Genomic DNA, 72,089 nt, shown 5'->3' on the forward strand with positions numbered 1-72,089 from the left:
GAATCCGAATCCTAAAAATCACTTGAGTTTTTGTCACGTAAACACAAAAGTTGAAATTTTTTTAAACATTAAACCCTTCCAAAAACCTAATTAGTATATGCTAATTACAATTCAGTACGGTATTCGTCCGAATCCTTTACACAGGATTAGGGGGTTCAGCCGAATCCAAAAAAGTGGATTTGGTGCATCCCTAGTTTCCAGATAATGGATCCCTACTTGAATATGATGCATAATCTTTCTTCTACTGGCAGAAGTGGCTGCTAAACGGTTTCTGGGTTTGCAAAAGCTAAATTAGTTAATGCAAAGCAAAGTTTGTGCAAAGGCTTTTTCGAATTGCAATTTTTAAACAACTTTTATTCCATTCCCTTGCATGCCTTTTAAAGCACTGCATACATTTGGGCACTATATTAATAAAAAATAATTTTTTTTAAGAATAAAAAGTATAATTTAGTTTCTAACATAAGATTCCCATACTTTGTATTACTTGCATGTTTATTGACTACTGAAGGTAAGTACATACAAGTTATTTAGAAAACCTGCAGATTAAAGTGGATTATTTCATGCTCAGAGTGGGCAGCATATGAGGTGCATACATAACATTCCCTTTAGGCAAGAATAAAGGGCTAAAATAGATTGTTTACTAGTGTCTCTTGACTATGATGAACTTGTGTGCTTTTTATAGCTTTAGAATTATAATAATGATAATTATATTTTTTAAGAATGTTCAGTTAAATCCATCTGATTTATGTGAATTCTTGTGGCCTTGGTCAAGCAAATTTTTATTTCTGTGTCTCAGGCCATATTTTTATTGTATATTGTTAACTTGACTGGACAGGCATTTAGCTGAACAGTTCTATATATATCACTATATATATGAACAGGTTTGGGACCTGTTATCCAGAATGTCCTGGACCTGGGGTTGTAATACAGATCTCCATATCTTAAGTCTACAAAAACATGATTTAAACAGTAATTAAACCCAGTAGGGTTGTTTTAGCTCCAATTATATCTTTGCTGGGATCAAGTACAAGGTACTGTGTTAATATAACCAAGAAAAAGGGAAAACATGTGACATATTTAATTAAAATGGAGTCTATGGAAGATGTCTTTTTACTAATTCAGAACCTTTATGGATGAGGAAGATTGTGGTATTATTTTATCTATGATGCAGGCACTCTTTCCTGTCAGACCTTAACATAGTAACAATAGCAGATGAATTCGAAAAAGTTGTGTCCAAATAAAACCTGCGTAATCTCTATCAGATGCAGAGGAATGTGAAGACAAAGACACCTAAATCTAATTTGCCTCAGAGGGGAAATATAGTGTAATTCCTCACAGATTCCAAAAGGGGCACTCCCTGGATCAACTCTATACTCAAAAATCTTTTATTAGCAACTGTTGCATAAACAATCTTTACTTATTCTGTGTTTTGTCAGCCACAAGAATGTGTGATAAGGCAAGAATGTCTTAACATTTGCCTACTCAATCAGTCTAAAGGTGGCCATACAGTCGCAGATATTTAAGCTGCCAATTGGGAGTCCTTTAGACTAAGTCAGCAGCTTATCTGCCTGTGTTTGGGCCCCCTGTCAGGCTTCCCCGATCCATATGTGGCAAAATATATCATTAATACACAAATTTAAATTGTGTTGTGTGGGTGCTAAAGCCACAAGCCCATTGCTTCAGCCTTTAGTAACTTCTTCTATACAACAGAAAGCTCTTACTTCTCATCTATGAATTAGAACTTACTGGGAGACATTGGTGGCCCAGGTGCTGCAGCCCTGAAGCCATAGCAAGGGGAGAAAATCAAGCATCCAATCCAAAATGTATATGCTCACAGGACCACCATACATAGTAGCATCATATAAAACTTATTTTCTTTTTTGGACCTTTGGATTGGACACCTATATTTAATTCTGTGTTATATCCTATCTCACTGTGAATGGCATGAGAATTTAAAAAAAATATTTACAAATATCATGGGCATATGAGAACAATGCATTTCAAAATACTTTTAAAGTGATTTAACCATCTAATTCCTATATTTCATCAGTAAAATAAAACTTATGTCTTTGTTGCCTCAGTGTATACTTGCTTTTTGCAACAAACATTAAATGAGAAAATATTATGGTCACTGTGATTTGCCATACATTTACACTGACCCTAATCTTTGGCCCTCACCATTGGCTGCCATACTTAGCCTTTATCTCTGTCCTTTATAAAGGCCACTATTTTTGGCTCTCACAATTGGTCCCCATCTTTGGTCCTCACCACTAGTTACAATTTCAGGCTATTTCAGGCCATTTCCGTCGTCCCCTTTCTTTGGCCCTCACCATTGACCCCCATCTCTTGCCTTTAACACCAGCATTTAACATTGGCCCATTAATTCAGGCCCTTGCTGCCAGCCCTGTTTACAATTAAAAAGACACACTATTCTTTTTCTTGGCTACAACAAATGCAAATCTTTTTTCCCCTGCAAGTTCTAAGATTAGGAAGATATACTCAGGAGCAGACACCTGGTTGGAACAATGAGGGCGGCCTGTATCGTACATATTGCATGCATATTAGCAAGCCACATAATTCAGAGATCTTTGCAAATACAATTTTAAGAACAAGGTATGACTGAGGGTCATTGTTTTTGTGATTTTATGGTATAAGGATTCTGCTGACATACTGTATTTTCTGGATTAATATGTCAATGGATCAATCAAATAATATCAATAGTAAGTACCTTTTGAGCAATATGCCTTCTCTTCTATCTTAAAGGTTCAAACTTCAGTGGCATTTACTAAGACTGGAGATAAATATCACAGGTGATGTTGCCCGTACCAAACAATCAGCAATTAGATTTAAACAGTCATCTACAAGTTAGAAATCAAAAGCAAAGATCTGATTGATCGACTGTGATATATCTCCACTCTTATTAAATGTGCCCCTTAGATCTTATCTTAGATCTTATTCTGAGCAGTAAAACGTGATCAGTGTCTTTTACAGGCTTCATTTCAGTACACTACCACTTTTGTCTTTTGTTGCATTATACTTTTAGACATTCTGTACAGTACAGTAGTATAGTTCAGTGTTTTTTACATCTGTTCAATTTTGTGATTTTTCTTTTTAATTATCTTACCTCACTGTATAGAACACGGACACCTGAGCAGATTTTGTCTGCTATTCACAACCAGAGACAGTGGGAAGTACCTCCTCCAAGAGATTATTCAGGAGGCTTTACAGCATTTTTCTACATTAAGATAAGACTCTGCCACAATTTTGCATTTGATTCCTTTCTAACAATCCATACCTGGTGTCTATCTTCTTTCCCCACTATGTCTGATTTTATCCCCCCGCGTGTTTTTTTCTCATCTTTAATTATATTGTCAGAATTTCTTAATCACTAGTTCCCATGTCTCTGCTTTATCTCTTTTGGACCTGATCTTTCACATTTCATGATCTATAACTTTTTTCTGCCTAAGTCATGTTGAGTCAGTTCTTACTTCCTCCTTTTTTGGTTATGAACAATGCTGTGATAACTAATTCCTTTTATTTATCAGATCTGGATCTTGCAGTGGATGAGATTTACCAAGAGATAATAGACACTTGTTATAATGCCCAGACACCCACAGGATAGACAAATAGTATTTTACAAGCTGGGTAGGACATATCTGCAAGGATAGTTATTTATCTATTATTATCGTTAACCTTTTCTAGACACCCTATGCCAAGTAACACCCAAAATTGAAATAGTAAAATGGGTTGTATTTACTTAATTATGTTAAAAAGTTCATTTTGAAAAATATTTCTTTATAAATTCATTTACATTAGCTTTGTAGGGCTTTCTATATGTATACTATTAGTTTAACTGAAAGGAATGGAACTTTGACTCAGTGGGTAGGTGATTTATGCAATGGTAAAAGATATCTTCCATGAGAGTGGAAGTTAAAAACATAATGAAATAATGGGCAAAATGTAATGTCATGTATATCAAAGGAGCATTTTTTTATGGATGCTACAGCTTCATTAACACGTTTGTTCATCAACAGATTAGTGTCCATCAAGGGATAATCTGAGCAAAAGCATTGGAAAAATCCCAGCATCTTGATTATCAACAGGAAGGCTTCTACTTGTCTTTCAGGGTATGTCATGTTTTTGATGTTTTTAAGACAATGTGCAGCTCAGAACAAATCATTCAGTAATAGCAGATAAGTTCATGGATAATTTATTGTCAAAAACAAAGTCAGCAAAATTCCTGCTTATTTACATTCTTCATAACAATAAGGAAACCACTAGTCTCAATTACAGTTGATTTGCCTTTAATGTCTTTCTGACTTTTATCAAAGTGGGCAATAAGTGTATCATATAGAACAATATGTCTATGTTTTAAAGCTTCATGGTAAAAAGCAGGTTTTAACCAGTAAAAACCTAAGCTTGGAAGACATACTGTAGTCCGGCTGAGGTTTTGGATAGTCTTCTCAGCAAATATTACAAGGTGTGTTAACACAGTGTGCTTTTAAAATGCAAATATGTATATATATAGGGAAATCATTTTTATAAATGTTTTGATTTTAACCTAAAATCACCTAAAATAAATTGAAATCCTGAACTTCTTATAGTGTAACAAACTTACTAAGGGCTGCTTGTTAGGATGTCCTCACCAATACATACATTGCATTTAAAATTTGCAGCAGCCTTCAATGCAGTTTTATGTTAAGCTAAATTAAAGTTTCATTTTAAGCTGATTTATTAATCTATATTTATTTATTATTGAAGCCAAACAAAACACTAAGCTGTCATTGTAGCCTTGGGTTAAAGTGTAGTCCCTTTCAAATACAGAAATCCAGCATTAGAATAGTTTCCTGAATGAATCACTACTCATTTAACAAAATCTGTATGAAACTAGTGTTTTCTGCACAATTCCATGGAGCAGATCTTCATTCTACATAATACCATCATATAGTGTACTTTAGATTATTATACATCTGTTTTTATATCAATCTGTAAAGTAGGTCTCTGCAGGTACTATCCAGATATTCTCTCCATATCCAGCCCCAGAACATGTCTGTGGATACCTTTTTCCAACTAGTTTTGGGGGTTTTAGCCAATATTTGGAGTTAATACAAACATACAAAGTGTGGCGGCTGCATGCATTTAAACATAACACAGATGTTTTTGTCAAGCTAATTTCAGCTTTTCAGCTGCAAACATGGCAGCTGTCACAATACAGATCTATGTTATTCATTGGAAGAGAATCCCTTTCAGGGATTCATTCCAGGTGTTCTTTCAGCACTTGGTGATTGTATACCTTGAGTCTTGCCATGACTTGACCACATCCACATATTAAGGAGATAAGTAGTTCACCAGGCTTGTTTAATGTGTTCCACATTATGTTTACTTTATGAGATAAACAAGGGTTTCCTGAAGGGCTTAAAAAGATCCACTAAACTGTTGTTTTTACATATGTATATATGTTCATGAGTTCCTCCTATATGGTAGGGTGTTGGGGGTTTCCATAATTGAGATCTGGGGAATGTTGTGTGTGCATGTTTTTCATCTGCAACATTATTACTGAATATACTTGAATATAAGCCTAGTTTTTCAGCACCCAAAATGTGCTGAAAAAGTCACCCTCGGCTTATACTCGAGTCAGGTGCCATGGGTCCCTCTAGACTAGCACCCTCTTTCCTTTGTGTGCAAATTAGGCCACCTGCAACCAGACCCTCCAGTGCCCTGGCCTAGGCTCCCACTAGCAATAATTATTTCCCCTTACATCTCCTCCGGGACCGGGTCTGCAGCCAGTTTGCCAATGTGCAATGAGCGTGGGGTAGTACTCATATTGATTTTGTTGACCCTCTTCTCCACTTACAGAACTTACAGTTTTTCTTTGAAATATAAATTGAAAAACATATACCCCACTGATGCCTCAATTAATGTCATTTTATTGGTATTTATTTTGATTATTAAAACTTAGCAGTAGCTGTTGCATTTCCCACCCTAGGCTTATACTCGAGTCAGTAAGTTTTTCCAGTTTTCTTAGGTAAAATTAGGTACCTCGGCTTATATTCGGATCGGCTTATACTCGAGTATATACGGTATATGTTATGTGGCTCTCTACTTTGTGTTTGGAGTTGTATGGCCTGCTACCTGCAGATACGAGTACGACTCAAAACCAAAGACAGGTACAAGAAAGTTGGTAAGTAAGAGATATTTAAATTGTCTCTGATTGTTGTTTTCTCCACAGTCATCATTATATCATACCCCACCATTCACCTTATTTTAACAATGCACTTTCTGAAACTGTACAGTAACTTCATTGTGGATGATATATCTAGGGCTAATTTGGCCAATTAATTAATACCACTAGGTGCCTTTAGTTGACTTTACTTGTTCTTTTTGTATTTAGGTATGGAGATTCCAGAAAGCTGTATGTAAAAAATGCATGGGAACGTTAAAAGAAAACATGAAGAAGCTCGTCTGAAAGTAGAAAATCTCAGCCATGCCCCCAATAGCTCATTTGGACCTTCCTTTCTTGAGACCTGCCACCCTTGGTAGATTCAAGCATTCTGATGTAACATGAAGTCCACCACATCCTAGTATACAGGGGCATTGGGGTGGAACTTCTTTCTCTCACAGTCTGGGGGACATTGTTTCGCCCACTGAAAATGTCCCCAACCAGCACTTCAATGTAAAAGAGATCATGGAAGAAATTATTTAAAAACTGAAAGCTCCAGATTCTTCTTTGGGCCATCAGAGTGTCATTCTCTTTGGGGAAGAACTTAATTTCTATTAGGCTGAAAATCAACCTACGTTAATTAACCTGAGACCAGCAGGTCTGTTCCAAAGCTGTTACTAGATCTTCCACTTGTGCTCTGCAGGAATACAATAATAACATAATTTGCCTGTAAGAACTAAGCAGGAAGTTCAGCAATAGAACTTTTCTACTTGGGGGATATACAAAGACTCATTGTGACAAAAACTCTACTCTACTATTACTGTAGACTCACTACTTTCTGAAACTTTATCAGCCTCCCTTTTTTTTCTTGTGTACATGTGGGCTGCAGACATGGAGGTTTCATCAGCACAACATAAAAATGGAATAAACACTACAAAAGTGTGAGTCAGCTGATTGTAATAAATTCTAAGCATTAATTCAAATCTAAAACCAAACTATAAGGCTAAAGGCCTATATTTTCGGCAAGCCAAAAATTACTTGCCGAAAATAGTGCCATACCTGTGCCTGCACCCGAATGAATTAATTACGCTCGGGTGCAGGCACATGTAGCCGATATCCGCCGAAGATAAGAAGTCTTGAGTTTTTTGATGGATATTGGCTACATGTGCCTGCACCCGAGCATATTTCATTCATTCAGGTGCAGGCACAAGTATGGCGCTATTTTCGGCAAGCAATTTTCGGCTTGCCGAAATTATATACGCCATACGCCACGTCTGACATTAGCCTTACTGAGAGTTCTAAATAATACGTTTAATCAGCTTATCTCCAGAAATATTTCCAGAATAAAATTTCAATGGCATACTTTCTGTAAATTTGGCCCCAGTGCAGTAAGGATTCAGTCTATTTCCTGACATGAATTTTACCTTCTATTTCATATGAGATATAAACCTTGTCTCCTGTGGCATCAGGCATCAGTAGGTTTTAAGCAGGGGAAAGATCCTGGCTCACTCTGTTAATATTTATTTATGCTTAGTAAAATGTAGTCAGTCCATCACAAGCAACGTATATAACTGAAACCTGCTTTTCAGAATATTCATTTTTTTCTATTCCACAGGGGGGAATCTATATAATTTTAATTCCAAGTGATTTTGGTGAATTAACCAACCATAAAAAATCCAAGTATATTGTTTTTGTATGCCACTACCCAGCTTTCTATCTGTATTTTCCTTGATCTCATGCTTTTCCTGTTTTCCTGTTAATAAACCATGTTTTTCACTCAGTTATTAAGAAATAGGTTCTTATTTAATGAGCTGGATATTTGTAAATGTCTTAAAAATAGATTAGGAAAAATATTTAGTCTGTAAAAAATGGCAGACTAAAGTCTGGATATGGATTGATGAAATTATTATTGCCATTATGAGTGAAATTACATACAGCCCATGAACAATACTGTGATCTTATATAACTAAATCGCTTTTAGCAGATTTTTAAAAAGTGTTTCATTTTTAAAGGACTGATCATTCACCTTTTAAGTGCTCCAATATTAACGTATATTCTGAATCTATACCTGCTAGACCCTTGCTCACAAATAAAAAGTTCTCAAACCTCAGTGACAGGGTTTAAGCTGGCCATACACATACCGATGATATCGTACAAAACCTCGTTTCGTACGATATTCGTTGCGTGTATAGCGACTCGCTAGGCAACCGATATCGCAGAAGGCTGCGGATTTCAGTTGACTTGCCGATCGGGCGGGATAAAAGATTTTGATCGGGCGCCATTGAAGGCGCCTAAACAAAATCTACCTTCAGGGCTGAATCGGCAGAAGGAGGTAGAAATCCTATTGTTTCTACCTCCATATCTTAAAATTCAGCCCTGAACATCTGTGGAGGGTGGGAACGATCTTTCGTGTGACCGATGGTCCCACGAAAGATCGAAAATCACCACGCGTGTGGCCACCTTTACTGTGCTCAGTCTTGATACTACACCCTGTCATTGTGCCACCTTCACTTACTGCCATATGAATTCTCATGATAAATGTTCAATAAATGACCTAGAATTAAATGCCACCTTCTTTATAACTGTTTTACAAGTAGATGGTATATTGAGTAAGCACTGTATTTCAGTACAATGTAATATACCATTTTACATAGTTTTTAAATGAAATAAATTTGCCAAAGATTAGAGTCAGTGATGGTATTAGAGTTGTCTCTACCTTCCTTGGTAATTGTCAACTTGCTGCCTTTTATTGTCTCTTTCTGTGCCATTGCAGGCAGTATTGGCCTACAGTGCAATGTATATATCTTGCGAACTTTGCTGGCACAGTGTTTCTTGAATTTGCAATGTCCACTAGTGATAAACAATTTTTTCATCATTGCAAATTTTTTTGTAAACAGGCGCACAAAATTAATCGTGCCAAAAATTTGCAGAGCAAGGAAAAAGTCAAGGTTGCGTCAAAAAAGTCACGGGTGCGTCAAAAAAGTTGCGGTTGTGTCATGCAGTAGCTGCGTTTCACAAAGTTTGTGCCGTTTTGCAAATTTTGCAGCAGTCCACTATTCACTATGACCATTTTATTAGTGTCACTAACCTGTGCATGAGAAAATACTGAGGTACTCTGGGTAACAAGTCTCTTATAATAAGGAAGGCACAAAATCTAAGTTCCTCCACAAAAGAATTAGGTTAGTCCTTACCCATATCTGCACGTTTAGCTTGAGCAAAATCCCCAAAAATTGTATCATGTAAAACACAATAAGTATTTAAATGGTTTCTTCTGAACATTATAAAGTGCGATTTTTAGGCCATGATCATTTTTATAATGAGCGATTTTTAGGTATTGATCATTTTTATAAAGTGCGATTTTTAGGTATTGATCATTTTTAATAAGTGCTAATAAATAATTGCTGTTACCTATAATTTAGTATTTATTTCTTGTGTTGGAATGCTTTCTTCCAGGGTAGAAAAGAACTAAATGGATCTTTTATCCCTACTTACAATAAATATAGGGAGCAAGGTTTGTATAGATGACACTGCTCATTGATGCTGCTAGAATTTGCATTTAATCTGCCCTTGCCTGTGCACTGTTTTGGGGCTTATAGCCCCTAGCCACAACATTTGGAAACTTCAGATTTAAGGGAGAATAAATGTAAGATAACTAAAATTAAGTGGCCTTTTTATTTTTTTCTGCCTCTTTTAACTTGAAATTAGCCAGCTGCTAAGCTGAGCAATGTTATGGCAACACAGTGACAGTTTAAATTCCAAAATGGAGAGATATTATACAGAATGATTAATTTAATGTCTGAAGTGCAGTTCTGGTTGTGCCAAAATTGAAGCAGTCTTTGCACAAATCAACAGGATTTTTTAAACTTACAGGTATGGAATCCCTTATCCGGAAACCCGTTATCTAGAAAGCTCCAAATTTTGGAAATCCCATCTCCCATAGATTCCATTTTAATCAAATAATTCAGAATTTAAAAACTGATTTTCTTTTTCTCTGTAGTAATAAAACAGTACCTTGTATTTGATCCCAACTAAGATATAAATAATCCTTATTGGAGGCAAAACAATCCTATTGGGTTTAATTAATGTTTTATTGATTTTTTAGTAGACCCAAATTATGGAAAGGCCCCTTTTCCAGAATACCCTTGGTCCCGAGCATTCTGGATAATGGGTCCTATACCTGTATTTGCATTCAAAGGGCCCGATTCACTAAAGTCCGAAATAAGGAGTGCTATTTATAGCATGCGTTAAAAATCTTATCACTTCTTATTTTTCGCTCGATTCACTAAAAGGACACTTGTCATAATTAAGAAGCGATGTTCTTGGCGTTATTTATCTTGCGACGACATATTTTCAAGCAATATATTACGCAGCGCACAACATATTACGCAGCATGCGATATTTTACACAGAGCGCAATATATTACCCACGTAACCATTACTTTCTGAAGACTACCGTTCTGCAAATTTTGTGCTCTGCGTAAAATATCGCGTGCTGCGTAATATGTTGTGCGCTGCGTAATATATTGCTTGAAAATATGTCGTCGCAAGATAAATAACGCCAAGAACATCGCTTCTTAATTATGACAAGTGTCCTTTAAGTGAATCGAGCGAAAAATAAGAAGTGATAAGATTTTTAACGCATGCTATAAATAGCACTCCTTATTTCGGACTTTAGTGAATCGGGCCCAAAGTCTTTCTTTAAACTTCCACATATTTGTGCTGGGTGGTGCTGTGTCAGGGATTTATATTCAACAATACTGTTTCGCCATTTGCGCATTGTTTCGCGAAATGGATGAAAAAATTCGCTGTGGAAAAATTTGCAGAGCGTCCAAAAATTGTCACCCGTGACAAAAGAATAGCCGCTGTTTTTGTGCAAAATGTAGCCTGGCTTGGATGTTTTTCTTCATAAGAAAAGGCCTTTGTCTTGCCACTCTACCCCATAGCCCAGACATATGCAGAATACAGGAGATTGTTGTCACATGTACCACACAGCCAGTACTTGCCAGATATTCCTGCAGCTCCTTTAATGTTGCTGTAGGCCTCTTGGTAGCCTCCCTGACCAGTTTTTGTCTCGTATTTTCATCAATTTTGGAGGGACGTCCAGTTCTTGGTAATGTCACTGTTGTGCCATATTTTCTCCACTTGATGATGACTGTCTTCACTGTGTTCCATGGTATCTCTAATGCCTTGGACATTCTTTTGTACCCTTCTCCTTACTGATATCTTTTAACAATGAGATCCCTCTGATGCTTTGGAAGCTCTCTGTGGACCATGGCTTTTGCTGTGGGATGCGACTAAATGTCAGGAAAGACCAACTAGAGCAGCTGAACTTTATTTGGGGTTAATCAGAGGCACTTTAAATGATGGCAGGTGTATGCTGACTCCTATTTAACATGAATTTGAATGTGATTACTTAATTCTGAACACAGCTACATCCTCAGTTAGAAGAGGGTGTGCACACTTATGCAACCACATTATTTTAGTTTTTTTGGTTTTCTTCCCTCCACCTAAAAGATTTCAGTTTGTTTTTCAATTGAGTGGTACAGTTTATAGGTCACATTAAAGGTGGAAAAAGTTCTGAAATGATTTATCTTTGTCTCATTTTTGTACAGCACAGGATCCTGACATTTTAGACTTTTTATATCCACTGTATGTAATTAATTAATCTCTGATCTACTCAAGGATTTTCCAGTCAGTTCATCTATACCCCTATTTCTGCAAGCTTGTATATATACATGTGGCTTTGCCGCTAGGGTGCTAGCCCTGATATCAATTCTTGAAAAATGTTTGGACTGCTCAGCTACCTAAACCTAATCTGGACAAACATCAACTTTTAACCTAAGAGGAAACCATATAAAAAATCTGAACTTCTCCCTGCTTTATTTGGATTTAAAGGAGAATGATACCTTATCATACGCTCAGCAGTAAATCACCCATGTATTTCTGCTTCCTACAGTCCTCTTGCAGCGGCCATCTTATTAAAGTAACTGGCCTTTTCTTCAAAATGTACATCGCATATGCAAAAAATTTCTTCTTTTAACACCATAACATGTCATTGTCTCACCTTTTGCAGTTGCTTTATTATTGCGATGTGATATAAATAGCTGACATTTACATCACAATCGCCCCCTGCAATGTGCAAATGCTTTTGCTTTCCTGCTGGCTTCTGAAACACTTACCATGTATGCAAAAGAAGAACCAAGCGTCTCCATGGTGATTTGACACTTAGGTTCCCATTAGGGTTGCCACCTTCCAAAAAAGTGAAAACCAGGCGGGGGCCGGGCAGGGACATCATGGGGACGTGACAGGTGAAGTCAGGAATGTAGCCAATGATGTTGGGGCGGGTTATGACGTGGCAATCGGTGATTGACCAGTCACCACTGTCAATCTAAGAGACTCCTGCCCAGTTTCCTTAATTTGAAAAAACAAGCAGGGAGTTTTGGCCCAGGCTTTCCGGGTGAAAACCAGACAGGTGGCAACCCTAGTTCCCATTGGTTAAGAGGCGGCACATAATCTAAGCAGAAGGAAAAAAGGCTGTCATACAGCATGTGCATACTGTGGCCTGCCTGAGGCAAGGAGCGGATGTAAAAGTAGGAAATGCTGACATCCAAATCCAAATTGTCTTAAAATATCTACATCACACTAAAAGTTAATTCCTGATAAAAGAATTATGTTACTAGCATACCTTCAGTTGTCTCAATAGTGCCCTTAAAGGAGAAAGAAAGGTAAAAACTAAAAGTAAGCTTTAGCAGAAAGGTCTATGTAAATACAGCCATAAGCACTGTACCACAGACACGCAGCTCTCTCCTCTCTCCCCTCTCCTGCTCCCCTCTCAATAGTGCCCTTAAGTCTCCCCATATTTCTCCCATTCAGATGATCAGAAGCCTCACAGGAAAAAATCCAATGAGCTGTGTAAAGAAAGTTCCCATAATGCTACGCTCCTGCACTGAGACCCAGACCAGTGTACATGCTCAGTTAGTTAGACTATGAGCAAGCTTCCTGCTGATTGGCTCAGATCCACATTCCTAAGAGGGGGGGGAGTGAGTTCTTAGCATTCTTGAGGGAGGGGGGAGCAGGAGAGAGGAGAGAGCTGTGTGTCTCTGGCACCGGAAAACAAGGAAAACAAATCTTTTGAGTGTGAGTGCTTATGGCTGTATTTACATAGACCTTTCTGATAAAGCTTACTTAGTTTTTACATTTCCTTCTCCTTTAATGACTAGCAAGTGCCTTTTATCCAGAGAAAACAACCCCAAACTTGAGAGTCTACCCTCATAGTTTAAATCTTCAGCTCATTAATATCTTCTTAAGGACAGGAGTCCAAAACCGCACTGCATTCCTGCGTCATCCAAAAAACATAATCCTTCTTTAAAGAGCTGACAGATCTGGAGATCTGGAACACATATCTTTGGATGACATTCAACAGGATACATATTCCTGAGTATTTCTAGTTCCTTAAACCAATGGCTATTTTGAAAGACAATAGCGTTTGTAAATGAGTACCTTTTCATCCTTCATTGCAGTGATCCCCAACCAGTGGCTCGTGAGCAACAAGTTGCTTACCATTTTCTTTAATGTTGCTTCCAGTGGCTTCAAAGTAGATTTCAAAGGAGATTTGTTTAATTCTCCTGCATGCCAATTCCTCAGTGCTCCGGGACCAGAGGAGGAGCATGAGTGATAGGGCAAAGGGGAAGTGGTGAGGAGGTTAAGGTGAGGAGGCACAGCTGTGATACATTTTCCATCTGAACTATTGCAATTCCTTTTATCGTATTCAGCCCAATACAGACTTTTCCCTGCTGTTACTGAAAGCCAATAAAATGCTGATATTAAAACTAACGAGAAAACCCTAGATCCTGTAGTTACAAACTAATTACTAACTATATTATACTAAGAACAGTTTACATTGCTAAATTCTCTTTAATCGACTCTATTAATTAGCTGCCCCAACTTGCACTCAAAACAGGATGGCTTTCTGCTAGGCTGAGAGGCTTGAGCTCAGAACTGCTCTTTCTAGCTCAAACCCTAACTGCCTTACACCCCTAGAGTGTACTATAAAGGGAACTACACCTGCCACTATCTAATGCCTCATTCATGGGGCCATGTTCCTTTAACTAGGCCCATTCCCCGGGCTCACAGCAGCCATCCACCCTGTTCCTCAGGTGGAAGCAAAGAGGAAGGTGCCACTCCTTTTCCAGCATTATACCAAAGTGAGGCAGGAAGTGGTCACCATACCTGCTAGCCAATAGCACACATATGTTAATGAACTTACTTAGATACATTCCCTTCTGCCCAGCAACTAAGGGAACTGAACCTGTAGGGATTTAAAGCCATAGGGGCCATAAATTTAATACATATATTGTGACAGTGTGGCTAGGAAAGGCAGCATTCTTTCCTAAAAAAGTATACATTTCAGTGTGATGTGGACTGCAGGGGCATTCCCCAGGGTTGGGGGTACCCAGGGTTAATAATCACTCTCAGTTGGCTAATTAAGAGGCAGCTGAGAGAGAAGCTGCCTGGAGAGGTAAAAAGGTGTGTGTTCATACACCAGGGGTCCGCTCAGTGTGAAGGAGTCACTGAGAGTGAGGGGTCACTCAGAAAGGTGTCCACTCTCAGAGCAGGGCACAGGGCTGGAAGGCTGTCTGCCTGAGTGAGGAACTCCCAGAGGGGCATAGGGGTGCTGCCTGTCACTGCAAGGAGCAGAGGGAGTTGTGACCAAGTGTGTGAGAGCTGACAAGAGTCAGCAAGGCTTAGTGAGAAGCTAAAGTGTGCCAGAAGCTGGTGAACTGGTATCCCAGAAGGGGAGGGACAGCAGGGTTGAGTGAGTAGCCCAGAGTGTTCACAAGTGTGAGAGTCACCATGAATTTGTGAAAGCCATTGGGGTCAGTGGCAAAGCCCCGGGAAAAAGTTCCAGAGTGTGAAAGTTACCCTGGAAGGTGAGAGCCCCGAAGAAGGGACAAATCATAAACATGTTTGATGAACTGTTTACTGATGAAGTTTGAACATCATCAACAACAATACAGAAGGGCTTATTTACGTCCACAACTGCAGGGAGCAAAGGGTAATTTTGAGCACAATTGCCATATTTTTTCCCACAATGCAGTATGTCCAGATTTCTTGCATCATTGCAAACGCAAACAGGGGATTCTTTTGATGCAATTGTTCTGTGTCTACAGCAATTGCATCCGATTCAGCAAAAATGGATGCTACTGTGCATGCGCTTTGCCAAAAAAATTGCCTGCAATTGCACTGAATACTTTTGAAGTCTGTCTGCCATCATTTCCTGTGTGTGCTAGCATCATTTCTGGTGTAAATCTGAGGGAGCAGACCAAGTAACTACAGAGGGGATGAGCCCACAGGCAGAGTAAAAGTATGACCCAGCCCAATATGGGTGGCCTGCAGGTCCCACATTATCATACCTCCCAACATTTGAAAAATAAAAATAAATTTTTTTGACCATGCCCACTTTTGTGGCCACGCCCCAATTACCACACCCCATTTTTCCCCCCAAAAAATACTCCTTTTATATAGTTGAAATGGTGGGATCAGATGCAAATGTGCTATACCCTCATACTGTACTACCTAAAAAAACCAATATAGAAACTCCTACATATAAAATACAAATATAGAGAGAAGGCAGTCAGTTATAAGTGAGTTATAACTATGTACCAGTTTTGCCCCCCATACACAGTAGCCCCCCCATACACAGGTGCCCCCCCATACACAGTAGCCCCCCCATACACAGGTGCCCCCCATACACAGTGCCCCCGTAGAAAGTGTCCCCAATTGCCCCCATAAAAAGTACCCCCCATACACAGTGCTCCCATAGACAGTACCCCCATACACAGTGCCCCCAATTGCGCCCATAGACAGTACCCCCCATACATAGTGCCCTCAATGGCCCCCATAGACAGTACCCCCCAGACACAGTGCCCCCAATTGCCCCCATAGACAGTACCCCCATACTCAGTGCCCCCAATTGCCCCCATAGACAGTACCCCCCATACACAGTGCCCCCATAGACAGTACCCCCCATACACAGTGCCCCCATACACAGTGCCCCCATACACAGCACCCCCAATACACAGTGCCCCTATACACAGTACCCCCCATAGATGCTCTTCCTTCTTCAGCGGCTTCTGCTCCATATGCAGCTCCTTGTGCGGAGGCGACAGGCCCTTTTATAAGGTTGCGCCCCGTGCGTACGTGTGACGTCAATACGTACAGGGCGCAACCTTATAAAAGGGCCTGTCGACGCTGCACAAGGAGAGGAGCCGCATATGGATCAGAAGCCGAATGAGCTAGTGCATCCCGGAAATGCGGGACATTCATGGAACTCTCTGGGACAGCGGAATATGCTATTGAAACCGGGGCCATCCTGCGGAAAGCGGGATAGTTGGGGGGTATGCATTATGTCTCTGGGTCATTCATTGAATTTCTATATAAATGCACTCAAAAAATGTTTCTATCTGGTAGCTTTTTTTCCTAGAATTAGATATTTAATTCAGACTAAGAAAAAAAACTGGTGACTTAGCTCTCTGCACTTTCCACTATCATTAAAGCCCAAACTGGATTGACATCCAACTGGATTGGAACTGGTATGGTTGCATCTTGGCTCCACCTAACATGTCCCTAGTATTGCCACTGATCACCCCCGACCATAATTCAGTTGCCTAAACACCCAAATTGTGCTCCTTTCCTGGCTGCTTCAAAGGATTAAGGGGGACATTTCTATGCATTTCAAAGAAATGGGTATATAGGTATTTGGGCAAAATACTGATGGCAGATGACTGGCCTGTTACTGAGGGTGACCAGTTGAGAGGAGGTTAAAGTATTTGTTACTTAATAAGCTTCAGAGCTAAACAGAAGCTTCACACAGTTACATAATTTGCAATATTCATAAATGCTCCATCCCTCTTTATGTGCACAACACCTTAAAAAATACTATACTATACTTAGTATATAAATGTATTGTCCAGATGGTGACGTTTTCTTAGAGCCTGGGCAAGAAATCTATACCGAAACCCAACTGAAAAAAGGTCAGAAAATAGATTAAAACCTTTTTAGTTAGCAGCTGGTTTTGTACACAGGAAAACAATTACACAATATTAAGCAGATGGTATTATACACCATTTAAATTGCATATAATCTTCCCCACAGCTAGTGTTGGAGGGGTGGGATAGAGACGGGTACATCTGCTCTTCTCTGCCTTAATGTTTTCTTTTTTTTGAGAAACTTCTAAAGGAAATGGCACAGACTTTTAGATACCTGCTTCTCATTCCTTATCTGGTATTTTACCATGAAACATTTAGTTGGGGGGGTTCCCTATCACTTTTGTCCCCTTTTGCCAAAGGGCCTTGCAACTTGGAAGCCCTCTGGTAGCCTTCTGACTAGGAAAGAAAAATCTTTATAATTCCAGCTGAAGGCTGGGGCCATAACTCAGGGCACTTACAATGATATATTATTTATTTATTTCATTACATTTGTTAGTTTCACTTCTTCTTCTAGAATTCTGGGGTGCTGCTTCTGCGGAAAGCTTCTTCTGACCCCAAGTGGGAAAGGAACCCTACCTAGACACTACCAAATCTGAAGACCCTGGCTCTTTTCCAGAGCCTTGTGGCCAGGGGGGTGGAATTTTTGGAGTCTTTTCCTTCTTTCCTTCTGCCTCTGATGCATATATATAGACAGAAGAGTAGAGTTAAACAATTTATCATTATATTAGAATGATTCGTTTAAAGAAGGAAATTGTTCAATTAGGAAAAGATTGTTATCTATTTATGAACAATATGCATCAGTAGCAATAAATTATGCACTCAATTATTATGACTTGGTCTCACTTCTACTAAATATAAAACATGGGCTGTCCGACTGGAGGTCCACAGGCAGAATGTGCCCTTCCAGGGGATTTTTATGGCCACGAGCCTGCTAAAAGGCTTCATAGGCTTTGCATGATTCTATAATTTAATGTAATCTGGCCCTTGAACTAACTTGCTGTTACACAACACTGTAGGCAATTACTACTAGGAGCATTAAATTCTACGAAATGATGAATAGAATGACCAATTAACGGGCTTATTTATCAGTTTTCAAGTTTGTGAATTTGAGTTTATTTTTCTAAATCGAATAAACTTGAATATCGAATGCTTTCTGATTTATCAATTAGGAAAACTCCTTTGAATAAAAAACTTGAATACCTCAAATTTTTCGAGTTTACAGACTTGGAAAAAAATTCAAGTTTGAAAATATGGGTTGACTTTGCCTAGGACAACTCTTGTTGACTTCTATAGAAACTAGCAAGCTTTTAGTTTTAAACTGGCTAGCAGGTGTCACTATCTTATTCCATAATCCCCCCACACAAAGTTTGAGCTGTTGCAGTTACAGGATAAAACAATGCAACCCCCCTGCAATAAATTGTCATCTGAAACTTTGAAATAACAATCTGATAATTTGCTTTATGCGTAGCTTGCACTAGAATGTGTCAGAATATGTGCATATATTGTATCTGTGTATTGTTTGATCAAAAATCCTGTGCAAGTAGGGTCACCTGCTGCCCATTATTTCACCAACCCAGCCGGTAAAAAAATGAAAATGTATAATAGTTAGTCCTTCTGCCTTCAGTCAGCCCCATTCTTCCCTTCTAACTCCTAGCATTTATGTCACAGACTGCCCCCTTGCAGGCCCACCCCTGCCTAGCTGGTATACTCAGTCTGAGAAGGTGGCAACTCTAAAGGGCATATTTATTACCATTTATTACCTTGAAATCTTAAGTATGCAGCTTTCCGAAGCAGTGCTTTGGAAATTTGGTAATGTACTGCTGGGAATTTTTGACCTATACAAGTGAGAAATCTCCATAAAACTATATATATTTGGTATCGGCACAGGAGACATGGGACTTTCCAAATCAGTTGTATTTTCATGAACTAATTTTTGTTTCTGGTGCATGTGTTTATATTATGGAAAATATGATTTTTTTTTCATTTTTTAGACATTTAGAAGCCTATATCTTGTTACAGAATTGGAATTACACAAGAATTCTACCATATTTTAAAAGCTTAGGTTGTCCTGAAAAAAACAATATATTGTTTTCCTGGGTAAACTAAAAGTCCCCCCGAGGAAAGGCCCCTAAAGTGATACAGTGCAAAATGTTCAAAAACTGTCTGGCAGTAGAAGTTCCACTTTGTCCAAAACAGCTGGCAGTGAAAGGGTTAACAATGGTTACTATTCCAAAAATAAAAAAAAGAGGATAAAGGTTAGTATTATTGAATCATAGTCCAACATTTTTTAAGGTGCAGTTTTAGTCCTATGTATAATATTTTCTAAATAATAATAATTGGGCTATGATGTTTAAACCTATATTTGATTAAAAAAAAAGGTTTAATTAAGTATACATGTCTGTTGAGTTCAAGATTATAAGAATAAATAGGTTACATTATTGTCGCTGTTATAACCATCTGGTATTCTAGCATGTAGGTGGAATATCCACTTGGTCTCAAATTGTAATACCAAGTTGTAACACCTCTCAAATGTTTATCAGTATATCTATGCCTGTTACTTGTAACTTACTGGCATCTCTTCCATCACACTCACTAAAGTGTTTAGCAAAGTTTGAATCCATACTTTTTTATTAATATCCAAAACATGTTACCTTTTACATTTTTATAATGGGCAAGAGGTTTGTCCTACAAATTGAATATGACAAATTAGACACTGTAAAGGATAAATGACATGAGTAGTGTTGCAATTTATGTAGTGCCTGATGTCATATTTCTTATGGATAACATTTGAAAAAAAACATTAGTTTTCTGAACATGTGAGCAGTTAAGACATCTTAAGGCCCCACCTTTAAATATGTGTTTAACCACCCTAGGGTCCTACAAAGCTTGGTGCTATTAGGTTACCAGTGGTTTGCACCTGTTGTATTACTGTCTGATACCATGTGACTGTGTAAGGAGAGATGGGAAAGATGAAGCCAAGGTAATAAGGAAGAGAACATGCACTGATCTGGCAGTAGGGAGAAATCCCTGGGATGCATCCCTGCAATGCAAGTTTGGTAAAGTGCACGAAAGGCTGCGCCAACTGCAGGTTCCCCAGTGAGAGCCATTCAGGGAAGGACTTCACTCTCCTTGCACTTTAGGCCTTTAGGTTCCAGTTCCAATAGGCCTTCACCATAGCTAGTGGAGATCTAGAGCTCAGTAAGGGACTTAGGGTTTCATTTCATAAGAACCAGAAGTTTCATTAGCTAGGCCCCTTCTCTGATCAGAGTCCGTTAGAGCCCCAGGTTCTGGTGCCTGTTGGGGTCAGTCACCCCTGCTTAATTAGTGGTCTGGTTCTATTCAAGAGGAGATGCAGGACTAAATACTGGGCACTGCAATCCCTGGGAACATTGGATTGATGTCCTCTAACGGAATACAAATATAATGAACTAGATCTCATGGATGTTACACAATGGATAAGTGTGAAAAAATAAAATACAAGTGAATTTCTTGAGAGATTGTAATTATATTTAGGAAAGGCTTGCTAGTTGTGTGTATTTATTTTTAATTCCTCAAAACCTATATTTTCCTATTGTATATTATTGTAAGAGGCATTTGGAATGCAGAAAATGCACACAGTATTGTTTGCAGGGTATACCATTTTTTATGTCATTGCAGAGCAGGGCAAAGGATAACTACCTGCTTCAACACTGTGGCTTGAAAAGATAATACTGCAATTAAAGAAAAATAAATCACACTTTTGTTATTATTTGCTTGAATTTTATTAAACCCGAGCCACAAAACTTCTACAAAAAAAAATATCTACAAAACCTGATTATAGACACAAGACGCAGTTTCTAAAAGTACAGTACTATAAACTGTAATTACATAAACTTTGTAACTGCTCTTCCTTATCTATAAGTGAAATATGTATATATTCCTATATATATATGTATATATTTGCATTGCTTTGTATTTAGTTTTACATTTTTTTATAAAAATAAAATCCTTAACAAGAAGGGACTTTTATATACTACTAAAATTTCAGATAAATATCTTCTATGCATTTTCATAGGTATTGCTGCATGTTTATTTTCTCCCATATGTGGGAGAGTAATATAATAATCTGACAATACTTTAAATGCATGGAGACTATGATTATATGTACATAATTTAGTAATTGTATGAAACAAAGTCATTTACACAGGACCTATATTTAGACAAATATTGTAGCAAGTAAAAAGTGCCAGGTTTTTTATTCATGGCCATGACTTTAAAAGTCAGGGTCGCGCATGTAATAGTGTAAGGTTAAATCCAAATATGCACATCATGCAAGTAAAGAGGTTAAACCAATGCAGTGGTCCAATTTCCTAGTATTTATTGTAGCATGCCAGGCATCAGATCAATGCCATGTTTTTGTGTCTTTGTTAAAAATATGGGGCAGTTTGTTGCCTAATCTATATAGTATCAACGTCAGGACCTGCCTATCATGTTAGAAACAAATGGGCAAAACCATTTTCATTTGCCACATGATCCACAGTGCACAGTCCTCAATGATGTATTAACTGTTACAAGTCAGGAAGAAATTATAAAGGACAAACAGAAAGAACACAGGAAGTTGCATCTACCAAAAGGTTTGGTTTTTTTCATTCCTATTTATTAGGAATGAATCAATGTACAGGCAAAAATGTAATTTCTCTTTCATCCTACACTGGAGCAGTGCTCATAATAAAGCATTATTAGAGAAAATGATGTGTTTTAAGAAATATTATGACTTAAAATCCCACTTTATAGAAATGTCTACAAAAACCCAACAGATAGGGAGGCCTATTAATCAAATTTTGGATGTGTGTAATTTTGGTTGTTTTTTTCTACTTCGACTAAACTTACATTTTGAAAAAACTGTGAATGTTACCTTATTTATTAAAAAATATGATTTAAAAAAACACAATCTAATAAAAGCATAAAAAAAATGAGTATACTTTGAATTCATAATTTTCAATAGGTTGAATAGTAAATAGTTGAAACTTTTACTTGGACAGCTCCTATTGATTTTTACATGACCTCGCAAGCTTTTAGGTGCCAAAGAGGTTTTATTTTTTTTCATAATAAATATAAAAAATTATTCAATTTCAATATTTTCAAACACAAAAAAACTTATGGAAAAAAATATGAAAGTTGATAAATAACCACCTTTATGTAATTAATGACTAATATTTGCAGAAATTATTAAAACAGAAATTTCAAGTCATTTATAGAAGGATTCAGCCAGTGGCATGGTCAACAGAAAAAAAGTATCTAGTATATTCTGTCACCCTTATCTACAATTTTATATGCACTGGGGTGTAAAAAAAATATATTTGTTCAGGTAAATTAAATGTATCATTCCAATGGTTTAGAAAATAGTCACGCCACACACTTTGTTCCAGTCTTTCCAAAATAGATCATTTTTGTCTTGTCTTATAGACTGCTAATCTGCCATGGATTTGGAATAAAGTAGGCCTCTAAGAAGGCAATCCTCAGATACCCTCATGATGTCCAAAAGTGAGTATTACATTTCATAGAAGAATAAAGTTGAGATTTGCTTCTTAATCATTTAACATTCTCTGAGGTCAGTAAACTGTGGTTCGGAGCAGAATACCTCCTTATACAATGGTGGGAATATATGGGCAGTGTCAGGATGCAGAATGCGAAAAAACTCCAGCTTGTCTGCGTGCAGGTTGCAAATTGTCTTCATAAGTGGGAGTTTGGAAATCATCTGTCAGCAAAGAAGAAAGTAGGAGAATAGATTATTTATTAATACCTAACAAAGTGGAGATTTGGTTAACAAACCTAATACAGGTATGGGATCTGTTATCCAGAATGCTCGGGACCTGGGGTCTTCTGGATAAGGGATCTTTCCATAGTTTGGATCTCCATACTTTAAGTTAAATAAAAAAATATTTTAACATTAAATAAACCCAATAGGATTGTTTTGCCTCCAGTAAGGATTATTTATATCTTAGTTGGGATCAAGTACAAGGTACTGTTTTATTATTATAGAGAAAAAGGAAATAATTTCTAAAAATTAGAATAATTTGTTTAAAATGGAGTCTATGGGAGATGGCCTTTCCGTAATTCGGAACTTTCTGGATAATGGGTTTCCGGATAACGGGTCCTATACCTTTACTAGATTCAAATGCTGGAATAAGGCTTTAGCAATAATTCGAATTGCTTTTATTATTTATTTACCTTTATTTACACAGTGCTGCAAAGTTCTGCAGCACTTAAAGAGATACTGACACCAGAAATGAAACCTTTTTTACATCTATCATAACATTGTCTTTGCATGAGCTGAACCCCCATGTTCCTCTATGAGGAGGCTGCCATATTTGTACAGCAGGAGTTCGTTAGCATTAGAAGCTATAACTGACAGGTTGATAAGGGACAGTCAGGTTGGCAAAACAGTCAGGTTTAGGGGTAAATGGATAAAGACATTATTTTCATGATATATGTTATGTACTTTTTTTTTTGCCTTCACATCAGAATATTTGAACTGGGCTCCTCCTATTAACACATCAATCAATCCAGGTCTGGACTGAGATTCAAAATAGGCCCTGGCATTTCAAGTGCACAGAGGCCCAAACAGCTCCCCACTAGCCCATTAAATAGTGACTGCCTATGGCATATTTGGCACCTATATAGAAAAATGTTTTTTATCCAAATAATTTCAAAAGCCCTCAACCCCATCTCTGCTGTGATTGATGTAACCCATTAGACTATTTGGAAAGCTGGGTGGGGGTAGCACACTCATATAAATTGTGTGTGCCTGTGTGTGCCATACTCTGCCTGCCCTATGCTGCCCCTGTGTGCCATAATCTACCTGCCCTACCCTGCTGTTTGTGCAATACTCTGCCTGCCCTATGCTGCCTGTGTGTGCCATACTCTGCATGCCCTATGCTGCCTGTGTGTGTCATACTATGTTTGCCATACTCTGCCTGCCCTATGCTGCCTGCGTGTGCCATGCTCTGCCTGCCCTACCCTGCTGTGTGCCATACTCTGCCTGCCCTATGCTGCCTGTGTGTGCTATACTCTGTCTGCCCTACCCCACCTGTGTATGCCATAATCTGCCTGCCCTTAGCTGCCTGTGTGTTCCATGCTCTGCCTGCCCTATGCTGCCTGTGTGTGCCATACTCTGCCTGCCCTATGCTGCCTGTGTGTGCCATACTCTGCCTGCCCTACCCCCCCTGTGCATGCCATACTCTGCCTGCCCTATGCTGCCTGTGTGTGCCATACACAGTACATACAGTGACACAATGCTGGCACAGTTCCTACAGCAACAGTCTGAGGTGTAAACAGGTGAACAATGTGGGGGATTAAAAAAAAAAACACGAAAAAAACACAATGAATGAACACTGTTTTTTTTCCATAGCATTTTCAAATGGCTGCTTCCATTTACACCTGATTTTTACACGCAATCATTAAAATGAATTACACTGGTAGTGTGTGCCGTATGTTGTTGCCATTTTTTTAAAAACAGAATGCTAAATATTAGGACATTTTATGGAAACATGTGCTCTCTATAGTGCAAGCACCCTCATAATGCCTTAAGTGGGGGGTTTGCTTCTCGAAGAACGATGTGATATACGTATAGTTCAAAACTTGTATAACAGCATCAAGGGCTGAACTTTGATCTCTTGGTAATGAGTTCCTAGGGGTGCCTTTTCTGTTGACCTCCTAGACCTTTGTACTTATTGCTTGCTGGATAACTATACTGGTTTCCTGTCACCTTTCTTAATCTACTATATCCTGTCTTATTCATTTTGTCGACTTCAAGGGTTATTGGGTTATTTTACAAAACAGTATGACGAAAAGTATTTTTGTATTTTGGCGTATAGTGTTTACAAGAGGCACGGCCACTCCTTGCCTTGCCCCTTCCTAGCTCCTTAAGTATATGTGTGCAAATGAGAATCTTCTAGGAGGTTTTGGGGGATGGGAGGCCCTAAAAAGATCCTTGGTTGTGGCCAGTAACTTCACAAAGTCACAACAGTGGTGCTTATTTGATATTACAAAACACACCTTAGTCAAAAGATCTTCACTACAATGCCTCTTCTGTATTTCCTTCTGCAAGGCCAGGAATATCCTGTCCTGAAGTTTTTGAACTTTCTTGGATTCTGTGAGCCTGGGACGATCTACAAGATATGTAAAAAGACTATTCAGAAAAGAAACTATAAAAGATAATTAGGATTATCAGATGCATTTCAGGTGGTATTGGTAACACTAAACAACAATTTGATTCAGATTTGATGAGTGCCCATACAGTGTAGTGGTGGGATATAAATTCTAAACAAAGCAGGGGTCTGACAGGATCACACTTTCTACTCCATGCTCTGTGCTTGAATTCTAATAGCTCTGGGTGTCCTTGTGATGATTTTTTATCCTATTTATTACTTATCATTATGCATTGGTTTTAATGTTTTATCTGCATGCACACATGGCATAAGAACCTTATAATGAAACCCTTTTTGCCCTTGTTGTTTTGAGGTAGTTTCTTGCAGACATGCAAAATTTAGAAATTTCAAATGAACCTGAGAGTGCTTCGGTAGTGTCACTGTGGGTCTTTAGTGAAGCAACAGGTTTTTGCATACTTTCATAATATAAGTAGCATTAACAATACAAAAAAATTAAAGGGAAATAATTTCTGTTTTCCTACACAATAAGGGACCTGTTATGTAGAGCATGCATTGAAAACTATAAGTAAAAAAAACTGATAAATTCCTCGGAGCTCCAAAGCATTCTTGGAGAAGATTATCTCACCAAAGACCTTCACATGTGTTTCAAAGTGCTTTGTACTGGGGGAGGGTGTAAATGTTCAAAAAAAACATGGTGGTTTGTGTCTGTTTTTTGCACTTTTTATTATGCCCTATTCTTTGTAAATGACCCTTGTAGAATATTCTTCACCCTTGAACCATTCATTGCAGAATCAATATCTATGCAATCAATGTGTTCAGCACTTTCAGGCTGTGAATTGTTTGCAGTACCTGGTGACATCAGAACTGCAGCTGTAAATAAAGCAATCTCCTCATCTGACAAGCTGAGGCGGCATAGGGCTTGACCAAGATCAAAGATGGCAAACAGAAGATCATCACATCCTGTTAACAAACAAAACAAAGCAGACTTATATGTATGTATAACTTTATTTATAAAGCGCCACAAGGGTACGCAGCACTGTACAATCTTACACTTGTTGCCTTAGCAGCACAATGAGCTCAAAAACCAATACATGTTATATTTAGACATGCTTACCTAGAGATCGAAACATCTGAATTCCTCCAAACTTTCCTTCAAAGAGCACAGTGTTGTTTGAAGGGTTAAATGCTCGTGTCATTCTAATGAGCAGGACTTCCAGACAACCTAGTTAATGCACAGAAAAAGCAAGGGAAGGGGCAAGGAGAGGAAAGATAAAAAGTACCCCATACCCCATGAAAAGAAAGGAATCAATAAGTGAATAAACGGGAGATTTCAACCCACAAGATCAAATACCACAGCAGAAAAAAATATTACATTTTTCCACACAAGTAATTTAGCTCCCACCCATACCAAAATGAATATTATGTGGTAAAAATCAAAAGTTTTGTTGGGATGAAAAGGGGTATTTTAAAAGTAAAGAAAAATAAAAGGCAAAGGGAAAGAGGAAAAGGAGGCAGGAAATTAGCATGAACTTAAAAAAAGACATGGAATAATATATTTAGGAACATTTTTGGGGTTATGTATACAGTATAAAGGTTTAGCTTTGTAGTAACACAAATGCTTACAGCCAAACGTTTGGTCTTCCATAAGAAGGCCGGTAAACCCCACCCCTTGAGGGGGTTTGCGAATCAGGATTATCCCGTAGAAAATGGAACTATTGTTAAATATAGCATCATGTAGTCAAGACAGAAAAATACCATGGCTGCATATTTTATGGGAAAATGCAACACTAGCACTTTGCACAAAATATATGAAATATTTTTCTGTCTGTTACTGTCTGTTGCTTACTCCATTTCTGTGTGCATTCTATGTGTGTTGTGTGCTACTGCTGTTCATTGCATTTCCTTTTTAAAGACTAAATAAACCAGAAAATGAATTGTAGGGACCCATGGGGTTAACATGGCCTCTATGGCTTTAAACCCTACTATTTCCTATATCTTCCTGTTACTGGGCAAAGTCCCATGTATCTAGTTTGATATTAGCATTCTGTGCCTTATGGGTTTATAGGTAGACCTCTCCCTTTGCATTCTAATATAGTGTATAGAAAAGGGGTGGATCTTCCACTTGAGTCAACAGATGCAGCCAAAGAGGAAGTTCCCCTGAGCCTGGGATCAACAGGGCCCCAGTAAGCCAGAGAGTCTACATCTAGGGAAGTCAAGGAACAGGGACCCCATGAACGAGGATTAGCAAGATCAGCAGAACATCTTTAAAAGCACTTTCTAGGAATGTGAGATAGTCAGTCTAGTAAGAAAGTTTCTGGCTCCAACCAGGAGAGATTAGCTGAAAGTATTCTTCACTACAGGCACTGTTGCCTTAGTATAGGACCGCAGTTAGGACACAGGCATCAGGTTAGTTCCTATCCCTGACCCACAGTCGGCTGTTTGGGATCCTTAAGATCCTTAAGGTACACATCCTAAGGACCTGAGATACTTGTCCAGACTACTCTCCACACACTGTCGCGGTGGAATAAACCAGTGGAACCATACATTTCTCTCCTCTGTGCCTTTGTCTGCTAACTCCTCTGAGTGAGTATTGCAATAACCTTGTCTTGGACAATAAACAAGTTAAGTTCTGTTTTACCGCAAAGAACCTTCTGGCATACATTATTTAAATTTCTTTGCACACAGCCAAAGTGAGTTGTAGTTTCACTACACCCCCGGGACACTTCCACATAGCCTGTGGGTCGGGACCCCTTTGGGGTTGCCTAAGACCATCGGAAAACACATATTTCCGATGGTCTTGGGAACCGAGACACGGCTCCTCTATGGTTGAGGGTCACCAAAACATGAGGAACATTAGGAACAGCATTAGGAAGGTTGGGAACTGCTGCTCTAAAGCCCATCTAGCTGGTATTGCCTGTTTTCACAGCCAAATAGGGGTTACAGAATCTAATCTATATAGATAAAATAGATAATAATCTTGACTATGTAATTTCAGTTTTATTACAGACCTTGTGAGTCTTTGGCCAGAAATCAAAAATGTGTAGGCAGACCAGAGTTACCAGACACTTAGAATCAGTTAACATGTGCTTACACAGTGAAAAAAAAGCTTCTTGTAGCCCCAGGTGCACGCTGTACCCACTACCCGGGCAAATAAGTACCAAAATAATGAAAACAGCAGAACTCCAGTTGTCTTGAAAATGTGAATCTTTACTCAAGTGCGAAAGGCAACGTTTCGGGCTTCAATCCAGCCCTTTATCAAGCCTATTAGTACAAATACACACTGGCAGGTATTAAAAATGGGCATATCTAATGTTAAGGAATTTTCTATACCACCTCTAAAGGCTTATAAAAGGAACAAAAATTTAAAAGACCTTTTGGTTAGGGCTGATAAAGGTCCACAAAAGAAATCTACACAACGCTTTTTGGGTACCCAAAAATGGGAACATTTCCATGCTTATCCTGCGCACATTGTAATAACATTACAAAGGGTGAGTTCTTTACACACCCACATACAGGTAGAACTATTCCAATTAGAAAATATTTTACATGTGACTCCATGTATGTAGTTTATCTCATTAAGTGTTCTTGTGGCCTTGCATACATAGGAAACTACACAGAAGGTAAAGGATAGGATTAAGCAACACAAATCCAATATAAGTTGCAAACAATTGCAATTACCTATACCTGCACATTTTCATCAAATGAAACATTCTATTTCCCAGTTAAGATATCAAGTAATAGATAATGTCGATCCACTTGGACGGGGAGGAGATAGAGAGCGATTACTAAAGAAATTGGAAATGTGTTGGATTAATACATTAGGTACCCTGTCACCTAGCGGTCTCAATAGGGATTATACCCCTATGATGTTTATATAAGTAAGTTAACGTCAAGTGCTTGTTTTTAACAAATACTTGTGTTTTGTGTCTTAATTTTTGCTTATTATATGTTTTGTTTCATTTTTCTTTAGGACAGTAAGATTTAAAGATGTGGGAGCTCCTGATCCATATTAGTTCTGGGGTTAATTGTCCCCTGAATTTGGCATTGGAGCCAGAGAGATATTTGATGGATGAAATACACTGCAGTAAGATACTGTCCATTTCAAGATCAGTTCAATTTGTTATATGTGATACATGCCACAGGGCACTTATTATATTGTATACACAGGCATTTAGCTTGTAATTCATTGTGTGCACTAAATATATTCACAGAATACTATGGGTTAAATGGAGGTGAATATGGATGGATCCTCTTCTTCCTGTGGGTATTTAAACACTTGTTTGTATTTGTAGGGGATCAGAGAACCCTGTCCCCTGTTTATCAGTCTGTGATCACATCCAGCCTAGCTACAGCCTGGGGAGGGATCCGGTTGGCTGGCTGCCCCAGTGCACGCCTGGGAGAGGTGTGCCTAAGCTTTGGAGCCAAAAATCTAGGGGCGGGCCCAGCAGCTTATGAAGGGAGCCCCTGCTGTTGTTTGCCAGTTCAGAGTTAGAGACAGAGTGAGCAGTTAGCACAAACAGTGTGTGTTCAGACTGGAAAGGATAAAAGTCTGCTGGGCTGCCAGGGAATATAAAGTCCTCTGTGGTACTCTGTGTGTGTGTGTCCCCTGGAGGAACAGGTATTGCTTGGTTACCTGCTACGTGGGAGCAGCCACCCTTTTCAACAGGGAAGGTACTCTGGGGCAGGTAGCGCTACCTGGGGGGACTAAAGAGCTCTTGGGGAAGGGGTTGAACTGATTTAAGGGTTGGGGGTCTATCCGGATCTAAAGTGAGCTGGGCAAGTACAGAGACTGTGCCAGTGTGGATAGCCCTCCCAAGTTTCCTCAGGAAAGGATTATCAGTCACCCAAAAGCTGTTATACTGTTTATGTCCAAAAGTTATACAAAGTTTAATATTTCTGCAAACCGTGTGTGATTATTTCCTAGTGGAAATCCCCTAGAGGTGTGTTCCCCAGTGTCCACTAGGTGGAGGCACTGCGCTGTTCCCAGTTCCAGTATCAATATTCTTTGAAAACACACATCTCCTGTGAAAATACAGCCCATATTAAGTGAATGTGCCAAGAAAGGGTTACATATTTGTACTAATAGGCTTGATAAAGGGCTGGTTTGAAGCCCAAAACGTTGCCTTTCGCACTTGAGTAAAGATTCACATTTCTGTTTTCATTATTTTTGGTTTTATTTTTAGAGTTACGGGACACTGTTACTTTTGTTTTTTTACTTATTTTTCTTTATTTTTGCTCATTATTATATTTTAAGCAAACCCTAACTTATACACACTTAACATTTAATAATATATCCTGCATTAAGCCACATGGTTGAAGTGTGCAGTCCAAACTAATAAAACTTTCTGCCAAAAACCCTAGAAATTAACTGCTGCAAAAAGCTTAGTTAACATTGAAACTATCTCAGTATTCATATGTCAAATGAGGCAAGAATTATGCTGTCAAAGGAAACATCTAAAACTGCCTGTGCTGTTCCCTGTAAGTATAACAGCAACTGCCTGATACAATTGGTTTTTGGAAACCATTTCATATTTACTTCCTTATATTTTCAATTCCTTATCCTTCACAATGTTTATTATTTTTTAGCGCATTTTATAATCCAGTTTTAACAAACATACCTGCTTTTAGAAGCACAATCTGGTCATTCTGACAAAGCTCCATGAAACCATCTAAGCGTTTTGCAAACTCCACTACATACTGGATAGCATTTGAAACATGGATTGCACAGAGCTGCCACATCATTTCACATGGCTGAAGGGAAACATGAGAAAATGGTTTAACACAAAAAATAGATCCCATGCTGAACTGGTGCTTTTTAATGTTAATTGCAAGGGTTTATGCAGAAACCCTTAATTGAGAAAGCTCCAAAATATGGCCATATTTAGTGCTCTATTTAAAGGCAAATTACAGGCTTTCCACATCATATATATATATTTGTGTTTGGTACAAAAAATAAATAGATGTATACTAAAAAGTTGCTTCTCTTAAGGGATTCCAAATTCATAAACTATGCATGAAGCCTATACTTCCTCTTTAAACAAGTAGTTCTTCGCTATTATAAAGTAGCTTGGATATATGGAAAACCCCTGATCCAGAGTATTTAGTATAATAGTTCCTATATCTGTATTTTTTCCTGAATAAAGCTCTTAGACTTACCTTGCTTTGCAGGCTGCATACCTCCTCCTGTGAATGAGCATTCCAGACCATTTTACTAAGTTCATCACTGGTAAACTGGCAGGTGCCTAAATGGGACCGAATGATGTTCTGAGACACATACTCTATAGGAAAGATGGGACATACTGAAGCTGGATCGACAGCAATAATAAAACATCACCAAAATTACATTTCTAAAGAGTCACATGACATAGAGCTATACTTTGTATATACAATGCACCTTCCTCTGCTAACCTTACTGCCCACCACTGTCTGATCTTGCATCTCTTATATGTGGCTCAAATATTTTCTCTTGACAGAAAATGGTGAACTGCAGGTGCAAATTCCACCCATCATGTATGTAAAGGATAGTTTATGGACAGCCTATGGGTGTTTAAATGCATACTGTTTACATGCGTGTTACTAGTGAGACACAAGAATGAAGTAAAAAGGGGAATTACCTTTAAATGGCAACTATTTTATAGGATTAGAGATCTGGTATGACTTTAATACAGTACATACTTCCACATACAGTTCAGACTCTTTCTCCTGGATTACACAGAGGGTTTTTGTGTTTTAAATGTCATTATATGCTGCCACTATTGAAAAAGACAGGTGCTAGAATCTACACCAGAGCATCTTTGGATTATCTGCTCTATCACAGGGATGCAGAAGGGAGACTCATTAAAGGAGAAGGAAAGGTAAAAACTCAGTAAGCTTTATCAGAAAGGTCTATGTAAATACAGCCATAAGCACTCACAGAAATGCTGCACTGAGTCCTCTATCTAAAGAAACACAGAAGTTCTTGTCTCTTTTTTTTATAAACATAATGTTCCAGTGTCTGACTTCCTCTCTCAGAAACATCCTTAATTCCCGGGGCCAGAGTCTGCGCAGTTCTCTCCTCTCTCCTGCTCCCCCTCTCACCAGAATGTTAAGAACTCCCTTCCCCCTCCCTTAGGAATGTGTGATCTCAGCTATAAGGGCTAGAGCTGGAGCAGGAAGGAAGCTTAAGCAAAAGGAGAAAGCTTCTAAAACTGTTTACTTAGGTATGGTAATGGTTTCTGCAGAATAAATATTTTGTTCTAGGTGACACTAATGTGGCAAATCTATTGGCAGTAAAATTCCTTCTCCTTTAACGCTCATTAAGAGGAGCTGGAGTGTTGGCCTATCCATTAAACTTGTGACCCTGCTTACAGGTGCTATTGACCTCAGCACATTGCATTTCAGGAGTGGAAAGTTGAAAAAAAACCATAAATGCAGGGGCTGATGTTGTGAACAGAATGGGGCCAAGGGCAAATTTCAGCCCACCACACACCCATGTCCTTCTGGAAAAGTGCTGCATCAGCTCAAACGGGTTCTGGGCCAATGATACTGTAGTAGATGCATTATGCAGCCTGCTACCCCTCTGAGATGACTAGGAATTTTTGTGTTTGTACCCACTTTCTATGAGCCTGTACAGTGGATTCATGTTTAATTATGTTGCACCAAGCAAGGAATACAAATGTCTGGAGACACTGGACTAATTGATCTTGTGAAATTATTTTTATTTCCCACTTCACTAACTTAGTCCTAATTTATATTCAGTCACTTTGATCAACATTTGTAAGGGGGTGGTAAAGGGTGGTTTTTTTTGTACATTTTGGGGTAATTTCTAGTTTTCTTACACTATTTTACACTATTTCCCACAAGAGAATGGTGTATAGTATAGTGTAAAAAAAAATATAGTTGTAGTTACCATATAGGGGCCAGACAGAGTTAGTAAGTTTTAGGAAAGTCCCAGAGGGTGGAGTTTGTAAAGGGTATAAAAGGAGGGGAGTGTCAGAGGAAAAGGAGAATGTCATGGAGAGAAGGTTCATCCAGGAAATCATCTGACTTACAGAGGCAATTGAAACAAGAGGAGGTATGAAAACTAAGCTAGTGAGGGCCTAGCTTGTGTTACAGCACACTGTAGTAGGTTAGTGTAAATTGTATCTTGATTGGTTGTGTTCTGCATGCCTGTATTTAAAGAACAATTGCAGTGTTGATGTGAACCTAGGCGAGGGAAGAAATAATGCAGTGGATGTTACAACTCCCAGCACCCTTAGTGTTTCCTAGTGTGCATAATAGTAATTAGGAGGGAATTACTGCCTACACATTGTCTTGTACCTCATACACTATATTTGTCTCTTGCATGTCCCCTATATGACTGTTAATGCCTCACACACAGATGGATATGCTTTTTTTCCTGTATGGCCAGCTTAATGTTGTATATATATCAGAGAGCACCACAGCTTCATTGTAATCAGCACTGTATCACCTTTATACCACATTTACTATTTTATACTTCAAAAGAGTTGCCCTGTAACATATTGACTGGCTAACACGATACAACATCTGACAAACAGGGAACAGGGACCCCGTGAACGAGGAATGGCTAGAACAGTAGAATATCTTTAAGAGCACTTTCTAGTGAGACAGTGAGATTAGATAGAAAGATCAGTTTCTGGCTCCAACCAGAAGAAGTTAACTGGAAGTACCCTTCCTTACAGGCATTATTGCCTTAGTGCAGGACCACGGTTAAGATGCAGGAATCAGTTTAGTTCCTATCCCTGATCCATAGTTGGTTGTTTGGGATCCTTAACAGCTATGGTACACATCCTGAGGACCTAAGATACTTGCCCAGACTACTCTCCATAGTGGTGCCATGCTGTTTGGCTGTCTTTACCCTGCCCAGACTCTGTAGAGGTGGGATAAACCGGTGGACATCCTCTCTTTCTATCCTCAGTACTTTTAACTGCTATCTCCTCTGTGTGAGTATTTGCGGTAATTTACTAATTGTCTTGGACAATAAACAAGTTGATTTATGTTTCATCGCAAAGAACCTTCTGGAGTCCATTCTTTTGTTACTTTGCACACAGCCTAAGTGAGTTGTACACCCTTTCTTGATTCTAATATATCTGTGTTTGCTACCACTACCAGGGTGAGAATTCAGCTCTCATTGCAAAAAAACCTTATTGCAACTTAGGTGAAAGACAGTACTTTCTTCTAATATCAAATGATGCACTTATGTCCTTTGTTAACATGTAACTGTGAATAAGGGATCGGATCATTTATTGTATAATGTCTTTATACAGTTACACTCAGTGATCATAGTCCCTCAGACAAATTGTCTCTTAAGCCTGGCATTGCTATCACACACTGTATGCATGCTTAAACTGGGAAAACACTGTTAAATAAGTATTACAGATACTGTATATACATATATATATATCCACAAAGTTGAAAGCACTCACCACTCATCAATTCATGGAAGATCAAAAAGTTATTTATTGTTGAAAGTTGCTTTCAACTTTGTGGATGAAATTTTTTTACGGTGAGCACCCAACACAAGTCGTGGAAATGGTGAGTGCCATCAATGGCAGAGATATATATATATATATATACACACACACACACACACACAGGTATGGGATCCGTTATCCAGAAAGTTACGAATTACGGAAAGACTATCTCCCCCATAGACTCCATTATAGGCAAATAATTCACATTTTTAAAAATGATTTCCTTTTTCTCTGTAATAATAAAACAGGACCTTGTACTTGATCCCAACTAAGGTTTAATTAATCCCTATTGGGGGCAAAACAATCCTATTGGGTTTAATAATCTTTAAATTATTTTTCAGTGGATTTAGGGTATGGAGATCCAAATTACAGAAAGACCCCTTATCCGGAAAACCCCAGGTACCGAGCATTCTAGATAATGGGTCCCATACCTGTATATATATATACATTGTATAATGACCTAAACCTCTGAATAGAAATCATCATTTTTTCCTGTTTCTTTTTTGTAAAACTGCAGCGAAAATTTGTGGCAAAAAAAATGAGAAAAAAAGCCAATTTACCTTAATACATTTGGAGTGAGAAAAAACTCCCACTGACTTCAACGCACTTGGCATGAAAAATACTTGAGAAAAAATGTCCATTGACTTTAAGACTTTTGGAGTTAGAAAAACTTGAGTGAGCAAAACAGCAGCCAATGATAATGCATTTCTCTACTGTGGCTTGCTTCCTTTTATTTGCCTGTGGCAAATCTCATGTTCAGTATGCTACCTTAGGGTGAGGGTACTAGACAAATGTATTACAAATCGTAGAAATCCAATGTCTATTAAATTGTACTTCATACTAAAAGTCAATGCTAATGTCAATTTTCCCTGCCTGTGTAAGCCTGCAATCTTATTCACAAAGGCACCAAATTTCATATGCATTATAGAAAGTTGATTTCAAGATACTGACCTATCTCTGTACCGTTTAGGTCCAGCAACCTTTGGTCTTCTATCAGTCCTAAAGAATAATGCACAGGCAACTCATCCAGTGTGGTCCCATGACTAGGGTCAGGAGAAGGTTCTGTAGACAGTGGAAGCTCCAAGCTGTAATATGAGCTGCATCCATCGGGAGTAAGGGGGAAATCAAAGAGCAGACCATCTGACAGGCCACTTAATTCCTCTAAGTCTGACAGGCAACTGCTTGTGCCGGTGGAGTAACTCCGAGAGACTGTATCTTTAGTGTCCCTGGCCAGGACTTGCTCTTGATTTTGCTGGTGCTTCTGAACCTCAGCATACAGGCTGTCTCTCTGTTTTTTGGACATGCGACCAAATTTCACCGCTAAGAAAAGAATAGAAAAATATGTTGAAAGGTATTTGCAGAGAACAAGGTACAGGAACTGTAATATAAACAATCATAAGCTCCAATATGTATATATAACATTTTAGCTTCAAACCATTTATACTAGAACAGTCATCAAAACTATAAGTAAGACAGAGCCCCGAGTACCACTATTAATGGATGCAACTTTTTTCAAGCAACTTGAGTGCACCATCAGGGATACAACAATACGATTTCATGCAGGTGACAAAATGGTCCATATGCTATTGCCCTAGGTGGGTGTGTCTGTCTGCCTGCCCAGAACCTAGGAGCTAAAAAAATGTTGTGTCTGGCCCAAAAATATTCAGCTGATGATTTCTCCCTTACTCTTCTACTCCTGTCTATTTCTCCTCCCATTTTTTCTGATATATGCTTTCCCTAAACAGACACCAGGTGGCACTGTAATACTAAAGTACGTTTGTTCAAAATAAGCTGAACAAATGTGTGCATTTAAGCTTAGATAGCTATCCCTTTAGTTACAATAAGTTATAATCTCTCTTTAGTTATTTCTGTGGGCATGTGTATATAAATATATTTTTTTGTTTGAATGTACTAAAACCTTGTAGTAGAAATTACATAGTATCCCCTTTGATTTTAGATAAACTGATTTTTGTTTACCAGTCCAACACTGTGACAACATAGAAAGAATTAGAAAATAATTTACTATATTTGTTATAATGTTTTACATGCTTTAATGTTTTGATGCTAGATGATGTTTGTTTGATGTTTGAAATGTTGGTACATGTGAAACAAAAACACAATTGCAATTGCTTATGTTAGAAAATAAGAAGACATTACAAAATGTGAAGCCATCTGGTTTAACAGTAGGTCCACATGAGTACTGTTTCTGTGAACACTGCTCTTTTTGTTCTATTAACAGATATTGAGACCTGCAGGCCCAGATTTGTGGCGAGGCCACAAAGACCCACAAAGCACTATAATATTATTTTATTATATTGCTTGCATACAGAGCAATGGAGACCAGACGCACAGAAACTTTATTGCGTCCTCTCTCCACTGCTCTGTATACGAGTTAAGTGGCGCAAATGCGCTGGGGGGGGGGGGAGGTGGAAGGTGGCGAAAAGAGGTGGCCTCGGGGCACCCTATTCTGAAATCTGGCCCTGGAGAGCTGCCCTACATTTGGGTAAGAATGAGTATGGTAAAAATATTATTATTTGGTAATCTTAATAACGGGCAGATTATTAAAGTATATGAACTTCACAGTGTCCCTAAAGTGGGTTCATTGTGAGCAGTACCAGGTTAAGGTTAATAATTTTACTAGTCTCTGTTTTCAAATATGAACTTCAATTTATGACTTCATTTCTTAATACAGATTGCCTTCAACAATAAATGTGCATATAAAGCATGACTCCCTGTTTGTTTTGGTTTCCTCCATGTTTGCATAACCATGGATAATAAATTTAGTTTTGGCAAGCAATTCCAGTCAGCAACTGTGTTTGTTAACAAGATACTGTGTTATATTTAAAGGGGGATAGTCTGACTGTAGCAGAGAGTATTTTTTTTACAAAAAAACACTGATTATCCCCCGTAAATGGAAGTCTGGAGTTCTACCTACTCTTGCTGAACAAATAAAGGAAATTAAGAATATTAAAAATTTGAGAAAATACATGCTGATTCTTATAAAGCAAAGTTGAAACACCAAACAACCTGGTGCCCCTTATTGTAAAATCTTGAAAATCTAACACACTTATCTAAATACTTTGATTCCTACCTGGTTTAGCTTCAAAAGCCTCTGCCACACCAAGCCTCTATATAATGTTACTTGCTCTCCCCATTGCAGTATTATCTTTGTTTTATCCCTGATGTATATTGATTTTTATCTGCTTACTAGGTGTTAGGGATACACGGGGAGAGGAGTCGCCTTGCATCAAATCTTCGTTGTTGCGGGCGACTAATCTCCCCGCAAAGCGCATACATGCCTCTGTGATGTCCTGCAGTTGCCCGAAGTTGCCTTGAGAGGAAACTTCAGGCGACTGCGGGACATCACAGTGACCCGTATGCCATCCCACCGGCGATTTACATTCTAGCCTGTGGGATGGCATTGCGGGGAGATTAGTTGCCTGCAACAAAGAAGACTTGTTGCAGGGTGACTAATCTCCCCGTGTACCCCTGACCTTATACATTATTACTTGCTTCATACCTGTTCCTCCTCTGCCCCCCAAAAAATGACAATTACCTACAATTACCTACAAGACAGAGGACTGTAGTCAACTTAACTTGGTATGAAACATGTTTTGGTTTCTCCATCTTTTGAATTGTTAAAAGCTCTGGTAGAACCATATTGAGAATAACTTTCAGGACTCATGACTAATGCAGCATCGAGCCTGCCGTGCCCCCTTTTCCCTCCCCCTGGTACCGAAATAAACAACGGACAACTTATTTTGGGGAGTGAAGGCCGCAGTTGTTTAATGTAAAATTTAATATAAATCAGTAAATATATATATGTAAACAACCATAACTTGTATTAAACTGTTTGTAAATCCAAACATTAAAACAGCAGTCAACTTACTTATACCTCTAAGGAGGTCTGACCCTGAGCCCAGGCCCAGAGCCTGTGTCCTGTCTATTATCCAAGTCCCATTCTAGGATTATCCATCTCCCTGAGGACCCCAGGCCTACCCAGTTACCCACTCACTTTTCCAACTGCAACTTTTTAATTTCCTCTGGGGCTCAAAGTCGACCCCACCCCCGCAACTGCAACTACTGGAATCCTGCCTAATAGGGAGGGAGGGAGGGATGCTGTTGATCCTGCTCCTTCTCCCGCCGGAATGATGTGAGTTCCCATCTGGGGAGGGTCCTGCTTTTCCTTGCCCTGCCTGTACCAACTGTGATATCCTGTGGTGGGAGCTTTCCTCCTAACATAGTCATGCCCTGCTTCCCTATCATTTTATTCGGGTCATTGGGCTCCCAGAGCACAATCACTTTTTTAGACATAGGGCTCTGTATTTGTTTTTTGATATACTACCTACAATATTGTTAAAACTGTTGTTCTGTTAATACAAAGAACCATTTTTAAAAAAAAAACAAAAAACAATGAATAGGGGTTTCATCTAGATATGCAGTGAATTTTTGGTATTTGGTCATCAGAAAGGACAACAAAAAGAGTCCTGAGAAAAGCAACTATGCTAACAGAAGGTCTTAATTATATGAAAGGCTGGTAACAGTGGCATTATTTCCATTGTAGAAAGTAGCATGGGATCACTATGGGTTAATTCATTTACAGCCATTATTAAAATAGGATTCAGAAATATATTTGAAATACATTTCAAATCAGAATATTTTAACTTCCTGTCAGCATGGTTTTATATATATATGTGGGTGCAAGTACTAAGTCAGTAAATTGTATCAAACAATATAAACCCCCCCAACAGTATAAACAACAGGTACCACACCTGTGTGACATAGCCTTGCAGTCTGTTTTGTGTTGCGACAGGTTGAAGTATGGGGATCACATTTAAGGTGGCCATATATGTACTAATAACGATCTTTCCTGGGACCATTGGTTGGTTTGTTCCTCCATTGACGTTCAGGGCTGAATCATCAGATATGGAGGTAGAAAATATAGGGATTCTACCTCCACCTGACAATTCAGCCCTAAACGTAGATTTTGCTTGGGAGCCCTCAACGGCATCCGATCAAAATTTTTTGACCCACCCAAACGAAGAGACGACCAATATCCAAAGCTTTTGCGATAACGGTCGTCTCATCAATCCACCATACACTCACCAAACCTAGTTTACTATTATGGCTAGTACTAGTATGGCCAGCTTTACAGAGTAAATATGCAGATTTGGAGGAAGACGCTCCTACAATCAGAGATTTTATGACAAAACACTTTAAGAATTAAGTGAACTTTTGTATTCATGATGAGTGAGCATCAGCTTTCCAGCAATATGATTGTTGTAGACAGGTATGGGACTTGTTATCCAGAATGCTCACAACCTGTGTTTTTCAGATAAGGGATCTTTCTATAATTTGGGTCTCCATACCTTAAATCTACTAAAAAAATCTGTTAAACATTTATTAAAGCCAATAGTTTTACCACCAAAGATCTTGGCTGGAATCAAGTACAAGATACCGTGTTATTATTACAGGGAAAATGGAAATATTTTTATAAAATTTTGAATTATTTGATTAAAATTGAGTCTACTGGACATGGTATTCCCATAATTCTGAACTTTCTGGATAACGGCTTTCCGGATAATGGATCCCATACCTGTATATGTTAAATATGTTTCAGCACCATTTACCCACCATCTCTGGACATGCCTAGTTCCAGACACTTCTGGAGTCGGCAATGTTGGCAACGATTGCGGTTGGTTCGGTCAATCATACAGTTGCGCTGGCGAGAACATGAATAGTTGGCATTGTTCTGTTGACTTCTTCTGAAAAAACCCTAAAAATAATGGCATGGATCAAAGTTAACATGTAAAAAGACAATTAGATAAAAAGATACAAATTATTACCAGCACATATGTAAAAAATAAACAGCACTAGCATAGTGAGGATATAGGATTTTAGTGTAGATAATATGTTTAAATACCATGATAAAATTGGAAAATTCTGTAACATATAGTATACTTATATGATATCGACAAAAAAAAAAAAGGTTATTATAAGACTGATTAACCTTGCGCTATAGTTTGTTACCAGGGTGCGCTATACTGTGTGCAATACTGTATAAATCGTGAAACGACTTTAAAAAAAAAAGGTTGATGCAAACCTATGCAGAGGACAGAACTGTTTTGGAACATGTTAAGAGATATGTTTTCCCTGCTATTCAATTCTCAATTTTTGACCCATTTCAGCTGGCAATGACTTCAAAGCCAAGTGCCCCCCCCATTTTATTTTAGGGAATTATAGCAAAATACAAGGGCTATATAGTGGTAGAAAATGTTGCAGCTAGCCAGTGTAAAAGCAGCTCAGGCAAAGCAAGTTCAGGGGAAAACTCATCCTCCACCTATGGCACCAAATGAAAACACGAAACACCAAATTCCATTCTGGGGAAGGTTTTATTGTTTGAATAATACTTCCCATAAAGTTTGCGAAAATAATTTGGAGTAGGAAATTACCATTTGTGCACCATTTTCATTCAGGTCTACATGCCACATAGTTGTCTAATCCTATGCATTTTGGGCATCAAACTGACATTCATATTTAGGATTATTTATTTTAGTACCCAACGACATATGGTAGATAAGATGCTGAAAAAGTAAAAGAACTGAGTAGATATTTAAGAGTAATTGGTCATTTTCTTTTTCTTTAGGTATTAACAGTCCTATATCTTCGTACACATGTGGAAACTGCCCTGACAAAATTATATATTTTAGTGAAAGAAGTAAATAAAATGAATGGTACTTTTAAGATACTATCATATTCCATGTTGATTCCCTTACAATAGAATATGAAGTTGTGTGTCTAACTGATGCAAACTGCTTACCTTACATCCCTCACAGGTAATCACACCATAATGAATTCCAGACGATTTGTCTCCACATATTTTACATGGAATAACTTCTATCTGTGCTGTGAGAACAAAGAGAGAGTTTATATATTTATTTATACCTAACAGAAATCATTATTATACTCAGGAAAGTTTAGTTTCCATTACAGCGGTGGTCTAAAAGTAACCTAACTAAATGTTCTTTTACTTCCATTGCAATTTAATCTTTCAAAGCTTTATTCTAAATTATCTTGGAGAATGCAGATACTTCCTGTTACAGAAAAACTAATTCACAAAAGTGGAATAAAATGAACTGGAGAAAGAAACAATATTGGACTAATTGGACATTAGACTTAAAATTCATAAAAATCTTACTCCATTTTGTGAATACAGCGGCTTTGTGTTGCAATACTAGTTGGCCCAGCATGCTGCATGCTCACCAGTCCTCACTCACTTGGTAAATTACCTATAATAAATAAAAATATGCATTCCCTCTCTCTCTCTCTCTCTCTCTCTCAATATATATATATATATATATATATATATATATATATATATATATATATATATATACCCTTAGCAATGGTGCCTAATGATGTCATAAGTTATAACCAGTACTTAGTGAGGTAATTAGTTTTATAACAGTATATGTAACTATTACAGTTATTATTACTATTATTCATAATAAAAACTAAAAAGGGAAGTTTGAGCAAACTTCATTTTGGGTTGAGAAATATGAAGTCACAGAATGAAATCTGATCTGTAGTTGGCTCCACCCACTTTTTCTAACCTTGGACCACAGTTATATAGTAAAAACCACTGTACAAAGTTTGGGGACCCTGGTTTTAATAGTGTCTGAATGGCAGCAATTTAAATTTCCCAACTGAGTTGGTGGCTCCGCCCCCTTTTTCTAACCTGGAACTGCAGTTACCCAGTGACTAACTCTGCAAAGTTTAGGGACCCTAGGATTAATAGTTAAAGAACAGCAGCAGTTTAAATTTAAACCAATAAAAGTCAATAGTAAATTGTGATTGGTGGTAGGTGGGTGTTCCCCCCTTTTCTAACCTTGAGTCGAAGTCACCCAGTGACAAACAGTGGGCACCCTGGCATAAATAGTGTGAGAATGACAAGATTTTAAATTTAAACCAGTAAAATTCAATGGATAAAATCTGATTGGCTGTTAGTGGTCAAACCCACTTTTCCTTTTTTAAACTGCAGCCCCCCAGTGACCAACTTAGCAAAGTTTGGGGACATAAAAATTGAGACTGACAGCATTTTACACTTCCCCATTGAAAGTAAATGGGTGAAATGTGATTGGCTGTTCGTGGCTTTGCCCACTTTTTTCTAACTTTGAACAGCAAATACCCAGTAACTCTGGAAAGTTTAACCAGGATAAAATGAAAAAACAGCAGCACTCTGGAAATGTTGTAGAAAAAAGTTACTTTACTCAAGTGCACATAGCAACGTTTCGGGCTTAAACCAGCCCTTTATCAAGCCTCAGGAAGTTTAACAACCCTGGAATTAATACTTAAATAATGGCATCAGTTTAAACATAAACCAATGAAATTTAATGGGTGGAAATGAACTGACTGTTGGTGGCTCCGCCCACTTGTTCTAACCCTAAATATGTAGTCAGCCAGTGACTGACTGTGCAAAGTTTGGGAACCCTGACATAAATAGTGTGAGAAAGGCAGCATTTTAAATTTAAACCAAAAAAAATTCAATAGGTGAAGTCTTATTGGCTGTTGGTGGTTCCGCCCACTTTTTAAAACCTAAAAGTGCAATCCCCTAGTGATGCTGGTGTTAATACTGTGAGAATGGCAGCAGGTTGAATTTCCCCATTGAAAATCAATAGTTGAAATCTGATTGGCTGTTGATGGCTACACCCACTTTTTCTAACTCGGAACCACAGTTACCTGGTGACTAGCTCTGCAAAGTTTGTGGACCTTAGTATTAATAGTTAAAGAATGGCAGCAGTTTAAATTTAAACATATAAAGTCTATAGGTGAAATCTGATTGGCTCTTGTTGGCCCCGCCCACTTTTCTAAACTTGGAACATAGTCACCCAGTGACAAACTGTGCAAAGTTTGGTGAGATGTAGGTTAAATCTGATTGGCTGTTGGTGGCTCTGCCCACTAAAAAAACTGCTGTCCCCTAGTGACCAACTGTGAAAAGTTTGGGGACCCCGGTGTTATTACAGTGAGAATGGCAGCAGGTTGAATTTCCGCCAAGTCAATAGGTAAAATCTGATTAGCTGTTCCACCCACTTTTGGGCATCCAATAATCATCATATTTTCATTCAGGCTGACCCCATGAGTATGTGGTTCACGTTTGGGGAATGTAACCTCAAAGCTGTAGGATTGGCAGCAGTTTTAATTTCCCTATAAAAGTCAATGGGTGAAATTTGACTTTGTTGTTGGCCCCTCCCACTTTGGGGTCATCCAACAAATGTTGCCGTTTCATTCGGGGTGACCCCATTATTATGTTATTCAAGTTTGGGGGGTGTAGATTCAAAGCTGTAAGTGTTGCAGCAGTTTGAAAATCTTCCCTGTCAAAGTCAATGGAAAAACTGGGGTGTCGGGGCGGTGCCACAAAAAAACAGGGGGCGGGATCGCTTAGAAAAACACAAGCAACCTGCTCCGCTATAGGGCGAAGAAGTGTGGAAAGTTTGGGTGTTGTACCCCTAAAACTGTAGGAGGAGTAGCGTTTAGAAAATGGGGGGCGCTAAGAATAAGAAGAAAAAGAGGAAGAATAAGCTGAAGTCGAAGAACAGTATGTTGGGTTTTTCAACCCAACATAATAATATTAAGTGGGGTGGGTAAGCCAGGTTTTCTCATTATCATATATATGTTACTAGAAAGGTTGAACTTGATGATAGACATCTTTTTTCAAACACAGCTACTTTCACCAAGGTCTGGTGTTGGAGAGTTGGATAATATATTGCAAATATGTTGCAAATGAGAGTTGATATGTTACTAATGGATAAAATTACAACATTTTAATACTACTACAATTCTTAACCAGACCTCGTTTGCTGACCATTTTCTTTATCTTTATCATTACAATCATCATCCTTCTAATTTTTCTGTTGGTATGTCACATAACTGGCCTTCATTTTGCCCTGAAGCCCCTGAATGAAACCTTATTTTGTGCCTGTGTTTCCACGACACTCAGGTTACCGGATCATGTAAAAGGACTGGGCCTCTATACCTATGTACCTGATAGCTGCTCTTCTTTACTGCCCACACCCCTGTAACAAGACCCCTTTCACAATGCCATGACAAATAAAGAAAACAGTGTACATTTATTAAACATTTTCCTTTCTAGGTTTAACCAGTGCCACACTCACCTCCACTTTTTGTCTCTTCCCAATAGCTTACCCTTTTCTGTCTTTCCAAAACCCTGTCTCCTTTTTTATAGTAAGCTTTGTTTTAATTGATCTCTTCCCCTATCTTGGTTATATGACTCACACACGCTCTCTAAGGGCAATGGTAGAGGGGGGTTCTTTGAGACCTGTGGGAAATTGCCTCTGCCCTGATGACAAAGTGGAAAGAAACATGGAGATCTCTGCATGTTAGACACTTTTTAACAAATCAATTTCTATTCTTCTGAATGAATAGGTATTTTCAGGCATGCAGGAGAGGAAATTTTCCACAGATGATGAAACGTCCCATTCATCATTGCACAAAGGCTACTAATACAAGAAGCCAAGAAGCGTGTCTAAGTGGCAGGGCTAAAACTAGGGGTAGGCAGAAGAGGCACATGCCTCGGGTGCAATAGTGGGGGGGCACTGGGCATGTACCTCTTCTCTCTACCCAGTGCATACCCACCCCCCCCCCCCCCCCCACTTGTCCCTGCTGTGTGTGCACTTTTGCATGCGGTTATACTTATGCGGGGATGGGGGGGTGAGGCAAGGCAGTTGGATTTATAAGATGGAGTTTTAAAATACTGTGCATTGCATAAAATGCATGTTTCAAACAATAGGAAATTATGCATGTTGCATCTAAAAAATGCTTAAAGGGGTGGCTCACCTTTAGGTTAACTTTTAGGATGTTATAGAATGGCCTATTCTTAGCAAGTTTTCAACTAGGCTTCATTTTTTATTTTATATAGTTTTTGAATTATTTGCCTTTTTCTTCAGACTCTTTCAAGTGTTCAAATAGTGGACACTGACCCCAGCAGCCAAATAACTATTGCTCTGTGAGGCTACAATTCTGTTTTTATTTGTTACTTATTTTTCTATTTAAGTTCTTCTCTATTCATATTTTTGTATTTCTTTCAAACCACTACCTGGTTGCTAGGCTAAATTGGAGCTTAGCAACAAGATAGCTTCTGAAACTCCAAAGTAGAGAGCTACTGAAGAAGAAGCACCATAATTGAAGAAACACAAATAATAAGAAAATGCAAATGCAATAGCCCTACATGTAACACTCTACATCATACTAAAAGTTAATTTGAAGGTAAACAACCCATTCAAAACACTACTAATTTTAAAAATGGAATAAACGCTCCCTTTTTATTGCATAATGCGTATACAGTGTATTAAAGCAACATTTAAACCTCATCTCAAACACATAAATCTTATGGCTATGTGTATGCCCTGCCATATCACTTAGCATTGAGCGCAGAGCTGTATTTGGGTCCCATGCTGCCCTAGGCACAGGGCCTCAGATGACCCACTCCCCCCAACATTGGTGCGTGGTACAGTTTGGTTATGCGCTGATCACAGATGAAACACAACCCTGCTTATCTCTGCTGCCAGATTTAGCCAAATGTGTCTGGTGGTGGGGTTAGGAGAATATTTTGTTTTTTAGATATAGCACCTGAAGGCTGCCCCCTAAAGTCACCCTAGGCATAAATTTTTAGTGCCTATATAGAAAATATGGCTTTGATTGTGTGGTCTCCATTATGTAAAGGGCAGCCTAAGGTAAGTGTGCAATTAAATGCATTTTTGCTAATGCATTTTTTGCCATTCAGTTCAGACATTTAGTAAAACTGGGCAAATTAGTACCTGGGAAGTAATCCAGGCAACCAAACAGTGATGATCTTTGTTCAGCCAGCAGAACATAGCAGAACAATAAAAGCAAAGATTTTATTAGTTGCCACAAGTTACTGCCCATGTGCAAATTTGCCAAGTGAAATAAGCAGATGCCAACTGATGCAGAAGTGAAAAAGTCTGTGAGCACATAATAGTGCCGGTACAGTTAAGTGGGGGTGCATACAGTGTACGGGTATAGGACCCGTTATCCAGAATGCTCGGGACCAAGGGTATTCCGAATAAGGGGTCTTTCCGTAATTTGGAAAATTAATAAAGCATTCATTAAACCCAATAGGATTGCTTTGCACCCAATAAGGATTATTTATATCTTAGTTGGGATCGATTACAAGGTACTGTTTTATTACTACAGACAAAAAGTAAATCAGTTTTAAAATTCTGAATTATTTGATTAAAATGGAGTCTATGGGAGACGGGCTTTCCGTAATTCGGAGCTTTATGGATAACGGGTTTCCAGATAAGGGATCCCATACCCTTAGTTTGTGCATATACAGTACCATGTTCTAATAATGTACATTATTACATTTGCTGTTCATACATTTTTGTGGTGCAAATGATGCAAAAAGTCAAAAGAAAAAATAGGCAGAAAAAAGCAATGGGGAAAGGTTTGGAAGCACAAAGATCATCGTAATATAATACGTAAGAGGTAATTATCTGCAGGCTTGTTAGTGTGCTCTCCCACCTCCTCTGAATTATCCTGTGGTTATATAAGAGGCATCTGCTGTGATTATGTGGAGCACAACCTAGAAACTATTTCCCAACCTCAATTGGTTGGCAGGCATGAAAGGATTGTTGTTAGTGGTGGCCCAACCTGTCCATCAGGCTTTCTGTCCCACTGACACAGTTTATCTGACTCTGAACAACATTTTGTTATGTAACCCTGAGATTAGAGATGTTAACCCTTTTTTAGACCAAAGCTCAGGAAAAATACATCACATACACACAGCATTTTCTATGTGCTTGCATTATATACACTTTAACCAATAAAAATTAACAAACCAAGACAAATTCACATTTATAAATAATTGTAAATGCCCTGTCATCAAAAATGACAAAACTAAAGAAACATAAAAAAATCTCCATATCATTTATATAACGTAGATTACATCTTTAACAGCTTGAAAATATTGAAAAGTATCACAAAGTTGTTTACTTAATTAAAAAAGTGGGAAGGGCTTATTTTCCTTATGCTATGTTTCACAGGGGAAAAACATGGTATGTTGCACTGGGAAAAAACGCAAAACTTTTTTTTTACATCAACCAGTGAGATCAGACCCCTTCCTAGCCCTCCCCTGCCTATCAAAAGAGCTGTTTGGGTGCCATGTTTGGAAAAAGTGACAAACATTGGAGCCTGTTTTTTCTACGAGGAACAGTTGGAGCTTCTCTAACAATGTAGGGCAATGTATATTGCAGAGATAAACATGCCATTTTACCTTCCCATTGATTTCAATACTTTTCAGCAAAATTTTTTGATTTAACGAATTTAAATGTGCCAGTTTTGCCCATTCCTACTGAACATAATTTAATCCACGTTTCCTCATTAACTTCTATTGCATTGTCATGAGATAAAGCACAAGGTGCAGTTTTATCCCAAAATAAATCTCAAATGGGCTAAGACAAATATTACTCATACATCAGCCCCAATGCACAGCTGTGCAAGGAATTTGTGAATGATTATTTCATCAAATTATGGGAGGGTGCTTATCAAGCTCTATTGTGAAAGGCAATAAAGTGCCAACACCCATGCAGCACAATAATGACCATATGCTTATGCTATGACAAAACAACTGTTGTGTCTCACTAGATGTAGTAGATGAATGAATGCTGGCCACTGGGGGATGGTAGAACATTTACTCAAAAACGTGGCCATGTGGGAAAACATAACCTGGTAGCTCTAACCAATAAGTGATTTCTCCTCCACTAGCCAAATGATGCAGGGAGCTGCAGAAACATGAAGAACTATATTTCTAAACCCTAAATAAACTAGAATATAGAAAAAAAACACACCAATCCCAAGTAAAACCACTAAACATACTGCTAAAATATGCTTGAAAACATTAAACATCTAAATGCAGGAGCTTTATTGTAAGTGCACTTAAAATGTGTCTGATATCCATCTAGAATTAACTTCTACACCACATTTTTTGCTGTGCACCTGCTAACAACAGCAAAGCAACATAACTTGGCCTTAGTTGCCCAAGAGCTTCTAAATTCTGGAATCTAGAGTTTGAGAAACAAAGCAGCAGGAATTTAAGATGCTATTGTGCTCATGTTATATATTTTGTGTATTTTGGGGTCGTTTTGTTTATCACAAAAAATTGTGATACATATCAAGTCTGTATGTGAAAATCCTGATCCATAAATTCCACTATGTTTACCAAGTCATTTGCTGTTTGCCATATTTACCCATTTTTTTTTTTTTTTTTTTTGTTCCTTTATAGACAATAAAATTGTTTTTTCTTTTCAATGATTTTTATTTGCATTTTAACTTTTACAGGTTGGATATCAATATAATGTCATTTTGTATTGAACAATCTATATCCTTAAAGAGAGAAGAGAGAAAAGAGAGAAGAAGGAAGAGAGAAGTGGTCCCATTCTTGATAAATAGTGGGGCCAAAGGGTGAATAAGAAAGACATAACAAGAAAATAAAAATAAGAGAAAAAAAAAAAAATTAAACTTGACGGTTTCTTTATATTCAAAATTGGTCATTTGAACTTAATAGTATGGTGTAGCCTTTGAGGTCCCATATTAAAAATAAAACTCAATAAGGTCAGCATCTGTGGGAGGACCGTTTGTATTCAGCCCCAATAAAGTTTACCTTGATTCTTATTTGTCTCGACTGTCCTTTCAATAGTTAGTTTAGGATGTAAATGTGGATAAGGTTTCTGCTGTCGGGAAGGAATAAATATACCAGGGTTCCCACACTTTCATGAATTTGTCATGTTTATCTATAAGTATGCTAGTTAGCCTTTCGTTAACCATAATCCAATTCATTTTATTTTTAAAATGGGAAATAGGGATTTGGGTTGATTTCCAAAATTTAGCTATTGTTATCTTGGCTGCTAAAAATATAAAAGTTATTAATGATCTTGTATAGTTGCTGGTATTTGGTATTTTGACATTTAGTAAGGCATTTTGAGGGTCCTTCTTCAAATTTACCTGTGTTACTGAATAAATAATATTGTAAATTCTGGACCAGAATCTTTGGGCATTTGGACATTCCCACCAGATGTGTATTACTGAGCCAATTTGGCCGCATTGCCTGAAACAATCTCTACTAAAGTGAGGGTTTATTTTGTGCAGGCGAGAGGGAACCATATACCAGCGCATAAGGACCTTATATGTAGTTTCCAGTAATGAGGTATTTCGAGAGCAACTTGCTGTAGTTTTCCAAATTTGGGACCAACTTTCCTCCTTTATAGTTATATTAAGATCCTTATTCCACGCTTGGGTATATGATAGTGGGTCCTTTGAATGTACCTCTAATAATAGTCTATATAAATTTGAGATCAAACCCTTTGCATAAGGGTACTTAATGCATATTGTTTCAAAGTAAGTAGGGGATAGGGTGGATTTATCTTTATTGATAGTACGAATAAAGTGGTTTATTTGTTGGTAGTGAAAGGATATTTACCCATTTAATATGTTATAGTATATTTATTTTATAATAATGGTATTCAAATTATTGTGTTATGTGTGAATTTTTGGATACAAAATACTATATATATATGGATATATTTAGATTACATACAACTATTTCACTCAGTGAAAATATAATTTGTTGGGTGCTTTGAATTCTTTTTGTACTGTCATGGGTTTTGATCTATATGATTAAGCATATATGTGGTATTGGCATGCTCACAGGAACTAAAATAATAGTGTTCAAAATATTGGCAGCTAGTACATGCATTTGCTGAATGGATTAAACATACCAGTGCCTCAAGCTACAAACCTCTGCCTGTCAGTACAGTAAGGTTACCAAATCAATTAAAAACTGGGGCAGTTTTAAAATGCAATTGGCAGGGCAGCCCTTAAATGCTTGTGAATTTAAACAATGCAAACTTGTTTCAAACTTTCTGGGAATTGCATTCTTTTAATATATGACTAATTTTCAAGTTACCCCATGGGCAAGGGACATTATGTGCCCCAAAAAAACCTATACTGTTTAATATTAGTATACAGTATACAATATTGAGATATTGGGCCAGATTCAATTCAGTAAGAAAAAGGTTCATCACATGAAAACTCATGGACGAGATTCAATTTGAGAGGCAATTCAATTTAAAAAAAATTCTCAAAGTTTAATCACATGAAAACTCTTTTAATGCCTATGGGGAAAAACTGGAACTGAATTTCTAGAAAAGTATTTCCTGCTGGAATTGAATCTCATTCATGAGTTTTCACGTGATAAACATTGAATTGAATCTGGCACATAATGTATACTGCATGGCCAGAAAATGTATAGAAAATCATCATATTCTGTAGTTTGATGCGGGCCGCACTGTTTTGCTTGGCATGACATAGGTTTTGAAGGACCTGTGTTCATCTGATGCATGTATCTTGTGTTCTTTGCTATGCTGTGTCTAAATGGGAAAAATCCCTGCATCTCCACTGTCCTCAGTGAGAGTTTGTTGAATGACAAAAATTTCTCTAATTTGAGAGACTGCCCTTGATTAAGGAAACCTGGTTCCAGCAGCTAGGACTGTCCAATTGATCTTAGGACCTGATCATCCTAGGATCAATCTGAAACAGCAGACACATGCGAATCCAGTCTGGTGTATTACGGTAGTCCTTCCTGTAGCCCCCTGCATGGCCTTGTGACTTCCTGGTATGAGAACTGTGGGACCCCCTTCTCAGCACTCTTTCAGGTGTCAACTGCCACCCAGCTCTCTTAAAAGGATATAACACACATTTTACACACAACACATAACAAAACAGTGGTAAGCATTCTAATTAGGAGGAAGGGATTATACAGCATGTGCTAAAACATATGTATGCTACAGTTGTCCTAATAGAAAATGGTGTGCAGTTCAGGTAGATGCAGTTTAAAAAGACCACGAGGAACAAAGCAGGACACTTACGATGACTTTTACATGGCACCCTGGTCAAAATTTGTCTTTTTGGCAATTGCAGATGTGCAAGAGTTAAATTCACCAAAGTTTGCACAAAGACGTGTGTCTTAAATGGAGCAGGATTAAACGTGAAGAAAACAGATAGAAAGTGCAAGAAAAATGACATATTGACTTAAGATAAAGGATCACAAAGTAGTAATGGCCAGTGTGCAGCAGTGTTTATAAACTAAGTTTAGCTGTGGTTTATTGCTGCATGAATAGTGATGGTCAGTTTCAGCTGCTACATCGTTAGCTTTTATCCACCATTTCACATAATAACTTATTTAAAGCATGATCATTTACATGCAATGTTGTACATTAAAGCTAAAAATAGGGACACACCTAATTAAATATACACATTTATTCAAGTTTCATATTGCATCACAATATCTCAGACTCAATCCAATAATTATAGACTGCATTTAATATTGGCCTAAAATAAGTGTGTAATGTAGAAGGGATGTATACATGTCTGCACTAGGATAATAAGTATAATAATAGGATAAAAAGTTTAAAAGGCAAGTTGTATACATGTAAATTCACAGCTGTATGAAACTGCTTTTAACATATATGTATAAAGGAAAGAATGTTCCTTTTGTACCCATGTAACACTTAGGGGCTGATTTACTAACCCACGAATCCGACCCGAATTGGAAAAGTTCCGACTTGAAAACGAACATTTTGCGACTTTTTCGTATGTTTTGCGATTTTTTCGGATTCTGTACGAATTTTTCGTTACCAATACGATTTTTGCGTAAAAACGCGATTTTTTCGTATCCATTACGAAAGTTGCGTAAAAAGTTGCGCATTTTGCGTAGCGTTAAAACTTACGCGAAAAGTTGCGCATTTTTCGTAGCGTTAAAAAAAATGCGCAACTTTTCGCGTAAGTTTTAACGCTACGCAAAATGCGCAACTTTTTACGCAACTTTCGTAATGGATAGGAAAACTCGCGTTTTTACGCAAAAATCGTATTGGATCCGAAAAATTCGTAAAGAATCCGAAAAAATCGCAAAACATACGAAAAAATCGCAAAGTACCGATCATTACGAAAAAAACGCAATCGGACTCCATTCGACCCGTTCGTGGGTAAGTAAATCAGCCCCTTAGCCTACAACCTTTATATAACATTGTTGATACATGCAAATTAAGTGCTCGTTAAGTAGGTGGTTGGTTAAGGTAGGGAACTGTATAACCAGGATATACATTATTCAAATAATGAGGGTGCTGTCTTCTCTATAGCATTTTTTTTTTTTTTGGTGGGAGGGGAACCCTCTGTTGCAAAGGCTTTTTTCTGACTGATAGGTACCTCCTACAATTTGTCAACTCACATATTAGATGATATTCTACCCCTTGACAACGTACAGACCTTTCAGGGCAATTGACCTCAGAACAGAATGTAAAGACATAAATTAATATGGCGATACACTAATAGATCATTGCCTAATTAAGCCACCAACATGCAAGGGCAACGCAGGCAAATTCAATCATTTTGCCCCAAGGCAGCCCAGTTTGCTCTTCATCCAATGAGATTTTCTAAATTTATAATAGTCTTATCTGCCAGATATTGGTGTGTAGGCCTTAAGAAAGCCCCATACATGGCACAATAAGCTGCAGAGTCATTCTGTGTTTGACTAACTAAACGATCAAGTAGTTACCCTGGAACATGCAGTACAGGCAAGACGGATAGTGTGCTTCGGAAATACAATCAATGTGAACTTATGCCATCTCTTCGTCTGGGTGCTGTGTCTACCTAGCAGTTCCAAATGGTTCGTTTTGCCACAATAAAGACACAGAACAGCAGAATACCTATGTAACTTTGATTGATGAAGTGCCTTCTTCCAGTATGCATGAGCTCCTACACAGGGTCAGAGGATAGAGCTGATGAAGTAAGTAGTAGTTCCAGGAAACATGGTGCCAAGGCTGTGCCCCTATATGTTTCAATCTACCTAATGTCCACAAAGGCAGATAACTATTTTTAAACAGATCATTTGCTAAAAGTCAGCACTTCATGTACTGCACTTCAGTACTTTGTACATGCACATTTGCTAGTTGATGATAGTCATGTCAGATTACAACTCTGTACTTCATTTATTATAATTGTATAATTATTTGAAATAACACATTTGAATGAACTGAACTGATTCAGACCTGATCTTTCTGATTCAAACTAATTCAGGAAAATTAGTTAGAAAAGTTTGTTCACACTTTAGTTTTATCAAAAACAGTCAATGGATTTTGATCAGATTAACTGGAAAAGCTTAACTATAGTATAGTCCTTCAACTTTTCAGACCAGTCATTTTTGGTGGGGACGGAGATACCGAACCCCTATTAGATTTATATATTCTATATATTTTCATTGAATTGGTCAAACTTGCCTGTAAAATTTATCAGAATCTAAGGGCCAGTTGCATGGAATTGTTAACAATACTAAAAAACTGGTAATCCTGCAGGATTTTCCATTCAGCCTTTAGTAAATCTGCACCATTCTTTTACCTATATGTTACAGGAGAAGGAAAGGTAGAATCATTGGGGGGTAGTAATGTAAAGTTCAACAAAAAGTCCCACCTACTCTGAACCCTACAACCCTACCCAAGCCATCACTATTAATATACCCACACCTGACCCACACATCTGTGACCTCACTGAAGGGGGAGGGGTGTTTATAGTGATGGACAGAGATGGAAGTGAGGCATAATGATGAGGTGGGCCAAGGCAGCGTTTGACCTACAACCACCCACAACACGTTGAGCATGTGCATCTGCAGGCTTAAACCAGTCTGACCTGTGGCTCCAACACATACCACAACTGGGAACCAATTTGTTAGGCACCTTCTAATGATTCTAGTCTCTTACCTCCTACCCTGTTCTGGTGCTCCTCGCTTACTTGCAAGTGCCTCAATTTTCTACTGTGTCCCTGGCATCCCACAGTACAGAACTTCCTTGCCAATTTCTGTATTTCACATGTGCCCATGTGAAATACAGGGTCCAGCCTAACCTGGACCAATGGACCCGCATTTTTTACACTCTAAATCTGCAACTTGACCCAACCTGCAGGAGGTTTTGCAGCCATCCAGCCTAGCACCTGCTGCATCTACTGAACAGAAAGTACCTATAAACTGGAAAAGATGATGGCATGCAACAGTAAATGGTCTTTTTTTCATGCGCAGTTAGGAAACCAGGGATGTTGTGTATGAAACACTACCGCTTGGTAGGTATTGTTGGTATTCCAGTGGTACCTGACCTGGTGCAGGACTCTTCTTTCAGTATGCATTATTTAAAGTGACAAGCTGCAGTACTTTTCAAATGAAACTAAGTCACTGTAAGTTAACATTGTTTGTCTGGGTGCCAAAACCAGTGTTTGGGGTATTGGATCAGTTATCCTGTAACCCATTTTCCAGAAAGCTCCAAAATACCATCTAAATTCTAATTTTTAAAAATGATTAACTTTATCTCTGTAATAATAAAACAGTATCTTGTATTTGGTTCTAACAAAGATATAATGAATTCTTATTGGAGGCAAAATAATGCCATTGGGTTTATTTAAAGTTTAAATTATTTTTAGTAGACTTAAGGTATAGAGCTCCAAATAATGGATCCAAAAGACCCCATATCTGGAAAACCCCAGGTCCCAAGCATTCTGGATAAGAGGTATCATACCTGTACCACTATTTTACACTAATTTTACTTGCTTGGATGTGATTTCAAATATTCAGTGACAGACCAGAAACAATCATACTGCCCCAGTTCCACCTTAAGTCAGTGGGACATTGTTGTATGCCCAGCAGAGGACCATGCTCCCTTTAGACGAACCATACAAAATATGGCACAGTATATATCCAATGAAAAGAGAAAAAAAGATATTCAGCACTGGGAGAGTGAGGGGTAAGAAGATGATAAATAAATGAAAAATGTAGAATGTCTATAAAGATTCTCATTCATCCAGGTAATGATATACTGGACAATGCAGTCTTCCTTAGTAAGTGCATTATGCCAAAGAGTTAAACACAAATGAAATGTAGTTACCCTTGGCTTCAGCACATGAATCTTAAAAATGCACCTTCTACAGGGGTATATCATATGGATTACATAAACAGTGAAGAAAATGCCAAGTGGAAGTTGACAACTATATTTTCCTTACCTCTCATGGTGATATTAGGATGGGGTTAACATGAAAGATATTTAGCTTTTCGTTGTACGTAAGCCCGTGAGCACCAGGGCAGGATGGATGTTTTGCTCTGCAACTTACTCCTTTCCTATTGCAGAGGAACAGCAGAAAGCAGCCATAACGAGTCCTTTAATACAGTTCTCTTTTCCTGGGAAACTAACGTGCTCTTATAGCTTCCCAGCGTTCAGAATGATAAGGTACCAGTGGGCGCTTACAGTTCTGTGCGGCACATACGCAGCCTGTTAGGCTGGCTCATTCCCCAGTTAGACTGCAGGTGATACACCTTCAGAGGGTGACAGTCTCGGCGGAACACAGTATACAGAACCTCTCGTTAATCTTAATAGGATTAGCACAGCAGGACTCCTGTTGGCTTCTTTATTCCGTTTTGCTTTCTAGCACACACTTCAATACAGCATACTTAAAAGTAACATCCCTGTCCTGTCTCCACTCCAGCGCTGTCAGCTGTCAAACTACTTCAGTTTAGCAGTTGCTAATTCGCAGTACCTCATCACTGTGGAAACGCCCCCCCCCCTTTTTTTTTTTTTTTTTTTTTAAAGCGACACGCCTTTTCTTCTTTGAACATAGGATTAGGTAAACCTCCTCCAATGACGTCCCTGGTGCTCAGCCCACAGTCAGCTGTTAGTCCAGTGTACTAGCACGCTGCCTTGTACGGGATGTCAAGTTAAAATATAAAATCCCATTAACAGGTTCATTGTTAAAAAAAGAAACATATCTATAGTATAGTGACTACAAAATCTGTACAGTTTTGATTAAAAAACACGATTTCCTGCACTTTAGTACCCCTTTTTCTCTACTGGCATGGACCCTGCACAAATCCTTAGAGGGCTGGTGGCTGCTCTACTTCAAAACAATCTCCCCTGCTCCCAGTTCTGAAAGCAGGAAAGCAGCTTTGGGGTTAATTTATGTGTTTGTTTCTCACTAAGGCTTACCTCTGTGCTTCCCTGCCCTTCAGATCTGGAAGGAGGGGAGATGTTTTAGAGTAAAACAGCCATTGGCTGTCCAAGGATTAGTACAGGCTGAATTCCCTGCAAGTGGAGAGAAGGAGGAACTGAAGTGCAGAAGACTATGTTTTCATAAAACCAGTACAGATTTTGTCATTAAAGTATATTAAAGACATGTTTCTTTTTCAGCAGTGGACCCAATAATGAATTTTTTTTTATTTTACATCCCCTTTATTGAAAACAAGCATGTTTTTTTTAACCCTTTCATGGTTGTCCATATTTTCATAAATTACACTTTCATTATTTTGTACTTATTCGGTATAGGGGCGATTCCTAGGGGGGAGCTTTTCAGTTTATGTAGGAAATATAAAGGTTTCACGCTAAACTCAGATTCAAGTAAGGGCAGCCCTCAGTAGTTTAGAGCACACAAGGGAAAACTCCCCGCCTAGTGCATCACCAATGGTATAATTACAAGGTTCAAAATCCTGTTACCAATTAGCAGGAGATGTGAGTAAAATGTATCAGCTAAGGGTCCACCACAGTGCTCCCCCTCCCACCTATATACTCACTAAAACAATGTTGAGGATTGCTTTTCAAAAGACAACTTTATCCCTCAGAATTTCAGCAATAGCAACCCATTCAATCAGTGTGTGAAAAGACAATAAAAGGTACCATCTCCTGCATTAAAATTTTTAATGACATATAAATAATAAATATAAAATATAAACAGATGTCAACTCACAAAGTATAAAGGTACATAAGCGCATGAAAGTGCAAGTGGTTGCAAGTTGCTTGCCCCAGCAACCACTGTAAAAGTGTTACAATAAAATCGAATTATATATATATATATATATATATATATATATATATATATACCCGGAGCAAAAGCCATCAGTATTAAAAGGGTCTATTAAAGTGTGATGGGTTGCTATGGAGCTGCCCTAGCAACCAATGTAAGTGCTTTGCTAGTACAGTGATTCAAAAAATAGAAAAAAAACCAACAGAAGCTATCCAATATTAAAGGAACAGTAACACCAAAAAATTCAAGTGTATAAAAGAAATTCCAATATAATGTACTGCTCTGCACTGGTACAACTGGGGTGTTTGCCTCAGAAACACTACTGTGGTTTATATAAAGAATGCAGCTGTGTAGCCATGGGGGCAGCCATTCAAAGAAGAAAAGGCACAGGCACTTAGCAGATAACAGATAAAACACTATTGTATTCTACAGAGCTTATCCATTATCTGTAACCTGTGCCTTTTCTCCTTTTTTCCAGCTTGAATGGCTGCCCCCATGGCTACACACCAGCTTATTTATATAAACTATAGTAGAGTTACTGTAGCAAACATACAACTTTTACCAGTGCAGGGCAACAGTACATTATATTTCTTTTACTTTAAAACTCTTTAATTTTTTGGTGTTACTGTTCCTTTAAAGACTTGGTGCATGCAAAATATAGTGATGTGCACTTAGTTGCTAGGGACATAACCTAACAACTTGGTTGCTAGGAACTTTACCTAGCAACCACTATAAATGTGTTGTATCTACAATATTAAACTAAATTAATATTTAGTGAAGAGCGAATCTTTCCTGTTTTGCTTTGCTGAATTTTTTTGGGGGGGTTCTTCCTGCTGCTCTGTACTTTGTATCTGTCTGCCTGCCTGATTACATAAACACACATGCGCAACAACATAAAAATAACTTTTTTTGGACACGTTTTACAGCTTTGCAACTGCATTTTTAAAAATGTTTTTTGTTTGTTAAGTGTTATTCCCCAACAAAGTGAGCTCTGATCATACTGTGAAATTATTTTTTATCTCAAATAATTGCATTGTATCTCAGCAACTTTATAGTTGTAGTTATGCAATGTGCAGTCCATTGGGATTTTGACCACTAATCTCAATGCGCAATGATTTTTTCTTTTAATCATTTAAGTGGTTTTATTACATTTTAGCACTGGTGATTTCTGTGTCTTTCTGTGTTTTGTGTACAATTTTAGCCAAGTATTGCTTCTATCTGCTATTCAGCCTTTAGAGCAAGGAACTACTTACAGGCGTAGGATAATTAACTGGGGTTTAAGGCTAATGCCACACGAGGTGTAGGGCGGATATTTTCAGCAAGCGTAAAAGCGCTTGCTGAAAATTCCGCCCTACACCTCCTACATGTGCCTGCACCCGAATGAATGAGATACGCTCGGGTGCAGGCACATGTAGCCAATATACGCATGAAAACGCGAGACTTTGAATTATCTCGCGTTTTCATGCGTATATCGGCTACATGTGCCTGTACCCAAGCGTATCTCATTCATTCGGGTGCAGGCACATGTAGGAGGTGTAGGGCGGAATTTTCAGCAATCGCTACGCCTCATCTGGCATTAGCCTAAAAGCTCCCTACTTGTTCGCTAGAGCTCCTGAGTTAAGGGTAAATGCAACATGGTCTTACTACTCAGTTTCACTGTTTGCTGGGAAACTTGATTTTTATTTTACTATAGACTTAGAATGGGAATAGACAGAGTATGACTAACATACAATGAGGTGCCTTGAAGTGGCACATGAGCTTGCATATTTTGGCTGAAGTGTGGTACTAGTACCTCATTTTTTGTAAAAAAAAAAAAAAAAAATTTTAAAGGAAAACTGAGCACTGGCAATCTTGCTCCTCCTTTTTGTGTACAAATAATGGCATTTTATTATTTCTAGAAGCTGATGAACTCCAGAATGTGGGTTAGACCGAGCACTGGAATAAAGGTGCTTCTAGCAGCTGGTCAACGCCACAATGAGGGTAAGACTGAGTGCTGGCGATTTTTTATTTCTGTGTTTTTGCCTGTAAAATGTTACTCAGTTTAAAAAAGGAGCAAGTTATTTTTACCATTGATAATGCTGTTTCAACTGACTTATTGGATTAATTGCTTTTTAAATTTGTATTGCATTAAGGTGAACATCCTTGATGTCCAAGGTACACTTCCAATCCTCCAGGGCTATCTCTGTTCTTACTGACTCCTATTATTACCTCCTGAATCAATGGACTTTCAAGTTTCCCTCGGACCACATCAGATCCAGAATTGGGCACCAGGGCTCTCAATCAAGACCTGTGAATAAACTCCTTCTCCTTGTTTCCGAAAGTGAACTGGCACAACTACTTCAGCAACTGTGTTTATACTTAGGTCTGTTCCTTGCCGCCCAAGTCTGGATTCCTGGTGAAATTGGACCTTGAACCTCTAGGATATAATTCATTTGTATGATGTCAAGAACCCAACTTGTGGAGATTCTCTCAAGTGCCCAAATACTGAGCACTTTGGGCCCCTAGGCACCAACCACCCATCATACACATTTCCTTTTGGTGTTAGGTACAGTTTTATTGCTGAGCTTTTTGTTGTTCAGTGTCACTGACACTCAAAAGATGGCCCAGCAAAATCCAGGATGGCAAGCTCCTGTGCACAAATTTGACTGAATCATTACTGTTATAGGGCTTCTGAACCTCTAGGCTGGTACAGTAAGTTTATGGTTAAGAAATGCCATATTTCACATATACTAATTATTTTGGGGGTTTAGTTCTACTTTAAATTACCATATGCCATTGTCTTAAAATGTAGAGTCACATTAGGTAAGGGGAAGTCAGACAGAATACCAGTTGGTGTGAAAGCTTTTTAATGTCCTAGATACCCATTACAAATGTAGTAATATGACACCTATAATATTTTTTAACTATAGTTTGTCATTTTATAATGAAGGGACCTGAAAACATTGTGTATCGCAAAGAAGACCTTAATACCTAAACAGTCTTTAAAACTCTTCATTTTTATGAAAAAAACATAATAGCACAGTACCCAGAAACATTATGCATGATTGCTAGAAACATCAATACATGGATATGTAATGCTTGTTATGTATTTATCTTATCAAAATTCATTCAAGATTGCAATTGCAATCTGAGCTGGGCTACTGATGCACCAATCAGATGTCATGGAACTTCCTGGCCCACTGACCCAGATTGCAGTGACGTAAGGTAATATGTTGAAAGTATTGAAGTTACAAAACCAGTATTAAGAAATGAAAAGGAAAAAAATAACAGGCAATAATAAAATAAAAAGAACACAATGGTCTGAATGAAAGATGAACAGAGAATGCTAGAGTGAAAAATGGGTGCGAAAGAAATTAATGAAGAAAAGAAAGCTAGGAAAAATCTTAAAAAAGCAATTCTTCTCAGAAAATATTTGAAAGCAAATAAAGCAGGTTTTATTTTGCTGTAAAAAGTAATACTCTGAGACAAATTTTTGTTCATCAAATCTCCAATTTGGAATTTTAGCAGTTATCTGGTTGGTAGGGATTGACTTATCCTAGCAACCAGGGAGTGGTTTGAATGAGAGACTGGTATATAATTAGGAGAGAACCTGAATAGAAAGATAAAAAAAAGTTAATAAATAAAAAATAATATAAAGTTAACAATAACAATAAAATGGTTGCCTTACAGATAGTTTCTTAGAATAGGCCATTCTATAACTTACTAAAAGTTAAATTAAAGGTGAACCACCCCTGTCTAATCAGTTTAAATAGATCTATAGAAATATACTGACATACACATTTGTCTGTGTACTACTTTATACATGTTTGTATATGGGAAAATGAGAATTACAGCGTTTTTGTCAGCAAGAAAAAAGTTTTAGGGCTCTGACTCTAGTGGGCTACCCCCCACTACACTGAACAGAAACTGCACTCACCAAATTAACCAATGACCTTCTCCTGACAAAGCTTATTCTTTGTAGATCTTTCCACAGCCTTTGACAACTTACTCCTCCTAGACTAAACTAAAGTGTAAAAAAGAAGTAGGCTAGAAATGCTGCACATTATGTTTTGAGATTCTGTACTGTTGCTATTCCTAGCTCAACTTCAACCACATTCTCTCATTCTGCTATTGTTCTTTAAGGGTTTTCCATAGGCTCTGTCATTCTCACTTCTACTACTTCTCTAAAAAACATATTTCTGCAGCAACATATAAGGCCATAATCCTTTTCTTGAGAAGCGACTCTGATTGATATTTCCTGATACATAAGCCTGTGACTTTATGGCTAAGATATTTATATAGCTCAATAGTTAGTTATGTTTTGGAGTAAATAAGTTGCTCCCTAAGGGCAAAGTCACACAAGGGGGCACATTTACTTATCCAGGTCGCTTTCGCGTCTTTTTCGTATTTTTAGCGCGAAAAAAATCGGATCGGTTTTGCCGCTGTTTACAAACGTTAGGTACGAAAATTTTGTGACTTTCGGATCACTAATACGATATAATCGTGACTAATACGATTTTTTCGGAAGCATTTTCGGGATATTTGCGATCTTCAGAAATTTTCGTTTCCAATCCGAATTTTTCCCATTCGGGATTCGTGTTTTGATCGTAAATACGCTAATAAAACCACACATGGCTGATTATATGCATTTCAGATTTTTTTCATTCAGTATAATTTTGCTATTGATGTAAATGTGTGCCTTAATTTCCAGTCTTAATGACACAAAGGGGCAGATTTATCAAAACACGAGTTCGAATCCCGAATGGGAAAAATTCGTATTGGAAACCAAAATTTCTGAAGATCGCAAATATCCCGAAAATGCTTCACGATAATATCATATTGGCGATCCGAAAGTCACAAAATTCTCGAACGATTGTAAACAGCAGCAAAACGATCCGATTTTTTTCGCGCTAAAAATACGAAAAAGTCGCTTTTTGTTGTTCAGTGTCACTGACACTCAAAAGATGGCCTAGCAAAATCCAGGATGGCAAGCTCCTGTATTTACAAACTTTTGGATCCCATCGAGTTCAATGGTATGGTGTTTCCTTGACATGTTGGCACTTCTGCTAAAAAACACAAACATTGGCATCATATGGAGGATATCAACTTTAAAACACCCTGTGGGAAAAAACGCCCTGTGTGACCTCGTCCTAAGGCTTCTTTGAGAGTTTTATGCATGAGGATGGTAGTGGTCTGTTTAGCAACCTTTAAGCTAGTTAGCAAGTCAAGGTTTGTGTTGTGGAATGGATGATTTTGATTAGATAATTTTGGTAGATTATTAATTTAAAGTAGTACCCTATTTTTACCGAATGTTAAAGGGAAAGTAACATAGTAATTGGTTTCATAAGTCTTCATTTTGGATGGCTGTTGAGGCAAAGTCAGCAAATATAATATATTTGTGGTATTCGTGGCCCTTGTATGTCAGCTGGGGAGCCACCCTAGAGGCATTTATAATGGATTCTGAACTCTGTCCAAAGATAATAAATCTAGGGGGATGTCTGATACCCAGCTGAAAGAAACTGTGGGACATCATTATGAAGATCCTATATGAGGTCAGGTAGGCCATATACCCTGATGTTATTACAACACAATCTATTTGCTGCACCCTCATTATGGTTTTGGAGATCTACAAATTGTGTATTATGTTGTGAAATTAAGTTGTCTTGTGCAGAGACTTTGGCAATAAGGTCAACTCTGTCTTCCCCTGCTTAGGTCTTTGCTGCTATTGGCTAGCACAATCCAGTAGCTGATGGTTGCGTAGATGGAGTCAAACTTTTTCCTCTAAGTATCAAGAATAGTCAATCTGCCTTCTGCTATAGTTCTAAGCCAAGTAGAACAAAAAGACAACAGAGGTACTTTAATGTCTATGTGAAACTCTAAGAAAACCTCTGCAAGAAATGTAAATGATGTTCTCATTACCACCTTATCTTTCTGGTTCTTTTATAGCACTTCTGCATGCTGAAGTGACAACCACAAAAAAGAGAACCTTTCAGAGTTGCACATCAATCAGATGCTTTCTTCAAAAGGTTCAAAGGGGGTGGACATAAGGACTGCCAAAACCAAAGAAAGATTGCAATGAGGGATCTGGGATGTAGAAGATAGACAAAATCACTTCTAAACAATAATGAATAGATAAATAAAGGGATCATCTGCCCAAGCTATTCCTGTTAGGGTTGACAGTGCTGAATTTTCAGGGTATTGTTACACTTCTGGTACCCTGAGAACAGAAATTAAGTAATTGTCTTAGTATAGGATCTAGGATTAAAAATGTTCAATGTTGTGGTAAAACAGAATATTTTGACCCAAACCTAAGAAGTGCATCAACGTCTTCACCAAAGGACAATGAGTTCTGACAAAAAATCTCTTGCATTTGTGGTTTTGATCTATGACCATGAGGTTGATCTCCAGAATCACAAGTCTCTAAACAATCTATAGAAAAACTGAGACTGCATTTTGCCAGCTTCAATGAATTTTGAATTGCTTGAAAATTGAGTTTGCTGGGAAAATGGAATTTTCCTTCAGCCCAATTGGGAACATCTCTTAAAGAAACCCTGTTTCTGAACATATGTTATTGCCATGGTATTGCCTGGCTGATTTTTCAGAAATATCCTTTGATAAGGCTATTAAAGCTTTCCTCTGACTCTTAGCACCAAAAAGACAGAACAACGACTTCAACAGCCTGGAGGAAGTATGCCTATTCAATATTGTGCTCCAACTTCCTTGTAAGATGTCTGTTGTAATTTTAACACATTTTGAATCTGACAGAGGTATTTATTATAACAGGTTTTGTTCAATATAGCCACCTATCTAGGCTCAAGTTTCAAATAGTCTCAAAAGCAATATCTTTCACTTCTAAATGCTGGGAGTCATAAGTCCCAGGATGGCAATACAAGCTCTCACTAAGAGTCCTTCCCGGTCCTTTAAGTGAGTAAGAATATACCTTAAAAAAAGACAGAGAAAGAGGACCCCCACCCTTGAAACAATGGTTAGCCTACGCTGGTGAATTGTCTGCTGTGACTAAATCAAATTTTTCCAAGAATTTACATTTTCTTGTAGTTTACATTGCATGTACCCCAATTACTTGAAAGCAGAGATGCTACTGTATTTTATGAAGATTGCATGCATAAAATTGTAGAACCCTTGGGCAATAATTTGATATTATACTAAACTGGTTTGTCTTCCTGTCTGCATCTAAAATCACTATCCGCTCTGCCCTTGTTAAGATTTACCCATATTAACATACAGACATTTTATACTAAGTAGATGTTTTTTTGAATGGCCACTGCTATTTATCATAATGTCCAATTATTTTATAATGAAGAAATCATAATAACAATTAGAAAACTTCAAGGTGAAGTTGCATATTTTCCCATATTTTCATGCTATAGATGAATTTCTAAATTGAAATAAAACTGAAAGATAATTACCTATGCTGTATTGATATACAGGTATGGGATCCCTTATCTGGAAACCTGTTATTCAGAGAGTTTCAAATTACAGAATGACTATCTCCCATAGACTCCATTATAAGCAAATAATTCTAATTTTTAAAAACGATTTCCTTTTTATCTGTAATTATAAAACAGTACCTTGTACTTGATCCCAGCTTAGATATAATTAATCCTTATTGGAGGCAAAACAATCCTATTGGGTTTATTCAATATTTAAATGATTTTTGTCAGACTTAAGTTATGGAGATCCAAATTACGGAAAGATCCCTTATCCGGAAAACTCCAGGTCCAGAACATTCTGGATAACAGGTCCCATACCTGTAAAATACAATCTCTATATATCTCACAGCCTAGCACACACAAAGTATTTCATAAATTACTTTGCTTTCATGTTTCCTGTCTTATAAAAACATTGTACATATGAAAGGTTATCACACACACTGTGTTCTTGATAGGTTACTAGGTCAGTGTCTCCATTCCTCTTTCACAACATGGTAAGGATAACAAAGAATAAGGAATTGACGCCATTTGTTACGTGGTACTCGAAGGTACCGTAAGGGAGGGGTGTGGGGTGGGCACAAGCGTTCTCTCGATGTGATACATCCAGATTAACCTTTTAGACACCAACTACATTTTCCTACAGGTTCTTCAAAAGCATATACATTTGTACTCTAAAAACTGGGTACATATTCAAAGAACAGCTTAGTCCTGTACTGCATTATGTCAGGACCCTGCTCTCACCAGGATGCTCTTTACAGTATATATTATTATATAATGCAGGACATACTCCTTAAAGGCTGTAAACTCCATGGATCAACAGTTTCTAAACCCCAGACTCCCATCCATTCATATCCAAATTATTTTCTTTTAAATGTTCTGCTATTTTTAAATCTGCAATTATTTATGCCCATGGGACTACTTAGGCATATATGGGTAAAGCACATTCAGTGTTGACAAGCAAGTCTTTTGCACATAAACACTTGATATTTTTGATCTGAGATGTGCTTAAATTCCTTATACATACACACAGAAAGCGCTAACACAACAGACAAAAAGGCAGCAGAATTCAAACAGTCTGTCTGCTATATCCCTATAGCTATAGTTGCTTGTTTGGCCTAGGTGCCTAACTCATTATTCTTTGATTCCAAACCAGGCACTACCGGCAAGCTTGTATGTTCTTCCACTGTCTACGTGAGTTTTTCCTTGGGTAAGTTGTCAGCACTAAATAAATAAAATGCAAAAATTATTGTTGATCCCATTAGAGATTTATATTTCATATTGTAAGTTAGGGCCACATTTTGGTACCGGCAGGCCCAGGGCAAAGATTTCATTGGTGTGCCCATACTGCCCAGTGTTTTCCCCAGTTCCTTTTTGCTGGTTGCAATTTTTCTTCTCCCACTAGCTCCACTGTTGCTCCCTCCTAAAGTGCTGTAGTAGATTTTTTCTTACTGCTGGTAGTACTGCATGCTGTATTTGCAGATGTGCGCAGTCTTGTCAGCTGTAAAAATTATTATTTTGTATGCATGTATTTACTTATATAGCAACAGAATTATAATATTTTTTTTTATCATTTATCCTTCTATTAAGAACCTCAGCTATTTATTTTAAAATCTGCCATTCATGCCACTCTCTGGTTGCTAGGGTAAATGTGACCCTAGCAACCAAGTTTACAATCCCTCCTAGAACAAAGTGAAGTTAAATATTAAAAACATAAAGAATGTTTTAGACGTGATGGTATACAGGTTACTAAAAGTTAATGTCAAGCTGAACATAATTTAATGTCATCTACAAATATGTGCAGCTTACTATTTTAGACTATCTGCTTTAAATCAACTCTCTGTCACTCTGCTACATTTGTACCCAATAAAATCTTTTAGCTTAAGTGCCCTTAAACTAATGGAAGGGATGAAACCCATGGCAATTCTGCAAGAGAAGAAAGCAGTATGTAAAGTAATCTGCTTTTTTTGCACTTTGTACACTGCATTCTACTAGGTAAGTGACCCTAGTGTGTTACATAGTAGACAGACAAGGGGGCTCCCCCAGTCAGTTGCTCGTAACAGTGCTTTCATTAAAGGTTCTCCCGTCAAAATGTGTTTCATTTCTATATAGTTAGACCAGGCAGACTACAGCAAAATGGTGTCAAGTGCATCGCCGCTTTGTGACTACAATGATGCCAGAATTCTGGGGAAAAAAGCTGCACTGTGGGAAATAGGCATGGCGATTGGGCTCCAAATTGTACTTCAGTCACTGCACTTGCAGAAATACAAAATGTTAGGCCAAAATGTTAGGCACCCCCAAGTGACTTTAATCGCTTACCTTCTACCCCGGGGTAGCAGCGATCGCTTCCTCCTTCCTGATCGACTGCGTATGCACAGGATATTAGGATATTAGTGCTGTAGGTTAAAGTGGGTGACACTGCAATGTAAGTGCTGGTTTCCAGATCAGGTGCGGTGCGAGTGCTCCAAAAGGTCTTTAAGTTTAGTTTTAAAAAGACTGAGGGAGGATTCTCTCCGTAGAAAATCAGGGATGGCATTGCAAATGTAAGGGCAAAAAGTCAAAGGCAAGAAAGGTTTAAGCAAGGCAAGAAAGGTTTAAGGCGGTAAGTTGTAGTGGTAGGTGCAACCAAGCAGTTGCTCTGTGAGGAGCGGAGGATTCGGCCAGGAACGTACCAAGATACAAGAGAAGAGATATATTGAGGCACAGAGGAATGAAGGGCTTTGAAGGTTAAGAGAAGGAGTTTGTAAGATATTGTTTGTTTAATGGGAAGCCATGATAAGGAGAAATGCTAAACACAAGGGTAGAAAGTATAAAAGCTATTCCCTAATATCAGCTAATAACTTCTATGCTTGCTCTTTAGTTAAAGGTACTACCCATTTATATTCTAAGATTAGAAAAATATTTTAAAGGCTGTGGCACATTGGGAGATTAGTCACCTGCGACAAAATTTCCCTTGTCGCGAGCGACTAATCTCCCCGTGTGCCCCAGCCCTAACATAGGAGGTTAGGAGTGTACACATTAAAAGAAAAAGGGAACAGCAGAATATCCCAAACAACTAAATAATTTTAGCACCTTGTTTAAGGGGAACTATACACCCTTGTTTAGCAATAGTTCAATGTACAGGGCTTGTGCTGAACATACTTTTTGCTTATTGTTTCAATTAGTATATATCTATAATTTTTGTTATTTCTGAAAAGTCTGTAAAATGAACTGCTCCTTATTTCACAACCTAACTGCTGCAGCTGGGGAACAATTGTTTTTTTTTACCCAAAGGGCTTTACAGTACACAGGTGATTTGTATTGATTCATTGTGAAGAACAAGAAGTGGAAAGACTTCAGCCAGCATCAGACTGGAACATTGGGGAATACCAGGATTGCGACCTCCGAGGCCCTCATCCTGACATCTGCCCCCACCCCCATCCACGCCTCATCTGTTTTACCTCCTTAAGTTTGCACCTTTGATTGGGGGAAAGGGGTGGCCCAGGCTGGGGAGCAGACTCAGGGAAGAGGGGGCGGCTTGGGCAGAGGAGGGCAGGGGAGCTGGCTCAAAGCTGCAAACTTAAGGAGGTAAAACAGATACGACGTGGAGGGGGGTGGGAGCAGACGTCAGGAGGAGTGCCTTGGAGGTCACAGGCAGGTGAGCAGGCTCGGGGGAGAGGGGCACCACAAGTCCTGGTGCCCTGCCAGCATAGTCTGACACTGAGTTGAACAATTTAAATGTTAGTCTCAAACAGATTGAAATGGAAAGGGTCAGTTCTTTTTTGCCCAGTAGTGATGGCTAGCAATATATGGCATGATACATTAACATAATCGCTAAAACCCTTCTTGCACCTACAAATGGATCTCTGCTGACCAAATTTCAGATTTTATCTATTAATTTCATCTATTTTGCACCTCAACAACTGCAATAATTGCAACAACTACTGCCACACTTATGGCCCAACAAGACAAAGCAATAAAGGATTTAAGGTTTTTGAGTTGTAATGCTGAATATATATATATATATATTTTTTGGGTTTTTTTTTTAATTTTTTTTTTAACAGTATTAAAATGTTTGTTTACTAAACAACCTTATCTTAAGCCCTCCTTCTAACTCAGGTCCCCTTCCAGCTCTTCCTTCCAAGCCTTATCCATCCCCCCATTTGCTCTATCTCTTCGCTCATCCTAATCTGCAAGATTTCCTCAACAGTAGGTTGGTATTAAACAAGCGTGAGGAAGATGATTCTTGTTTAATCCGATTCTAAGCAATCTAAGGAAAGTACAGGAGATGATAAACACATAAAAACACGAGGAAATAATATTACTTATTTTTCATCCAATAAGGAAGGGTGGAGAGAAATGCTCTGATGAAATAGCATAACCAGCTACCTTGTGTTTATAAATAAAAATGTAGGTCATCATAATGCATTCATATATGTGGCATGCATCATTGTAATCATCCAGGCAATGCAATTAGTTTAAGGCTTTAGTATCAGAACAAGTTAGTATGGAATAGAGTTAGAGACTGAAACTAAAGAAGAAAGGCACAAAACAGCCCCTTGTATCTTTATGTAAAATTTACATCCAGTGCTGGGTCAGCTCTGCACTATATCTCCCTGCCCCCTGCTCCCACTGACCCAGTGAGCTCTGCTATTTTCGCTGCTAGGATTACTTGCACTAATCCTGATTAAATCAGATATATAAGAGTTTTACATGTAAGAGGAAGTAAGTGGGGGTTGGGTGCCAGGGTTGCCATAAGTAATCATGGGGCCCTCATACTAATAAGTTAACAGGACCTACCCTTTAGTGGGCCCCAATTATTAGTTCACGGATAACCTGGGCCCCTGGTTGGTAGACCCTGTCAAAAAGTAAAATGGGGACCTAAAGGAGAAACAAAAAGTTCCTTGTGTGCATAACCATGCCCCTGATTAATCCCAGCCACTCCACAATTATGCCCAAATGCCACTCCTGTTTCATGTGCATAATATAAAACTGGCAATACAGGTATGGGACCTGTTATCCAGAATGCTCAGGACCTGGGGTTTTCCAGATAAGGGATCTTTCCATAATTTGGATCTCCATAACTTAAGTCTGCTAAAAATAATTTAAATATTGAATAAACCCAATAGGCTTGTTTTGCCTCCAATAAGATTAATTATATCTTAGTTGGGATCAAGTACAAGTTACTATTTTGTTATTACAGAGAAAAAGGAAATCATTTTTAAAAATTTTAATTATTTGCTTATAATGGAGTCTATAGGAGATGGCCTTTCCATAATTTGGAACTTTCTGGATAATGGGTTTCCAGATAAGGGATCCCATACCTGTACTGCCCTACTGGTATTCTGTCAAAGTTAAACGCTTATTTAGGTATGTAAACTTGGGAACCAGTTAAAATTCCATTTAAACGCAAACCAAAAGGATTTTGTGAAGAGAGGTTTATTAACTAATATAATTTATCCACATCTGCTGCTTCTCTGCACTCTGGGGAGGCAAATGCTTTCACTACAGTGCATAATTAATAGAAATTAGTGCTGGGCAGGGTGATATAATGGCACATAGAATTTAATTAACAGGGACAACTTCAGGTTTTAAAAGATATTTTTTAAAACCCTAGGGTGGCATTTGTCTGTAGAATAAAGAGCCAGCCTGTAAATCCTCCCATAGCAGTGTGTGCATGGCTATTTTATCTGTTAATCCTAATGATCACTAGTTTAAATTTAAGTCCATATGCAGTATATATTTGCAGTATAATGACATTTTTGGATTTTAGTATACTGCATATGTGTAAATACTGCTGAAATATGTTTGGCTTTTAACTGTCCAATCCAGGGATTTTTTGTATATGTGAGCAGATATTTTTGAGGCCCAGCGATTTTGCCACCTAATATTGAGGGTGCTGGATCCCAAGATTAATTGTTTTAATATAATTAGGATCAAGGTAATTATAGGGAAAGAAAATTTTACATTTAGGTGGATGTGAGTGTCAATCTAGGGTTTCACTTTTTTACTGGTGCCCATTCCATTTCAATTCTGGTTTCTCTTATTATACTTCTCCCAAGCTGCTTTGTTGCTACTTAGATTCTGCCAAGCCTGTTAAAGTCTTATATCTGGTTTTGACTCCTGCGTGTTTATTGACCTTGATCCTTACCACCTGCCCTGACTCCTAGCCTGTCCTGACCTTGACTACTCTTTTTTATATGCACCATTGTCTCAAGGGATACTCTAAATTACACTGTTTACAAATCCAACAAATGTATTTTTTTTTATTTGTAATAAAAAAGTGCATTGTGTCTGAGTCTGAGGTCTCAGAAAGAGCCAGCGCTACACATTAAGGTGGCCATACACGGGCCAATTCTAGCTGCCAATATCGGTCCCTTAGACGGATTCGGCAGCTAATCGGCCCATGTAGGGGCACTGACGACAAGCCTGCCTGACCGATATCTGGCCTGAAATTGGCCAGATATCGATCGGGCAGGTTAAAAAATTTAGTCTGACCCGGTCCCCGATTCGACTTCTCCTATACCCGTCGTTCTACTTCGATAGCTTGGCCCCAGGGCCAAACGACCGAATTAGCCTGGATTTGTACGATATCCACCACCCGTAGGTGGGGGATATTGGGAGAAGATCCGCTTGCTTGGCGACTTCACCAAGTGAGCGAATCTGAAGGTGTATGGCCACCTTTGGAACTGTTTCAGATCCTGCTTTCAGATCCTATTGTTCAGAAAAGGAAATTTTCTTACCCGAAAAATCTTTTTCTCATAGGCCCGTACTGTCAGTGCAGGACGACTGGGGATAAGCTGATTCTCTCTGGAGGCAGGACAAACTGAAAAATACTTTCTCCAATCTCTTTCTCCATCGTAGCTCCACCTCTTCCTCCAGTTTTGGTACCAGAGCCTGCCGGTGGAGACAGAAACCTAACTACCTATTCTACTGACTTATTGTGACGAGCAGCAAAAACCGGCACCCCAGGGAGGGATGCTGCACTGACAGTAC

The 72,089-nt window shown here is 38.3% G+C and overlaps 1 protein-coding gene across 1 annotated transcript; it reads right to left on the bottom strand.

The window, feature by feature from the left end:
* Window positions 1-21,763: 21,763 nt before the first annotated feature.
* Window positions 21,764-56,816, bottom strand: rorb.2 (RAR-related orphan receptor B, gene 2). Its single transcript, XM_002938822.5, has 10 exons — window positions 55,900-56,816; window positions 41,591-41,676; window positions 40,405-40,546; window positions 35,722-36,090; window positions 31,454-31,575; window positions 30,916-31,048; window positions 26,412-26,519; window positions 26,147-26,257; window positions 25,185-25,297; window positions 21,764-22,884 (listed from the first exon to the last, which is right to left on the bottom strand). The coding sequence occupies exons 1-10, from the start codon at window positions 55,904-55,906 to the stop codon at window positions 22,723-22,725; spliced, it is 1,353 nt and encodes a 450-aa protein (XP_002938868.2). The 5' UTR covers window positions 55,907-56,816; the 3' UTR covers window positions 21,764-22,722.
* Between the last annotated feature and the right edge of the window lie 15,273 nt (window positions 56,817-72,089).

The sequence above is a fragment of the Xenopus tropicalis genome, chromosome 1, assembly GCF_000004195.4.
Source record: "Xenopus tropicalis strain Nigerian chromosome 1, UCB_Xtro_10.0, whole genome shotgun sequence".
Classification (NCBI taxonomy): domain Eukaryota; kingdom Metazoa; phylum Chordata; class Amphibia; order Anura; family Pipidae; genus Xenopus; species Xenopus tropicalis.

What these genes read in the sequence shown, in the direction of transcription:
- rorb.2 (XM_002938822.5), bottom strand. An exon ending in ACTAGGCATGTCCAGAGATG is followed by an intron (nt 36,091 to 40,404) that starts GTGGGTAAATGG and finishes TTCTTTTCTTAG; the next exon opens with CGGTGAAATTTGGTCGCATG. An exon ending in TCAGATGTTTCGATCTCTAG is followed by an intron (nt 26,258 to 26,411) that starts GTAAGCATGTCT and finishes GTTTGTTAACAG; the next exon opens with GATGTGATGATCTTCTGTTT.